General features: G+C 41.3%; 1 long non-coding RNA gene and 1 pseudogene across 1 annotated transcript; one reads left to right on the top strand and one right to left on the bottom strand.

Annotated features, from left to right (window-relative positions):
- The first annotated feature begins 19542 nt into the window (after window positions 1–19542).
- LOC141490207 (uncharacterized) lies at window positions 19543–19951 on the top strand. The gene is made up of 2 exons (XR_012469091.1): window positions 19543–19691; window positions 19789–19951. It is a non-coding gene; the product is annotated as an uncharacterized LOC141490207 (long non-coding RNA).
- A 25785-nt stretch (window positions 19952–45736) lies between these two features.
- Window positions 45737–47261, bottom strand: LOC141490208 (26S proteasome regulatory subunit 4 pseudogene; annotated as a pseudogene).
- Window positions 47262–72089: the final 24828 nt, after the last annotated feature.

Below are 72089 nucleotides of genomic sequence, written 5' to 3' on the forward strand. Positions count from 1 at the left end.
TTGCATTCTATAAATGACCCTAGAGTAGTTTCCTTATTTCCTTCTCGTTTTTCCTGTAATTGTACTCTACCAAGTTCTGTAATCCTGTGACTGAGTGATTCTAAACATTTGCACTACAAACATAGGACTTTTTGAAAAAGATATCCAGACCTGAGTCTCATAATTTTGGGATCATCATCAAGGATTATCAAAAATGTTCTCCAGAAACAAACCTTATATTGTAGCTCATTGTAATATTAAGGTTGTTTACCAGTTTAAATATATCATCCTTTTCTGTTCCTATTCTTCCACCTGGAAGTTTTTCAAATAAACTGGTTGACGACACTAGTCAGTGACTCAATCACAGTTTCTGTGAGACTGTAGATACTGTGTCAGTGGTAGAAGGGAAGAAGTCAGGTGTTAAGAGATATATTCCTTACAAAAGCTAGTATCTATTTATATGGTATATTTAGTTTGTGCATATGTGTGCCCATATTTGCAATATAAATAGCTATATACATCTAAATATTAGCAAAAATAAAACTCTATATAATTGAATCTTAAGTGCATTTATCACCTAATATGGTGCTTGTCATTAGTCGATAAAAAATATTTTATATCTTATCTAGTGATTGTTTCATTCGTCATTCAGGCGAATTTTCATTGCTCGTAGAATTTTAAAATTTATCTAACATTTTCCATTGCCTATTTGTGAAAGAAAGCATTTTCATTTTATTCCTGCTTTAAATGAAAATGAAGAAATCAACTCAATGCAGAATGAGATTAAAAAGTGTCTGTCTTAAGTGTATCCAACTATCGCACATCTTTATTCAAATTAAAAATTCCAACATCAAAATGAAGTCCATGTGTCAGTATTCTATCAAACATCATCCAAGTGGTACCCTATTTCATTCATACTGTGATTCGTATTCAAGAAAGTTTATAAAATAGAGAAATATTCAGATAATAATAAACACATGAAGAATTGCTGTATTATTTTTCAGTTCTTTCAAAATGCCATCCATAAAATATTTGTAATTATTTTATTATTAGAATTTTCTATTTAGTGTTTTAATAATTATAGCTAGAAATAAAATTTGAAATTTTATAATAATAATAATTATGTAGTCTTCATTTTAATTTGGAGTTTGGGGAGAACAAAGTTATTATAATTATTTGAAATGTTTAATGGAAAAATCTTAAAGTGTGTTGTGGATAGAACGTTAACTTACCCTGGACAAATCAACTGGGCTCTGAGGTTCAATTTATCCATCTCTAAAATGGGGGAACAATACCATTCACTTTGAAGTGAGAATGCATTGTAACCCTAATAGTCCTATATAAATTCTTATTTTGAGTTATCATTATTATAATTAGACAGTGGTCAGACTATCTCACCCAAGGGTTTAAGGGTCTTCACCTTTCCAATTTGCTTGAGTTATTGATGCACTTTTGGCATCTTCATTTAAAGTTCTTTCCCATTATTTTTCCCATTATTCCCCATTACCTGAGATCCTAGGAGCAATCTATCACCTATTCATTAATTAATTAATTAATAAGTAATTCAGTGCTCAGAAACTTCTGGCTGCCATACCTCAAATTTCATGAGTGAAACACAATTCGAGGCTTTTGTCTACACTTTGGCATCTTTTACATTAGAATTAGGAATATTCCAATTCTGCTGGGAGCAATTAACCCAACTCTTTTTGACTAACTAAGGGGGTTGCAATAATAAGTGTGATAAGTATTAGGTGAATACCTCTCTGACTTTAATGGAAAAAGCATACAATGCTTATGAATCAAAATTGGCGGACAGTAAATAAATGGAGGGGCAGAAGGATAAGCAGAGATAGGGAGAAGTCCTATTCCTAGAGGGTGGCACTAAATTGGGGCAGAGTGTAGGAAGGTTTTTGTGGAAGAGCAATCAATCCATCACAAGCATTTTTTTCAATTTCCTACCATCTTTCAGACACTGTGTCAGGGACTTGGAGGTGTGAAGATAATGGAATAGTTCAGATGTAGTGTTGAAATTTTTGCTTTAAAGAAAAGCCAGGGTAGGTGGGAATGGGTATGATCACCTACAAATGTTTAGGGGTTTAAAATTAGAAATAAGTCAAGATTCCTTGATCCAAAGGTTTGATATAATGCAGCTCTGAAAGAGCCCATTCATTTTGATTAAGCAAGCATCAAGTAACTCGTCTTTCCCTGTGGAGCTGGAAGGTTCTCCCATGAACACTGCCTCTTGGAACCTCTAAGTCTCTTTAAGGTTTAGTTCCACACCACCCCCTCCATGAAGCCTTTGCCAGTCTCTCTGAGCATGAATGCTTATACCCTTGCCTTCCAACTCCTTAGCTGATTTCTATTCAGTTGGCAGTTTCTTGCTGTGACTGCCTCCAGTAGACCATAAGCTTTGTGAGGGACAGGGAGGCTTTGATTTTGTTTAGCAAAGTAGCCAAAAAAACTCTGTAACTTAGAGTCTTAGAGAGTTCCTTGCAGCATTGAGAGATTAAATGATTTTTCCAGGGTCACACAACCAGGATGGGTCAGAAGCAGCTTTGGACTTTGTGGTCAGGTCTTTGATCTGCTAAGCTATACTGCATACCACCTGGCTATAAAATTAAGTAAAATTAGTATATAAAATATAATTATGAAAATAAATATAAATACAATCTATTTATAAATATGTTTTATATTTACATATAAAAATACTATAGAAATGAGTCGCTAGATGGTGCAGTAAATAAAGTTCTGGGCCCGGAGTCAGAAACACATCCAAATCTGCCCTCAGATACTTACTAGTTGTATGACCCTGGGCAACTCATTCAATCCTATTTGCTTCAGTTTCCTTATCTGTAAAATGCATTAGAGAAGTGTTAATCCACTCCAGTATCTTTGCCAAGAAAATCTCAAATGAAACTACTCAACAATAAACATTTATAAAGAAATATAAATATAAGGACACAAATGGATACTCTAAGTAAAATTATCACCCACTGACAATTAAAAGAAAATAAATTCAGGGAGAAATGGATGACTTATTTATATCCCCAAGAAGTTTCTTGAGAAAGGGACAGAGAGGAAAACCCAGTGACTAGTTATAGTCAAGCATATCCCTTTCCTTCTAAGAATCTCAGATACTGGTTGAAGGAGGGGGTTAGGGAACCTAAGTTGAACTGAATGAATTAGGTAACCTAAAGACAAAAACTGAAATGGGACAGAGCTCCAAGGGCCTTGTGGTCTGAGGATAGGGATATGAGGAAAAAAGAGATGCTGTGTTAGAACAAATACAATATGAAGGAGGTTAGGTGGTACAGTTGATAGATGACCAGCCCTGGATTCAGGAGGACCTGGGTTCAAATCTGGCTTCAGACACTTGACCCTAACTCAATGTGGGACCTTGGGCTAGTCTCCAATCCAGGGTCATCTCTGGTGGTCCTGATTTATATCTGGTCATTGGACCCAGATGACTCCAGAGGAGAAAAGGAGACTGGCAACTTAGCACAACATCCATTTCCACAAATCCAATTAACTTGCTTTGTCATGGTATCACCTCCCTGATGTCATGATCCTCTGAAAGAACAAAGGACAAACAACAAACAGCCTATGTCCATGTGGATTGTCTAAATGTAACTTGTGGGAAGGCATGGACAAATAGCCCTGTAATCCGCTAAGGAGATTTTGACCCTTGCCTGCAGAAGGCCTGTAAGAGGCCAGGAGACAGGTTGTTTTGATCTCCTTGGATAGATGGGAATATGGACTGGAATCATATCTGTTTGACCTTCCCTCCAAACACTGTCTAGAAGCAAGATGGTTTTTAAAGATTCAAAAGCAATAAAGCTACTACCTTCCATGATTATCATTTCTAAAAAAGACAAAGGACTCTCCAAACTTACAGCTTCCCCCCTTCCACCAAAATCTCATTGTACAAAAGATGATCACAGAATAAAAAGTAAGGAAATCCACCTATCTGAATGCTATGGATTGGAGAAATTCTATAGATTAGAAAATACCAGAACATACATAAGAGTGACTGAACTTTTTAAATGGAAGTAAAATATCTCAGAATAACCAAAAGAGACCTCAATCTCCCCAATGCAGAAAATTCCCCAGGTGTGTAGAGAAGCACACTGGATATTCAAGAGATTGGCTTTGCCTACAGATCTTCACTTGCTGAAGTCTTTTCTTCTCTGTAGGGGTCTCTCCTCAAAGAAAGTAAGAAATTGTATGTCGTTCTTAAAGAAGGAATGAAGAAGAATGTTTCTTCTCATTAACTTGACTCCCTCATACTGCTCTGATTCCTCAATCTCCCCCCCCTCCATAGGAGAATCTTATCTAAATTCTCCAGTTTTGAATTCCAGGTTACAAAAATAAACAGGGAGATGGCTAACAACTAAGGGCAATCATGGAAGTCTTAATAGTTTAATTCTAAATTGATCCTGAACCAAGTTTGCAACTTTAGAGAAGTCTATAATCTTCCTCTGGCCTAAAAGAATATAATCTCCTTGAGGACAGGGAATAGCCCATTTCTGTATGAGCTTGCACAGGGTCTACCATATGTCAATGGGCCAAGAATTTTTTCTTTCTAGGCACTGATGAGACAAGAGCAGAAATGAAACAGTCTCTGTCCTAAAGGAACCTCTATTCTTTATTGGGGCACTTAATCAAATGCTTGGTAATGAAGTGTTTCCTCATCTGGAAATTGAGAGGCTGCTTTACCCTTGTCTGGGGGGAAGTAGACTGAAAAGAAATGAACTGGTAGATATAAAAAAGACTATAAAGTGCAAAAAAGTGACTAATTGTAACTGTCATCAAATGATCTTCTTTTCATTCCTAAGGGATATGGATTGGACTTGTGATTTTCTCAATGTAGGAAATGTCTACCAATGTGGATCTGTACTGTCTCCATAATTAGGCTTATGAGAGAGCATTCATGATCTTAGTCTAATGGGAGCCACTGTACAAACTGGAGAAGAAGGAGACAGAATTGAGAGGATGGAGAGAGGTGTCTCATAGGATGTGTGTGTGTGTGTGTGTGTGTGTGTGTGTGTGTGTGTGTGTGACATGAGTCTAAAGTCTGACATGAGTCTAAATGTTTCAGACACCCTCTAGTCAGCAGCTTCCACTTGTCTGAGTCCCTTCTCTCTATAAGAAGGTAGTCTTCCATGTTCCCTCATTGTTGGTTAGAGTCCTTACTCCCCCTCTCCATCCCCAGCTTTTAAATGGCAGCTCCTGCTTAGGGGAGAGAGGGTTTCCCCATAGAGGTAGCTTGGCAAACTCCTCAGAGGAGTGGCTTCAGATTTTAAGGAAAGTGCTAGGGGATTGGAAGAAGAAAAATTGTTTCTTGCCAGCTGAAAGCCAATGGTTCAGTTTCCAATGAACGACCCTGGAGATTTTCCATGAGGTGAATGACTTGCATTATCCACTTCAGGTTGTCCTGAAAATTGGTTTTCTCCCTTCTTTTCATGATTGCCAAGACAAGTGAGCTTGGAAAATGAAGATCAAAGCCTGTCTCACTTTGGGGCAGCCAATACAAAGCAGATGCGTTAAGCAAGCATCACTTCCCCATCCATTCTGTATGATGCCCATTGCTGATATTTTGGTCAACGCATCTACTGACACCTTGGGGGTGGGGGGAAGAAGGGACTTTTATAAACTGTCATTCCATAAATTGACCAAGTGTGATGTGGAGGATGGCTTCTCACCTGGCCAGCCTAGAGCAAAGCCTTCGTGATGACAAGTTTGGATCAAAAAGGGTGGAGTTGGGGACAGGAGAGTCTTTCTATTATTTAAATAACCTCATAGTCTTTGTGCCAATCCAAGTAGAGATGGAAGGGCCAGTCAAGTGGCAACACTCTACTCCAAAGAAAAGGATCAAGGCTCTTCCATGATGATGCCCTCATAGGATCATAGAGTTAGACCCACAAGGGAGCTTTGGAGTCATCTAAGTCCAACTCCTTATTTTAGAGCTGAGGAAACTGAGTCTCTCAGAGTTTAAATAAACTTGTTTAAGGGGCAGCTAGATGTTTCAGTGGATAGAGCGTTGATCTTAGAATCAGGAGGACCTGAGTTCAAATTTGACCTGAGATACTTAATACTTACTTGGCTGTGTGACCTCGGGAGAGTCCCATAACCCCCTTGCCTTGCAAAGACATAAATATAAAAAAGAATACACGTGTAATTAGAAGCAGAGAAAGGATTTGAACTCAGGATCATTGATTCCAAATCTGTCACCCCTTACCTGTTGTACTCAATGATGTTTCCCATTATAATAAGTTATTAAAGTCCTGTATCCCTTTAAGATTTAAAAAGTGTTTTTTCTTATAGCAATCCTAAAAATAACACTGCTGTTAAGTTTCTCCTCCATAATCCTCTTTTTTTTGGTTCAGGTCTGAAATTGTATTGACTAAGAAAACCCTTTGATGTAGGAACTTCCTCTATTAATGTAGAATGGTTTAAAGAATTCCCTGGGCACCCCCAGCAATGAAATGATTTGACCCTAAATGGCATGAGCATTTTGACTTGCCCAAGGTCACACAGCTAAGTAAGGATTAAGGGTCTGAGGCCAGATTTGATGTGATGGGGTTGGAGCCAGGTCCTCCCAATTTACTCCAGGCTGCCTCTCATCTCATCTCATCTCTGAAAGATGGTCCTCCTGCAGGCTGTCAATGACCTAGACCTCAGAACAAAACAGGAGGTGACCCAGCCCAATGGAAAGAGGGTTGGCTTTCTTCTTCCCTAGAAAGGTAGAAGGGGTTTGGGCTCCATGACCTCCAAAAGTCCCCTCTGATCTCCCAGAGGTGACAGTCCTATGATTTGGGAGATTGTGTGCTCCTCCCTGGAAAAGGCTCAGGGTCAAGTTTTGGAACATAATTACTCTCAATTGCTCTTATTGCTTATCATTCAACTATGCTCGGCCTCAGACTCCAGATGCTAAATTAAGAGAGAAGTCCAGATTTTCAGGCCTGTTCTTGGCTTGTGTGTCAGACAGCTGGTTTGAGGGCTTCAGGTTTTCCTCCATGAGTCATGATCCACTGGGCCCGTAAACAGCGTTCTTCCTAATGGCACCCAGAAAAGCTATAGCCAGCTAGGGGACAGAGTGTCTTAAATTGGAGTTTCCACTTGGCAAAAACTGCCTTCATTTGCTTTCTTGGAAAAATGATTTCTTTTTCATTGAGGGAGGGGTCACTCCTGATTGGTTACTTTCTATAATAACTGACAAATTATCAAGCTCCAAGTAGTTTCTCTTTCGAAAACACTGAAGTTCTAAAATGCTGCAGAATAGAAGTGATGGGATAGATATAAGGTCCTTTCTTTATTTGAGTTGGCATTGCTTATCCAACCCTACACCTAGAGCTAGAGGGGGTCTTAGGACATTCCCAAAGGGGCTAGAAGGAATATCCATGAGTAGAAGCTGGAGGGAGAATGGCTTTAGAACCAGCAATTACATGTAAGTCGTGACTTCCAGAAAGAGACCACCTATTGATGATATTGCAAAGGAGTTTCTGCAATGCGGCAGCAGGGCGGGTAACTTTTAAGTTCCCTTCCCAATATCAGATTTTTTAATCAAAGAACCTGGTTACCTGGTGATTGTCCTTCATTATCGGAGAAGATTGAAGTGATATCTCGATGTCAGAGTCAAATTACAGTGTGTCCCACGGTAGCTGGTGTGGCCGATATAAGCTCAGAATGCTCAAATTGGCCATGTGAATACCTAAAGTAGGACCTGGGTTCTTAGCCTCTGTTTGAACACTTCCACTGATGGGGAACTCACTCCCTAAAAAGAAAGTCACTTCCATTCATGACTAGAATAGTCTTTACATTGAAATGACACTGACCTTTAAGAAACATTTTCCACATACCTTATTTAGTCAGAATGCTTAATAGATGTTCCTTGGAGTGGATTGGATTAAGTTGAATTCAGTTTTAATATCAACACTTCAAAACTTTGAGAAATTGAGTAAGAAAGGTGTCGCAATAGTGAAGGGATTAGGTCTGCATTTTGTTCTTGTCATCAGTTTTAGAGACAGGAATGAACTCACCTCACCCCTAAAAAACTAAGCCACTAACCTCTGGCTCAACCCCACTCAGATGTGTTGGCCCAGCCCAGTGGAGAGAAGGAGGCCCTCCCAACCTGCTCTGATGGAAGGAATTATGCATGCAGTGGTTGGTTTGATTTTGAAATTCTTCTGTCTTTGTCATTTGGGGACCTGCCCAGATCATTTCCAAATGTGCTTTTAATTAGCTTAACTCTCTGGTCAATCCATCTCCCCCATAATGGGCTCTTTGGTGGAAAGAAGGCATCTAATATTATAAATGTTGGCCAAATGATATTTTGAAACAACTTGCTACTGGGATGTGAGGGAAAGACTAGACCCATGGATGTGTCTCTGTGCCAGTCCAGTTTCCACCGATTTTATTGAATGAACTGGATCCTCTAGTTATGGGGTGGCCGACCTTTGGGGGCTATTTCTGCTCAGTTACTGAAATGGCTCTAAGCATCATTTGCTACGTGTAAATTGTTAGACCCCAGACTCAAACAATGACTGGAGTTTCCAGACCAGACGATGGTTGGACGAGTCTGGCCCCGAGCATGATTGGAATGTAAGTCTTGGAGGTGAAGGCTGACCCACAAAGAAACTGATGCTATTTGTTCCAGGGGCCTGCAGCTGCACAAAGTTTTCTTCAGGGAGTAGAGCTACTGTTCCAAGGTCATTGTTCAGAACACAGTGTCTTACTTTGGTGCTCTTAAAAGAAAAAATAAAATAATTACAGTTCGCAGAAACACCCTAAAGATTTAGTAGTGGATGAGGATAGCATTTGCTTGGGCTGCAGAACTTAACAAAAATGTCCAACTATGGAGATTGCCTAATCCAATTAAAGATCATTGGTTCCAGAGATAAAACTTGGGGTTCAAATCTCAAGTTGGATATTGACCTTGAGCTAGTAACTTCATCTCCCAGGCCTCAGTTTCTCCAACAGTAAAATAGTGCCTAACTCATAGGTTGCTATTAGGATCAAATGTCATAAGATATGTTGCTGCCCTCTACCAACATTAAATTGCCATCTACAGGGTAGCTCTTGCCATCTGTAAAGCGAAGGAGTTGAACTGAAGGGCAGGATAATGGAAAGCTCTGGAATCAGAGGAGTTGAGTTCAAAATTCATTTCAAAATCTTGCTATTTCAGGATGCTGGGCAAATCTGTTCATCTCCATGAACCTCAGTTTCCTCATCTGTAGCCTGAAGGCACTAGACCAGACTAGATTCCTCTGGGGTCCTTTTTAGCATGAACCTTATAATCCTAAAAGGAGCTGGATCTACCATCCAAGACCCCACCTGGGGTCAAATTCTAACTGCCACTTACTATCTGTGTGGCCCTGGACAAATCTCTTAACCTCTGGACCTGGTTTCCTGATCTCTAAGATGAGGGAGATGGCCCAACTGATTTCCAATTTCTTGTTTAGTTCTCTGACAATGATTCTTTAATGTAGGGAATTCCTGCCACCATGGAGAGCTGGTACATGGACACTATCAGGTAGAAGCAGCTTGGACCCCTTCTACCCAGACAGTACCCAGGTAGTAGCTCTTGATGGTGGCAGAATTCCTTCCACTGATGCAGCTTGGGGAATTGAAACTGAGGACAGGGATGGGGGAGATGGACCAAAGATGCCTACAGAGAACAAAGGACAGAGGCAAGGTGGGGAGATAGACTTGACTCCTGCAAGGTGCAGAGGGCAGCAGACCATTGAGAAGCCAATAAGCATTTATTAAGCTCCCACTGTGTACCAGATGCTGTCTTCTGATAGCAAGAGCCATACCAGGGGAAGAACAAGGAACTTTAAAATTCTGAATTAAAGGAGCAAACCTGGCCTTCCTCCTTGATGGTGCCCCTTCAGGGGGAATGATGATGATGATGATGATGATGATGATGATGATGATGATGATGTTTGTCCTTCATTTTTGAAATAGACCATGATGTCAGGGAGATGATGCCATGGCAAGCACGAGAACTGGATTTGATTGGGGGGGGGGGGGCTGTGCTAAGTTGTCAAACTCACTTTCTCTCTGGGAGCCATCTGGATCCAGTGGCCAGATACGAATCAGGATGACTAGGGCTGGTCCTGGATCTGAGGTGGTCAAAAACTTGCCTAAAATCACACAGTTAGTAGGAGTCAAGTGTCTGAGGCTCGATTCGAACTGCTGTCTTCTTGACTCCAAGGTCAGAACTCTATCCTCTGCACCACCTAGCTGTCCCTTTCAGTGGGGCAAATGGAGCCCTGACCTGGAGGCAGAAAGACTGGAATTCAGATCTGACCTCAGACACTTATAAGCTGGGTCCCTGTGGGCAGCTTATTGGCTCTCCCAGACTCAGTTCCTTTAATCCATAAAATCAGGATCATAATAGCACCAGGGTTGTTGTGAGGATCAAATGAGAAAATATGTAGAGAGCACTTTACAAACCTTAAAATACCATAGAAATGCTAACTATCATTTTCATTACTTCTACTACTGGTTTTCAGTGGTCTCCAACTCCTCATTGAGCCCGTTTGGGTTTGGTTTTTCGCAGAGATACTGGAGTGCTTCACCATTTTAGTTTCCAGCCCATCTTCTAGATGAGAAAATTGAGACCAATAGGATGAAGTGACTTGCCCAGGGTCACACAGTTAGTAAGTGTCTGAGGATGGATTTGAACTCAGGAGGATGAGTCTTCCTGGCTCCAGGCTCTTCACTCTATTCATTATAGCACCCAGTAGGTCTGCTACTACAAGTAACACTGCAGGCATTGCTGCTGCCACCTCCATTATTGCCACTATTTATTATTTCCACAATTACTACTACTACTACTACTACTACTACTACTACTACTACTACTACTACCACCACCACCACTACTACTACTACTACTACTACTACTACTGCTACTACTACTACTACTACTACTACTACTACTACCACTACTACTTCTACTACTACTACTACTACTACTACTACTACTACAACTACTGCTGCTGCTCCTTCTACTGCCCTAAGCCACAGGACCTAAGAGGACAGGAAGAATATTTGTCCCCTTTTTAATGTTAAATCACTTAATTTACTTTTTCTAATTCATGCAAAGATAGTTTTGAGCATTTATCTATGTATAAGCCTTTGAGTTCTACATTTCCTACCTCCCTTTCTTTCCTCTTCTCCTCCCCATGGTAGCAAGTAGCTAATCTGATATAACTTGCATATGTAAAATCATATTTGACATATTTCTATTTTAGTCATGTTGTAAAAGAAATATCAGAACTAGAGGGGAAAAATGAGAAAAAGAAAGCAAAAAAAAACAAACCATAAAATAAGTTTTAAAAAGTGGACAAAGTATTCTCTGCTCTGGATTCAGAGAGTCCAGGGTTGTTTCCCTGAATGTGGATGGCACTGGCCATGGCAGGTGTCTCAGGATTGCCCTTGGTCACTGAACTGCTGAGAGGAGCTGTGTCCACCCCAGTTGATCACCTCACGTTGTTGCTGCTATTGCGTCCCATGTTCTCCTGGTTCTGCTCACTTCACTCCACATCAGTTCATGCCAGGCTTTCCAGATTTTTCTGAAGGTTGCCTACTTCTTGATTTCCCAGTGCTCATATACCACAATTTGTTCAGCCATTCCCCGATTGCTGGCCTTCCCTCATTTTCCAGTTCTTCGTTTCTACAAAAAGAACTATTTTAAAGAATAATTGTCTCTTGATGTTGACTCAGAGGCAAGGATTTTCTCTGTCACTTATTGTATAAATCAAACCCTTCTGTTTTGAATCATTTTGAACTACTTGATTCTAAGAGAAGCTGGAGGCTTCTTGGAGAAGGTGAGGTCTTGGGTGGTATCTCCACCTGGGGTGGAGGCAATGAGTGAGTGGAGATCTCCATAAAGAGGACCCTCAGCTTTGAGGTCAAGAAGCTACTGACACAGAGGTAACCCTCTGAAGCAACATTAGACACTGTCATTTGTCCATCATTCTCAGCTAAGCAGGGGACTTAGCTTCCTTACAACATCTTTGGGAGGTTGGAATTTTTCTTTTCTTTTTTTAACTCGGAAAGGAGGAGGTTAGGCATCATACAGTCTAATCTCTTCATTTTGAAGATGAGGAAACTGAGTTCCTGGATAAGAGTGGCTGGGGCAGGGAGCATCTGCATTGGGTGGTTTGCCCACAGTCACATCCCTGCTGCAAGTGGCAGAACCTGGATTTGAATGCAGCTCTTCTAATTCCAAAGCTAATGACATGCTCACTATCACCCTCCTGGAAAGAATCATCCTATCCATGCCCCAACAAGCATGAAAGTGGGTGTATTTTAATTGGGTTCTCTGCCATAGCTCTGCTTAGGGCTAAGAGCAGTGAGGGCAGTTGTGCCCACACCTCCTTATCTTTCTGGCAGCATGCCCAGATACGGCATTAAAATTCTGCCACAGGCTTTACAAATAGTATCTCATCATCCTTATCCTCACAACAATGCTAGGTATTATTTTACAGACAAGGACACTGAGGTTCAGAGAGGAAAAGTGATTTATCCAGGATCACACTAGCCAACATTTGCCTACCAGCCTCACCCACTACATTTCTAACCATTGCCTTACTCCTGTCCTCTGGAAAACGAAGAGGTTAGGCTCCCTGATCTCTAAGGCCCCTTCCCACTCTAAAATCATCTCTGAGATGATCTCTCCCTTCCTTGCTTACTTTTTCTGGACAGCCCAGGTTTGGCCCTGTCTTAGGAACCAAGCCCAGGCCACAGCTGGCCCAGATGGTACAGAGCATTCTTGACTCATCCCTGGACCAAAGAATCCCCAAGAGAATGGGATGATTTGAGAACTGACTCAATGATTACATCAATTTTGGACATGGAGCTTCTAGGCTCACTTCCCATGGACTAATTTTGTAGGGCTGAAACAGTCAGAGAACTTCCCCATTTCTGGTCCCTGGTGTTGGACCACTGCCAGCCTGATCTGGATAGGGGCAGGCCAGCCCTTATGTTGGCTCTCAGGTATCTGGCGATAGCAGAACTGTAAGAAAGAAATATATGGAGCTTTAATGATGGGGAAAAAAAGAGGGAAAAAGTTATTGGTTGCTCTGTTTTTATCTCCTGGCTAACCCTCCTTTATTATTTCTGGTTTTAATACTTTAGTAATTCTTGCAAATTCTTCAGTGTGGCAGATCATTCCATGAAGTAGATTGGGCTTCCACTAGCAATTAATGCCTTGTCACTGATCACAAGGAAAATCAGATCTGCTCTTCAGTCACTCCCTTATGGATGGTCCCCAAGTGATCCATTAATCAATCAAGAAATCAACAAGCTAATCTCTTATACTTTATTTTTCTTCCTTAAGGATCTGATTTCTCTCTCATCACATTCAACTGAGATCAATGCATACCATGGAAACAATGGAAAGACTAACATACTGCCTTCTGTGGGGGGTGGGGGGAGGGAAGCAAGAATGGGGGGAAAATTGTAAAATTCAAAATAAATAAAATCTTTCTAAAAAATAAAAGTAATAATCCTTTCAGGGATTAGACAAAGAAAGAAATAAAAAAATCAAGTGCTGACCATGTGCTAGACCCTAAAGAGAAAAAGACATTCATACATTCAAAACTGGCCCTGATCTCTAGAAGCTTATATTCTTTTTTAGTGGCAATTTACATCTTTTTCTTTAAAGAAAGATTTTATTTATTTTGAGTTTTACAATTTTTCCCCTAATCTTGCTTCCCTTCCCCCACTCCCCCCACACAAGACAGTCTGTTATCTTTCCATTGTTTCCATGGTATGCATTGATCTCAGTTGAATGTGATGAGAGATTTTATCCTTAAGCAAGAAAAATACAGTATAAGCGAGAGCAGGATTACATAAGATAATGAATTTTTCCCCTAAATTGAAGGTAATAGTTTTTGGTCTTTGTTCAAACTCCACAATTCTTTCTCTGGATACAGATGGGATTTGCTGTCACAGGTACTCAAATATTGTCCCTGTTTATTGTATTGATGGCATGAGCAAGTCCATTAAGGTTGATCCTCACCCCCATGTTGCTGTTAGGGTGTACAATGTTTTTCTGGTTCTGCTCATCTCACTCAGCATCAGTTCATGCAAATCCATCCAGGCTTCCCTGAATTCCCATCCCTCCTGGTTTCTAATAGAACAATAGTGTTTGGGGGGTGGCTAGGTGACACAGTGGATAGAGCACTGGCCCTGGAGTCAGGAGTACCTGAGTTCAAAGTCAGCCTCAGACACTTAAAATTACCTAGCTGTTGTGGCCTTGGGCAAGCCACTTAACCCCATTTGCCTTGTAAAAATCTAAAAAAAAAAAAAAAAAAAAAAAAGAACAATAATGTTCCATCACATACATAGACCACAGTTTGCTAAGCCATTTCCCAATTGAAGGACATTCATTTAATTCCCAATTCTTTGCCACCACAAACAGGGCTGCTGTGAATATTTTTGTGCAAGTGATGTTTTTACCCTTTTTCATGATCTCTTCAGGGTATGGACCTAGTAGTAGTAGTATTGCTGGACCAAAGGGAATGTACATTTTTGTTGCGCTTTGGGCATAATTCCAAATTGCTCTCCAGAAAGGTTGGATGATTTCACAGCTCCACCAACAATGTATTAGTGTGCCAAATTTCCCACATCTCTTCCAACATTGAGCATTGTCCTTTCTGATCATATTGGCCAGTCTGAGAGGTGTAAGATCGTACCTCAGAGATGCCTTAATTTGTGTTTCTCTAATAAGTAATGATTTAGAGCAATTTTTCATATGACTATAGATCACTTTGATTTCCTCATCTGTAAATTGCTTTTGCATATCCTTTGACCATTTGGCAAATGGCGAATGGATTGGTTTTTGGAAAATTTGACTCAGTTCTCTGCATATTTTAGAAATGAACCCTTTGTCAGAAATATTAGTTGTAAAAATTTTCCCCCAATTTACATTTCTTTTGATCTTGGTTACGGTGGTTTTGTCTGTGCAAAAGCTTTTTAATTTAATGTAATCAAAATATATAGTTTGTTTTTAATGATGTTCTCCATCTCTTCCTTGGTCATAAACTGCTAGAAGCTTATAATGGACAAAACACTGGGTAATTTTATAAGTATACATGAAAGAAATATTGGATAAGAATTAGATTTGTGATTTCATGGATGATGAAAAACATTCTCTCTTTTCTCCCCCTCTCTCCTCCCCCTCTCTCCCCCACCTTCTCTACCTCTCTTCCCCCTTTCCTTCCTCCTTCTTCTCTGTCTCTGTCTCTCTCTTTCTCTCTCTCCTCTCTCCCAGTACCTCTAAAGCTTAATCTTATTAATCTTATTAATTTGCCTAGAGACCTAAAGGTCAGAGAGTTACTCAAGGTAATAACCAGTGTGATTCACAGATAGGTCCACCTGACTCTAAAGCTAGCTCACTAACCATTATGCCACATTGTTTCTTACAGAAGAAATTTAGACAGAAATATCTAAATAAATATGAGGCACTACATGTAAGAGTGAGGACTGTCAATCTTTTCTCAATTAATATCTCAATCAATCTTTTCTCAATTAATTCTCGATTAATCCCAGAAAACTTTGGACTATTGAAATTAAAAAATATATTTTAATTTCCACATCATTACATGTAAAGACAATTTTTAACATTCATTAAAAATTGTTTTTGAGTTCCAAATTTTCTCTCTCCGTCCCTCATCTCCCCCCTCCCCGAGACAGGAAGCAATTTAATACAGATGAATAATTTGAATGGCTAACATCATGCCTTGGCTCATGGTAGTTGCTTAATAAATGTTTGTTGATTGATTGAAGCAATTAAAAATAAAAATGAGTACAAATAAGATAATAATTTGGGAGGAATAACATTTTTTGATCATTTGATGAAGATAGATGATGCCACACAAAAAATATCCTGTGACTGAATGAAAGAATTCTAACACATCTCTGGGTCTATGAGACCATGATAAGTGGATCTGCAATTGTGTGTTTCTTCTATTAGCAGGTGATGGATCCTGTAATGAAGGACTCCAGAGGGAGGATCTAATTTCTCTCCTCCCCCCAATATTGACCAGGGAAACTTTGAAGGGTCAGAAGGCCAGGAGTTCCATTTAGTAGTGGCCAAATGTCTCTGGACTAGCAGCGACTGATGGGATTGTCTGGGGAAGAAGCTAAAAACACAACATTGAGGAAAGGAAGTCTTAGGACTGTACAAGGGGACTGATACTTCTTAGAGCCCAATAGAGAGCTCAATCTGAGGCTAACTTTTTGAATATTCTCCTAAAGGATAAGGGGATTTGAAGGAACTGGGAGCTGTGGGTTTGCTTTTTGGCCACTTATTAATTTGAGTCCACTTCTTCCAAGGACGTTGTGTGTGCAAGGGGAGATTTGGGAGATTGTTTCTGTAGCTCCTGCCCTTGTATCTTCTCAGCAAGTCTTATTTAAAAACTAATTTATTAAAAGTTATCCCAAATTCTATTTTTTAAAGGATAACAAGCAACATATCAGAAGGGGCTTATGAACAACAGTATCAGAAACAAACAATCTTCAGGGTTACCTAGTGATAGAACCCTGAGAGGAGAAATAGTAAGTCTTCTTCTGGGGACCTGGTCTACCAAAGAGAGTGAGAGCTGGGAAGTAACCCCATTACAAGCACTATAGTAGTAGTAGTAGTAGTAGTAGTAGTAGTAGTAGTAGTAGTAGTAGTAGTATTTTGTCTTTTGTTCTCAGTGAGGACTATTTACAGTAGTATGCCATGTCGTTTTTTGTCAAAAGTCTTAGGAAAACCATTTTTTTTTTTAGCAGAGTGGGAGATGGGTAGGAAAGAACAGAAATCATAAGGAGTCTAATGCAGATATCCAAGAAAAAAATTAACCAAGGTCTGAGACTAGACATATGAAGCACTAATTGGTTCTTATCCTTTGTTATCAAAGAAGACCAAAATGACATCACTATGTTTGAGACAAATGACAGTGTGTACGACTGTGGTTGATCAGACCAATACGAGCTCAGAATGTTCTACCACAGGTGGAGTAAGAAAGTCCATGTGAACACCTAGGGTGGGTTGTCTCTGATGTTTTCTTGATGCTTCTTATTTTTACAATTTAATTCATTCCTGGAATCTCCTCCCTCCCATCTGGCAACGTATAACATTCGGCTTCAAGACCATTCCCCATCACTCACCCTTTCCACCTGTCCATAGAGGGAGGGCAAAAAGGGAGGTGCCAATGGAGCAACAGGAACATATCCAGTTTCTACTCTAAGTGGATGGCAACATCATGAGCACCAGGTAGACTCCTTCGATAAAGGCAACAATCTCTGCTCACAACAAATGCATTCTATTGGAGAAGACAACATTTATACATAAATGCAAAGTGAATAAAAGTCAATACATATGAGTCGGATACAACTTGGGAACTTTACAGAGAGAGAATTAGCAGTTGGGAAAACAAAAGGTGGTGGTTGAAGACCATTGTTAAGGAAGAGAGGGATTCTGGGAGGTGGGGGTCAGCCAGATGTGGAGATAAGGGAGAGGGTCATGTGGAAGAAAAAGAAGTCATCTAGCCCCCGCTGCACAGAAATTCCAATTCCCTCATCACTGCAGATGATCATCATAGTCCTGACACCACTCAAGTTCTTCAGAAAGAACATCGCTGAGATATTCCTCATTATTTGTAGAAGGGCGCTCTAGAACCCTCATTTTCCAGTAGGGAGACCTAGTGACTTTTTTATATTTATTTTTATTTCCTCTAGTTTGGCTGAAATACAGAGAGTGGAAGGTGAAGGTATAAGTTTAAGGAGTTTAAGGAATCAAAAAGTTGAAGAGTGTGAAGGAAGATTGACATGAATGTTGAAGTGAACCACAATAATTTTGTTGTTCAATCATTTCAGTTGTGTCCGACTCTTCATGGGCACACTTGGGGTTTTCTTGGCAGAGATATTGGAATGGCTTGACGTTTCCTTTTCCAGTTCATTTTATAGATAGGAAACTGAGAGGAGGAGAAGATGGCAATCCAAGGGCCAAACACTTTAAGAAAGGAGGAAGAATGACTGGGGGCTGGTACGTAAGTTACCATTATCCAAATGGGGCAAAAAAACTTTGATATTATGAATTCAAATGAGACTTTGTTAAGTGCTTGTAACAGTGTAGCAGTGGGGAGCAAGGAGTACCCCAAATCCTACCAAAGTGGGGTGTACAGGTGAAGGGATAGCCAGTGGTGGAGAGGAATACCCAAGATATATCACCAAGGAGCAGGACAGGGAGCAGGTTATTAGTATAGACTAGTGAATAGAAGGAGCTTGAGAGAAAAAGGAAAGTTCATTCACTAAGTAAGAGAGGCAGAGTAGAAGGAATGGAGAGGGTTGGAGTGGGACATGGGTGGGCTCAAACTGAGGGAGATGGGAGAATGATGAGAGACGAGAAGTTGAGGAATAAATAGGGATAGTTTTATTTGGTTTTGGTTTTTACTTCACTTTAATTTTCAAGTGAAATAAAATATATTTTATTCTGATCTTAAGAAATAATATGATAATATAATATAATAGGAAAAAATGATAACAGATGAAACTGAAATTCTATTATATACAACTTATTATTCCTTTTAAATATAATAGTTAATTTTTCTTTTTTCTTCCCCCCCCCAGAGATAGTTACCATTAGACACAAATATGTGTGTGTATATATATGTGGGTGAAACAATTCTATACATACTTTTATTTATCAGTTCTTTTTGTGGATTTAATCAATGATTGATAAAGGAATGGAGAAGGAAATAGGGAATAAGAAATTATTAGTCAGAGAGGTAATAGTGGGTGGAAGAAGAAAAATAAAGCTCATAATTTCCAAGGGCTATTCCTGGGCAAAGACACCTAAGGCATGTATGTCTTTAATCAATCTCATCAACTCCTCCAGTAAGGTTGGCCACTGGGCAGTGCCATGATAGGACTCTTCCCTCCCAACACACACACACACACACACACACACACACACGTAGTTGTCTTGTGCCAGTTCTGTCAAACTCACTTTACAGATAAGGAAACTGAGACTGAGAGAGGAAAATACACTTGTTCACAATTATTTGTTCTGGAGATTACAGTCTCCAGTCTCTGGGTATGGGAACCTGACCCCCTCCAGGGACAGGCCACTTAACAAAGATAGAAAACTGTCAGGAAGGAAATGTTGCCTGGGGTCAGCAATTATTCTATCAATGCAGGGCCTTTGGTTGCTTGGCTTTCCAAGGTCAGCAGTGCTAGCTCCAGTTGAGGCTTGGAGGGCCCGCTAAGAACAGCCAGTTCTAAACAAAGCCATATTCTGACCGGAGATTAGCAAAAGGTCTGTATGTTTTTCACATTTAGGCCCCAAACCTGAGACTTGTTATTTCCTCAGTCTCAACATAAATTCATCAGAACAGATTTCATCTGTGTTCATTTGTCTGAGACAAGTTGCTTTTCATCAGAGCTGACAAGCCAGCAGACTCCTGGGTGATTTGAGGCTGTTTGGGGAATTTTTTTAAGTTGTAGAAAAACACTGGCCTTCCCACCTTGTTCACTCCCTTTCTTACTGTCCAGGGCAGAAGGTGTTCTTAAGAGCAAGAGGCCAGGGTTTGGTTTCAGCATCTGCTGCTGGCCTGTTGGAGCCCTCTGACAAATGACCTCCACTCATTCTTCTTTCCCCTGAACAAGCATTTCCTTTGCCTCAAAGGTTTTGTTTTGCACAAACCAAGGTAGGTACAAGGACTGGGGGATGTAGAGGGAAGTCTTCTCTTCTTGTCTCCTTTTGGATCACAGGGGTGATGGAATCTCTCTTTCTACATGTGCTAGAGAAGGATATCAGGGTGCCCATTCTGAAGGCCAGGGTGCTATGCTGGTGGATCCCCACTTCTGCTATGATGATCATCCCTGAGAGGGAGGTTGAGGAAAATTCCTGTTCAAGCAGGTCGCTCAATCATTCACATACAACTTCCAAAAGCTAGCTACCAGGTAATGAAGGCTGGGATTATTTTTTTATTTCTACTTTTTTTCATAAAGCAAGCAAAAGTTGACCACAAAGGAGGAGTAAATGGAGGGATATTAATCATTGAAGTATTCACAAAAACAGTGAGGTTCAGAGTTGGGTGGAACCTCCCAGACTATCTAATCCAACCCCACCCAATAAACATTCCTTGAGTCTAGAATATCTCTGACAAATAGCATTCAGTCACTATCTGAGGCAGCACAGTTCAGTAATTATAAGGTTTTCTATTCACTGAGTTTAAATCTTCCTCATCACAGTTTCTCCTCTTGGTCCTAGCTTTGTCCTCTGAGGGCAAGAGCAAATGGAATAAAATGGGGACAAACTGTTCTATAGTAAAAAGGGAAGGGGAAGGGGAAGTAGAAAGGAAGGTGAAGGCGGGGAAGAGGCTAGGTTATCTGTTCCATCAATATGGAAAACAAATAGGCTGAAGCTGCCTGAAACATCTCCCTCTACACACTTCTCCCTTCATTGCCAAGAACTGAGAAGATTAAACAGTGAAAATAAAATATCCCAAATTATCCTCTAAAGAAATGGAAAAAATTCAAGGGTGATGAGAGAAACTCCCAGAGCAGACTCAGAATGGGGAAGGAATATTGATAGACTAAAGTCAATCCCCTTCCTCCATGGTTCTATCCTTTGGGTCCCCTTGTTGGGATGGCATCCTGGGGAATAGACCGGTGCAAGAGTGAAGACAAACAAATAGAAAGAAAGGTGGGATTGATTGACCTGGAACCAAATGAAATTAGGAACAAGGGGAAGCTCTGACAACAAGGTGCTACTTTTTTTTTTAGGAAAAAAAAAGAAAGTGAATGAGCTCCAGTTGTGATGTGTTTCAAAAAGTCTCTGCAATATAAAATTGGAAGAGGAGGAAATGGAAGACAGCTCTGATCTGGTCAGAGTTGGAACCAGAGGGAGTTTGGAGAAGAGGAAAACAGATTGAGATTTAGTCACTGTGTGGTCTTGGGTACCCGCCTTAACGTCCCTGGGTCCCAGTGTCATCATTTTAAAAATGTGATATTTAAACCAAATGATCTTGAAGGTCCCTTTCTTCTTCAACTTCTCCTTCTTCTTCTCCTTTTCCTTCTCCTCCTCCTCCTCCTCCTCCTCCTCTTCTTTTTATTTTGTTTTTAAATTACCTTCAAAAATAGTTTTCAACATTTTTTCTTTTGCAAATTTATGAGTTCCACATTTTTCTATAACCCTTACTTCCCTCCCCCACCATATAAATTTTAAATGTACAATCATATTTAATATATTTCCATATTAGTCATGGTGTGAAAGATGAATTAGAACTAAAGGGGAAAACACCATAAGAAAGAAAAAAAAACATAAAAGAAGTTTTAAAAAGTGAACATAATATTCTTTGCTCTGCATTCAGATTTTCCCCTGGAAGTGAATGACATTTTCCATAGCAGGTCTCTTAGGTTGTCTTTGATCACTGAGCTGCTGAAAGGAGCTAGGTCCTTCAGAGTTGACCATCTCACAGTACTGCTGTTAATGTGGACAATGCTCTCCTGGTTCTGCTCTCTTCACTCAGCATCAGATCATGTAACTCTTTGCAGGTTTCTCTGAAGTCCAGCTGCTTTTGATTTCTTACAGAACAATAGTACTCCATGACATTCATATTACTATTTCTTGTTCAGCTATTTCCCTAATTGATGGGCATCCCCTCAATTTCCAATTCTTTGTCACTACAAAAAGAGCTGCTATGAATATTTTTGTACATGTGGGTCTTTCCCCCTTTCTATGATCTCTTTGGGTCTCTTTTTTCTTTACATTGTCATTCCAGTTTTCTTTTAAAGGAAGATAACATTGTTTTTTGTTTTTGAATGGTTGAGTGTCACACTTGGGAACACCTCCCAGCCTGTCTATGGGTACCCTAAACATATCTGCCCCCAATTCAAGGAGCTATAATTTGACAATATCCCTCAGATTCTTCACTCATGAGTCATCATCAATGTATTTGCCTTTCTAATTCATCAGGGAATTTAAATAAGTGAAAAAAATATATTATGATATCACATGGTAAGAAAAGTAGTGATAAGCTATTTCCTCCATAATTCTGGGTCACAATCTTATTCTATCAGACTAGAAAGAACAGATATACACTAGAAACATAAACGGCAGGTAGGGACCCATATAACTAACATGCCCATCTGGAGGATGGTCATGCATTTTGGTGACCACTTGTGGAGGGAGCAGGGTGCTACTTTTACCAGACTCCCCTGTACACAGTCTCGGCTAGGCACTGCCCTTGCATCCTCTGAAGGGCTTGTCCCCCTTTTGCTCCTGGCCAAGCATTGTTTCCCTGGGCATGAGACTTGGGGTTTTCTAGTTTTTAGTGACTGCATCTTCTCTTTAGAGGAAGAATGGACTTTTCCCTCTTTCTTTTAAGCTAAATCCTGAAACTTTTACCACAGTTCTTTTAGAAAGGTCAGTCCACTTTACATTTAGTCATAAAATCCAACCTCAGACACTTGACACTTGGGTGACTCACTTCACCCTTATTGCCTCAAATCCAGGACCATCTTCAGTCATCCTGATTCATATCTGGCCACTGGACCCAGGTGGCTCTGGAGGACAAAGTGAGAATGGTGACTTAGTACAGCCCCACCTCACTGAAATCCAAGTCATGTGCTTGACATGGCATGATCTCCCTGATGTCATGGTCTTATTTGAAAATGAAGGACAAACACCACCACCAACATGACTAGAGGGGAAAGCAACTGTAGTTGTATAAGGCAGGGGTGTCAGCTATCTGGGCACTCTTCCCAGATCAGATTAAAATGTAATTGGGAAACATTTAACAAAATAGATGGAAATACAATAAAACAAGAATAATGCTAATATGTGGTTTTCTAAGTCACTATATCAAACCCACAGAGATTCTTATGTGTGACTGCCCTGTTTTTGAGTTTGATAGGACTGCTCTAAGGAGACTATGGATGTCTTCCCCTCCAAAAGCATTTGGAGCTCACACTTGTATTAAGTAGCTAGCAGTCAAAAGTTTAAGCCTAATTTCTTTTAACTTCAACTTTCTGTACAGTGAGGGCAATGTCTCTGTCTAAGTTCTCATCTGACTTAGGGTTGGAAATGGGTTATAATTCTCCACTTATTTTCTTCAGTGAGGACCCTATTCCTTCAAACACATTTCAGCTAATTCTGAGCAAACTCAAAACCTAAGCTCAGAGGGTATCCTTCTGCCTTCCTACATGCCTCTCTATAAGATGCATATATGAGCACTAACATACTACGAGGTGTCTGATATTGGAGATATTTTTTCAGAGAGCTAAGATAAAGTTATCCCTCCCCCTTTTCCCATATTGTACCCTGTCATGTTTTCTTTCATTATGGTATGCTTCCTCCTTTATTTTACTCTCCTTTCCATTTTTCTTCTTTGACTATCATTCTTCAGAATATTTTTGTTAAATGCCCACTATATATTTTTAATTTTTAAATTTTAAATTTTTAAATTTTAAATTTTATTTTTTCTAATTTTTAATTTCTTATTAATGTATGATACTCCATGTGATACTGGGAGAAACCTGCTCACCCCAGGCCCAGTAGAGCTGCCCAGTAATGACCACCAGATCAGTGGAGTGGAGACCAGCAATGACCCTGGAGGACCAGAGGGAAGTCATAACCAGCTGAGACAATGCACCATACCCAAGGGGAACAAACCCAATGACAGCAGCACAATGACATCACTAGAAGACAGCAACAGTCCACCATCTGCAGAGACATGAGTGTGATCTGGGTGTTCATATTCCCTTCTTATGAATCCCTCTCTGTATGAACCCTGGCCAGGTGAGCTTTCTTTGTACTTCTTCATGTGCTTGTGGCAATATGTACTATATGTCCCTCCAGATGTGTTCTCTTTATGTGTCAGGTCTTATCATTGATGACAGCAAATGTATATATACATATGTATGTATATATATATATATATATGTATGTATGTATGTATGTATGAGCAACCCTTTCCCAGGTTTAAGGGGGGGAATATTATATTGCTAGTTTTCTTCCTATGTAATTTCATTACATGTAATTGCTTTGAACTCTCTGGCTGACTAGTCAAAATAAACACATAAGGGGGGGGCTCGCAAGCATCAATTTTGAGAAGTTGTAGACCCTCAGAGTCCTTTGACCTTATGGTATTATCTCTGGAGACTCCCCTGTGTGTGCAAGGGGCTTCCCCAGGTGCTACATGTTTCTCTGTTCTGTTTTATGTCCACAGAGAAATTCTTGTCATTTTTGTAAGAAAAGTTCAAAATCTGTTTTGTTGTCATGGCAGTTTGATGTAACAAAATGATCAGCATGGCTAGTCCTATCCCCTGGGCAAACCCAACTCTTCCACAACTAATGAACAGCTTTCCAGATCTACTGTCAAAATTCCATCACTCTCAGGCCATATTAGTGCAGAGAGTGTCAGAACCTAATGGGGTTGGTCATAGAAAGAGATAAACAGGTCCATCACTAGCTCTTCACTCAAAGTCTTTCCATCTTGGCAGGGCTTGCATTCCACTCAGATATCTATCAAGGACCCCCAGGCATTGCCTCACTTTGATGAAGTTACCCAGATCCTTTTTTTAAAAAAATCACACTCATCAATGTCTATCTCCATTGGCCAATTCTCCATTTTTTTCAGAGATCTCTAACTCAGAGATTTCAAGCATAGGAGATGTGAGCTTGTCTAAAGTATGTGGATAGTCTCCTTCTCACCTGACTTAGTCTATATGGCATTTCTTTTGTCCTCTTTAAGGTTTTCCCTGAAAAGCTAGAAGCAAAATGATATTTGAGTAGATTTGTCTTCTATCATTATCAGAGTATGCCATCTTATCCCATGAAATTATGAGCCTAGAAGTATCTAAGTAGACCTATCTCTTCCTTGTTCTTGGTCTGAATTACACAACATATTATTTCCATAAGTCTCAGCTCATCCTGTGTGTTAGATTTATAGGAATGATTTTTGATATCAGTGACTTTGATATCAGCAACCTGCCCATTACTCATCTTTTTTATATATTCTTTCCAAATCTAAGGTAGGTAGCTTCCTGTACTGTCACAAGAAATATTTTATGTCTTATCTTTTTTATATTTTATTAGAATTAAACACAGCAGTGTATAATTGCATAAAGCATTTCAGGTTCCTGTACTAATTTTGGTACTAACATGGTGAATGAACCCTTAGAAGTTGGGGGTCATCAAAATGCCCAAGGAGAGGTAAACCAGCCAGAGGATATTAAATCTTCAGTGCAGTCAGCACTGCGTTCAGACTCATGAGTGGCTACTGGACTTGTAGTATGGAAGAGATAAGGGACTTAATTTTAAAAAAATTGAGAAAAATGGCAGCTTCAGATGTAGACAGCTTTCCTAAAAAGGCTGACCATAAAAGGGAAAAAAGATCACACAACTCATTGGAGTGGATTAATTAAGTGCATTTTTGTCTTGTTTTGTTTTGTTTCAAGGTTGGGGGAGACATGCGTATATTTTAGGTAGCCAGGAAATAACCAATAGATAGGAAGAAACTGAAAATAATGAGAAGCTGGGGTTGACAGAGGAGGCGGCCTACTGGCAAATATGTGATAGCATTGGATCAAGAAAATACCCAGGGGTTTGTCCTGGCAAAGAGAAGAGACATTCTTTAAAGAGAAGGCTTCTACCCTTCTACCTCTCACAGAGGTAAAAATGGTGGGGAACCATTGAATGATGCGAGATGAGGAGGAGCTGCTTCCAGTGAAGCCAGGGTTCCTCCTCCTTGCTCTTTGACAAAGCAAGACATTCTTTTTGTTCTTGTTACATGATCATGGGTCCTTATGGTTGAAAGCCAACCAGAAAATGTTAAGAATTTGTCCTTGACCTTATTGTGTTCTCCTACTATGCTTTCTGTTGGTGAACTTAATCCCTTTCATGGCTTTAATTATCATCTTCCAGGAAGAGGCCTAAATCTCTCTCTAGTCCTTATCTGGATGCTGAAGTCCAGTCCTGAATTCCAAGTTACTTGTGAAAATTCTACTCTGATCTTCCTCAAACTCAACAAATCCCCAAATGAACTCATTTTTCTTTAACAGTAATAACAAAACCACCCCCCCCCCTTCTTGGAATCCTTATTTTTGTCTATCCTAGCGTCTTTTTTCTTAGTTACTCAGACTTAAAATCTCCTTTGCCTCCTCCTCCTCTCCCGAGTTGGATACTCAATCAATTGTCACATCCTGCAGATTCTATCATCTAAGTTCATTTCTTGTCTGGGTCATCTTCTTGCTTGAGGCAGACCTGGAACATGTCAATATTTAGGGAACTGTTCCAGCTGTAGAGAAGACAATCATGGTTCTGAGGGTGAGAAGCTGGGTTGGAGGAAGAGTGGAAAGGAAGCCCAAAGGCCAGGGAAGGGTGTCCTAGGAGAATAGATTTCAATATTCAAGGGTGTCACCTAATGTGTGGACCAATTGCTAGGTTGAATGCAGAGCAGGAGGAATCTGCCTAGAAACCTTAAGGCTGGAAGTCCAGGAGGGCAGGAAGGTTCAGATTTGCTCTAAATTCAGGGTTCACTTTTTTGGGATCTTGGGTCTGGGGATTTGTATCCTTCCCTGGTTGATAATGATGACCCACTTAATTGAGCAATGAGTCTTGTTGAATTTGTCACTTCTCTATATCATTCCTCCTCTGAGAACATAGACATTAGTGTCATGCCTCAGCTAATTCTGGGGCAATCATGTTCTTTACTCTCTTCATGCCCCTAGCCTTGCTGTTCCACTAGTCCTGGAAAGTTCCCAGAAACTGCTGAGCTAAGAGACTGCACTAACCATTTCTCCTAGACATACCAGATCTGAGGTGATTGGCAGGTTTTTCTAAAGGTGACCACCACAAAGTGAACAGGAAGGACAAGCATTCGAGTCAGGAAGCCAAAAGACTTACTACCTGAGTAATGGTCAAGGAGCCTCCTTGGAGTTTGGAGCCAGTTTGGAGGAATGTCTGCTGGCATGGAACCAAGGACTCTCTTGCAGTGGAGTGGCAATATGACTGTCCTTGTTGGGAAGAGATACCAACTTCATGTCGGGAGAGCTATAGATATCCTGGGAGTCCTCCAGTTTGCCCTTATAGTCATTGATTGTAGAAAACCAAAAGACATAGATGGTAGTGGAGAAGACATCTGAGCATACACATGCTGGGTTGTTTTAACAGGATGCTACAGTGAGGCAGCCCAGGTATCCTCAAGGTAGGGGGTGTACTTTGGAAGAAACTCTTTAAAAAATGGAATGAGTTTGTCCTTATTGTCTATGGGTCACCAGACTGTGGATCATCAGTTAAGCATTTGAGGACCTACTATGTGCTGGTGCTGAGGATACTAAGAGAGCCTCAAATAGTCCCTGAACTAAAGGAGTTCAGGATCTCGTATGTGGACAAACTCCCTGTATAAACATCTCTCTCTCTCTCTCTCTCTCTCTCTCTCTCTCTCTGTCAATATATATGTATAGTTTTTTATATAATATATGATATATCTATTAATATATAATATATAATAAATTATATACATATGCATTTCATATATGTATATATAAAATATAATTTCCTCAAGGTGTTCATATCAGGCACATTGTAACTTGACTCTAACATAGTGATGGAATTCAAATAAATTAACAATCAGTTTTCTACCCTAATGACCATTTTAAGTATAGAAAAGGCTATACTGAAAGGTAGTTTAATATTTCATGCATTTAATATTCAAATAGGAACATTAAAAGAGGTACCTAAGACTAGATTATGTTTTATTACTCACAGTAAGCAAACATGCCCTTATAGAATGAAAGCAGTCACGTGACCACAGCAGCCAATGTTAGAAGATATGCGGAACCAAAACTCATTCGCCCTATTCTAACTTTTTTACATCTACTTCTATGGTGTCCAAAATGGGCAATAAAATAATCCTTGAAATATAGACTTCTATTGGTTTATTGTGTCCCAGCTTCCTATTGGTTTCACCATTTAGGGAACACCCTTGCACTCATAATATGGCAGGGAAATTTGGAGTGTAACACAAAGTGGAAACAAATAAAGGTTCATTGACCTTTCCTGAAATAACAAAAATGAGGGAATTAAAATGTAATATTTCATCAAAGGAATGGTGAGCTTTAAGAAATGAATAAATAAATATTACAAGCATAATTCTGTCAATATTTTTTCACCCATGAGTGGAATGAATTTTACAATGGGTATTTAGAAAATGCTGTTGTGCTGATGAACATCAAAAAAGAGTAAGGAATGTAAATTTGTTTTTACATTTACATTTACATTTTATTTTTCCACCACATTGGGTGGCTGCCTAGGAGCCCACCTTAGAGAGAACCAAGTGCCTTTTTTTAACAACTGGTTCACCAAACACAACATAAAATTAGTTCTGGGGAGCCAGTACAAATGCCACCACTGGTGTTAATATTTCGTTTCTCTTAGAGAATAAAGGACAGCAACCATATTTATAGTTACATATTTCTATAAATAGATATGTAAATAAATAAATCAGAGATAATAAGGCACCTACATTAAAGGGGATCAGGAAAGAACTTTCTCTGGGTGCACAGTAGTGAATAGATCTGTTCCCAATTCCCCACCTGAAGGTGTGATCACCAGGCATGATCTAAGCAGGCTCCCATTGGCCAGACTGTTGTGGCACAATAGGTTGTCACCCTTTGAATCTGGACAGCAGGCATCTACCAGCTGTTAATAGATATGTGGACACTCCAGAGAGAGCTCCTCTCTTGGGGTGCAAGTTTCACATCAGCTTGGAAGGCAGTGAGCTAGCTCTGAGACAGGACTTCTATCTCTATTGAGTATAGCAGTGGCATATTTGTGGTCTACTGAAGGGCCTGATCAGTTATCCACTGAGAGGTCATATTTGTTATTATACCCTTGCCTATAGGTTTCTACCAATATGAGTGGGATCAGATTCCCATGCATATAGGAAAGTGGGTGACATGATATTGTGGAGAGAATACTGATCATGGACTTTGAAAGACCGGAGTTCAAATCCAGCCTCAGACACTTAACAGCTGTGTGACTCTGGGCAAGACGTTTAATCTCTGGCTGGCTCAGTTTCAGCAGCTACAAAATGAGGATAATAATAGCAGCCGCTCCTGATGTTGTTGAGGAAGATTAAATAATATTTGTAACGTGCTTGGAGAGACTTTAGGAATCACATAAATGTTAGCCACCATCTTTATTATCATCATTTTTATCAGCTCACTCATGAGTGGCATGGTCTTGGGTTTGTTACCTCTACTCTAGGCCTCAGTTCCTCATTTGAAAAATAAGGGAATTGGACTGCTTTGTCTCTAAGCATCCTTCCAATGGGCTAGATTTGTGATTGCATGATCCTAGGACCAAATGATGATGAAACATTGGATTTAAGGTCAGAAGACCTGGATGGGAATCCCACCTTAAAGACTTAGAGGCTGCTTGACCTGGTCGAGTCACTTCCTTCCCAATGGTCCTTGAGACACAGACTTGTCACTCTGAGATTCTCTTCCTCATCCTTTCTCATCAGAATCTCTAGATGACATCCTCTGGGTCACTGGGCACTCTTTCCCACTCTTTCCACAGACTCTATGGAATTCAAACATTGAAATTAAAATTCTAAATGTTATTTCTTAAAAAGAAAAGAAATCCAACTAATACTCTCCACATCCTGCCCTGGTTCTGAAGATCTGACCAATCCCCTGTTTTCCAATTTGTTTCACTCATTGAAAAAATAAACCAAAAGATTAATTGGGGGGGTTATATTACTTTTGGCTGCCATTGTATCATTTCCAGGGAGTTTATTTTTCTTAATTGTCTCCAAATCACTCTGGCAAATAACTCCAAATCACTCTTTCCTTGAAACAGGGCTTTCTATCATTGGGATCTAAGGATCTCAGGGGTGCTATGGGAACTGAGCAGAGCTGGTGCAAGTGAAGTTGGTTTGAAGATACAACAATGAATGGCTGTGGAAATTATTTGATATCTCTGTGCATCAGTTTCCTCATCTGTAAAATGAAGGGCTTGGACTCAGTGATCTTTAAGGTTCTTCTGAGCTCTAAATCTTTTCTAGTTGGGTTCTCAGAACTGCCGAAGACTTCACATTACAAAGAAGTATGCTGATCTGCATCATTAGAGCAAGGTTCTTCATCTGATAGTTCCCAACAGCAATGAGATCACAAACCAGCCCCTCTCCCCATCTTGTTTGCTACTTATATCCAACAGCTGTTTGGAAGACAATAAGGAAGAGAGAAATAATCTCTTTACCATTGCCTAATAACAAGATCTCTACCAAGTGTCCTAGTTTTGACCTAAGAAATCTGGAGTCTTGGAGAGGCTCTTGGAAATGTGTCCAGAAAGGTCTAGAAACTATCTCATCCTAAGAGCTTACATTCAAGTCACAAATAAAAAATGGAATGTTTATTTGACAGAAAGAGTAAACAAGTCAAAGATACATTTGTGACATGAGATCTTAGTGGTCCATGACTACAGCTTCAAGGCTGTCCAGATTGAGATGAAGGCATTGCAAATCACAAAGATTCATTTATAAAGACATATGAATTTTACCTGGTGATATTTAAAAGACATTATTAGCTTCTTCTAATTGATAGAACAGATGCTAGCATTTTCCTGTAGCATTTCCTTCTTCTGTCTTCATCAACAATTAGTAGTTTGGTGGTATTCTTTGGTTTTAAACTGAGGCCCAGTAAATTCATCTAAAACTCAGGCCTACTTTAATTTCAATTTGTTAAGATCTTCCCCCCAAATCTGGCAGGCCAGCTCAGAGATGTTGTAGCCAGGCCAAGGCCACTGTATCATCCAGTGGGATTTCTGAATGGTGGGCTATGGCTTCTATCCATTTTTCCCATCCAGTGGGATTTCCCAATGGAAGGCCATGGCTTCTCTCCATTTTTCACATTCATCATGAATGGAGAAACATCTAGAGCCCTGGCTCCTTCATACCAGAGAGTCACATTTCCTGGATTCCTTTCTCAGCATTGGATGACCTCCCTACAAAAGGTGCATTCCTATGATGAGGACCAGGAGGGAAAGTTTCCAGGAGCCACAGGTCATTGCCACTCCCTGCTACTCACAAAAGTACAAAGGACCATTAGAAGAATGTCTGATGCCACTGTTCTGGGCTCCTTTTCCTAGAATCACTCAGCCTCCTTCATTTTATAAAGTTGTATTGATGTCTTTTGTTTTGACCTTGCAATAGTTTCTGGTTAAACAAGCATCTTCCTCTACACACACACACACACACACACACACACACACACACACACACCACTCCCTTGCCAGTCACTCCCTCCAAAAAAAATACAAGATGCATTTTCTCACTATTTTTCTCAGAGCAGAGTTTTCATTGTAATTCCACAGCCATTTTGTTGCTTTAAAAAAAATTACATTGCTGTTACACTGGGTAAATTGTTCTCTTGGTACATCCTGTTTCCCTTTCTAGTCTCTTTTCTCTCTGGATTTAGATGGAGAAGAACTGAGTTTGAATCTTGGCTCTGCCCCCACTACCTGTGAGCAGGTTTTTGGACCTCAGTTTCCTCATTTGTAGATTGAAAGGATTGGACTCATAAACCTCTAAGATTCCTTTGAGCTCTGAGATTTTACTCCCAAGGATATTAGCTTTCCCATGTTTCATTGGGTTCCTTGCACTCACCATTCCTCATGACCTAAACGAGGATATTCTTTGCTACTCACATTTGAGTAGCGAATTCAGAAGGGACTTTGTATCCCAAACAATTGATCCACATGCATTTCACATCACTGCTTTTGATGTTTGTCCTTCATTCTTGAAGAAGACCATGCTAGTGGGGGGGTTTATGTCACAAGAAGCACATGAATTGGATTTGAGTGAGAGGTTCTATGCTAAGTCACCAGCCTCACTTTTCCCTCCAAAGCCATCTGGGTCCAGTGGCCTGATAGGAAACAGGATGACTGGAGATGGTTCTGGGTGCAAGATGATCAGGGCTAAGTGACTTGTAGTGGCATGTGTCTGAGGTTGGATTCAAACTCCAGTCCTCTTGACTCCAACATCAGTGCTCCATTCACTCTCTGTCTGCCTTTGTGCTGTGTTTGGGGTAGGACATTTACATCCACAGCGAGAAACAATTCTTGTGCTCCCAGTGGGAAGGGCACTAGCATTGCATGTGGAGGAGTAAGAGAACATTGTTCCGATGCTGGCTCTGCCATTTTCTCCATGTAACTGTGGACATGTCATCATACTCTACAGATTCTTCCTGCAAATTGGCAGGGTTTGGCTGAAGGTCTCTAAGGTAAATAAATCCCTTCGACTTCTTGATCTATGATCCTGGGACCAGTTGAGGACCAATTTGTTGAGCCACATTCTGATGGATGGGCACCACGGCATCCCTGGTGTTTGCCCCACACAAGATTGAAGCTGATGTGGCTATTTGCTCATCATTAGCTTGTTGTGGCCATGGCCATTCATCAGGTAGCATGCCAGAAATTTCTTCATGTTTGAGTTAGACCAAATGGTAGCTGGCTCCCTTCCAACCCCATGCTGGGATTCTGGATGCATGGCCAAGTTATTTCCAAGGAGGTTTCCTGCTCAGGTAGACTTTCATAGCCAAGGAGTGTAGGTTGATGGAAAGTATATATATATATATATATATATATATATATATATATATATATATATATATGTATATAGACATGCCTGTTTACCTGACTCTGTGGTGGTGGTTGTGGTGGGGAGGGGTGAGAGAGGGCAGTAAAGTCCCTAAGGAGAATCCTGATAACAAAGTCCCCAAGCTGGAGTAGGGGTGCTGGCTCTTTTGCCCCTACTGGGAAACAGGTTGGGGAGTGGAAAGAATTAAAACCATCAGCTATTGTTGTAACAGGAGGGAATTCAAGTTAGATACTGTATTGAGTGATAAGTGATGGAATATAATGTTAAGGGAATGGGACATATGCTCCCCTGGAAGGAGGGAGAAAGAAAGAAAGGAAGGAAGGAAGGCAGGCAGGAAGGCAGGAAGGAAAGAAGACAGGAAAGAAGGAGAGGGAAGAGAGAGAGACAGATAGACAGAGAAGAGAGAAGAGAGAGAGAAGAAAGAAAAAGAAAACAGGAAGGAAAGAAACAGGAAAAAAAATTGAAAATCTCTGTATTCCATGAACACAATCAAGGAAAACATATTTTCATATTGGTTGTCTTAATATGAATTGCTTATTCTGCATAGTTATCTATTATCCCCATCATCTCCTGGAATCATGGGCTATAATGTTATCTATTATGACTCATTTCATTTACATTTGAACAGTTTTCCTGTGGGAGGGGCATCAGATTAGACTGCCATGGTCCTGGAGGGGCTAAAATAGGAGAATTGGGCAGAAGTTACAAAGGGGCAGATTTTGACTCTACATAATGAAGACTTGAAGGTCATTTTACAGATTGGGAAACTGAGGCCTTCAAAGTCACACAGGGCCAAATGACAACTGAAATTTGAATCTGGGACCTCGCATGCCATAGTTAGTGGTCTTTCTCCAGTATAGCTCCAAGTTCCCTTCCAATTCTAAATATAATCACTAGAATTAGTCTAAGATGAGAGCTTTGTCTGTTCCCTTGTAGCTCATTTATTGAATTTTAGGGTAGTTAATGGACTACTAGAAAGGTACTGGTGGATTTATTCATGCAACTGGATCGTTCCCCCATATACTGACCTGGAATTGCCCAGAACAAACTGAGGGACAGCCTGGGGTCCTGGGTTTCAATTTTGTTTCTGCTACTTACTACTGGCTTGATGCTGGGCAAATTACTTAACTAGTCCTCATCTTAAAATGAGGGGTTTTGATGAGACCTGAAGGTCCCTTCTACTCTACATTATGATCTGATGATTCTACACCACTTCAACTCTCTAGGCCTCAGTTTCTCCATATGGTAATTGTGGGTATGGAACTCTTGGGTCTCTTTTGGATTGATAATTCTAGAAGTCATATCTCACCCTACCAGTCCAGATAGACAACCTCACCCTGGAGTTGAGACTACTTGTCCTGGCTCTTTCCTCAGGTCTCCTTCTATACTTCTATGGTGTTCCCTCCCAGGATCCTCTTTCCTTTTTCTTCCTCCCCTTTGCCTGACCAATTTACCAGTTAGAAACAATTCCCAGATGGCTTCATCTTTCAGTGAGTTGGGTGGAGATCATGTTCCCCAGTGGATCCTTCTGTGGACCAAAGCCCCAGAGATTTCATTTCCCTGAAACACTTGGATGCTGGTAGCCATGAGAGAGCTCAGCTCACAGGTGATCATCTTACCTGAAGACAGGTAAGTTCAGCTGGCTCCTATGGGCCTGGGAGATTATCTTTGTAGAGATTTCTTCTGGGAAGAAGGAAAATACCCCTCACAAATGTGGCTGTGCCTTTGGAGATTTGATTAAGATCCAGGAAGTCAGAATAGAAGATTAAAAACCCCAACCAACCCTCTGTCATTTAGCTTTCAAAGTGTCTCCCAACTATTGAGAAAATCACAATGACCCCATTGGTCGCCCAGCACACAGAGGAGAGGAACGCCCTGGACTTGGCAGGGAGTAGTTCTACTTAGCTCTGACTCTCCTGGGACAGTCCTGGCGCTTTTGTACCAGCTCCAGAGGCCTAACTGAAACTCAAGAAGTTGCTCTGGAAATGAAAATCCGAGGGAAAAACAACACAACAACAATTAGCTGTTTGTTCCACCCAGAGGACCAAGAGGCAGATGCAGATAAAGGAAGCCTTCATCGGAGCAGATGGGGAGCAAGTCCCAGGGGTCAGGCCAAGAGGCTGCTGTCCTCAAACTACCCCAGAAGAAGGAGGCCACAAGAGGGAGGCCAGGACGGGGAGGCCACAAGAGGGAGGCCAAGCCATCAGCTGTCCTCTGACTCAGCCAGGGCTGACTGCAATCCAGTTCAACAGTGACTTATCAAGGGCTAACGATGTTCCAGTCAAAGGGCCAAGATTGTAGATGGACAAACAAATGAAACCATCCCTGCCCTGGGGGTGCTTGCCCACATCTGTGATTCAGAGTTGGGAATACCCAGAGCTAGTGCTCCACTGGCAAGACCCTGTTGACCCTGCCCTAGTTCCAGCCCACTGGAACAGCTCACTAAAAGCACCATATTCCCTGTGAGATCCTGCACTTTAAGACTATGTTTACAAACAGGAGCGGGTTTGGATTTCCTCTATAAACAGATATGAGGGTAGGAAAAGCCTTAGAGGGTTTTCCAGAAAGATCTAAGTGTTTGCCTTGAGTTCCTATTCTGGTTCAGACCTCAGTCTGAACACTTGCTGTCTTTGTGACCTTGGGCAAGTCACTTCCCTTAAATGAGTTTATTCATTTGTCAAATGAGGGGGATCAATTAGGTGACTGATCCCTAAGATTCCTTCCTGTTCTGGCTCTACAACCCTATGACCTCTATGGACCTCAGTTTCCTTGTCTATGTCTGCAGAATGGGGGGATTAGACAGTAGGCCTCTGAGGTCCCCATGGCCACTGTGGGCCTCAGTTTCATTGGCTGTAAAATCAAAGGATTGGGTGACATGATTTCTAACATTCTGAGCAGCTCTGGCTCGCTGATCCAATGTCCTTAACAATACACAGACCCTCAGCCAGGCTGAGTCTTCTTGGGGATGTCCAAGGGTCCTCCTTGGAGTCTTGCCTTGACTCAGGTCCAGGGACCCTTGGATGGGGCACTCTGGGCTGGGCAGCAACTCAGCTGGGAGCTGGCACCCAAAGGCCTTTCCCAGCATTGCTGATGCATGCTATGAGAACTGAATCCAAAGACAACAGGAAATCTTAAGCTCTGGAATAAACTGCAAATGCAATGGGTTCTTTGTCTCCACCCCCAGCATCATCTCCAGACTCTATCCATTCCACCCAACACCGATGTGGGGGATGTGGGAGTAGGGTCTTTTAATAGCTCTTCCCACTTGTTTATTCAATAAGAGCCTTCTTGGGCCCAACATGACTGGACATTCTTGTTTTCAAATTGCCCCTTTTGCTCTCTACTCCAATCTCTGGATGGAGGAAGAAGAGAGAGTACAGTTCAGGGAGAGGAATCCTTCTTCTAGGACGCTTCCCTTCAGGAGCTAGAGAGGGCGGCCTGAAGGGAAACCTTTATTCATCAGCTGCCTAGTTGCCCAGGTCCTCCAGATGGGCTCCTTGGTCTCACGCATGATCTGTCTGCTTCCATCACCAGCTTCCTCCCATAAGCACTGCCCAGGCAAGGAAGGGCTGCTCCAACCAAGGCTCAAGGCCAATGAGTTGAATGTCATTAGTTTTCATTAGGAGAGCCTTCTTGATAATCCTCATGTAGGGGCTGGCCAGCTCTGAGGCTAATGTAGTCTACGGAAAGCTTTTAACATTCTTATCAACAAGGAAGACCAGAAGGAGGAATTAGGGGCCCAAGCCCAGGCTCCGGGGCCAAGGATCATCTGCTCACTTCATTAAGTCCCAGAGGAGAAGGCTCCAGCTCCTCAGGGTTTCCCCAGGGCCTCTTCCATGATGTGCTGGCAGATGTCCCCTGACAGGAGATCTAGGTTTCCTGCTTTGGCCCACCCAGGCCTGGCACCTACTTCTGGCCTCTGACCCATTAAGGCTCCCTCCTGCCTAGGGGGACTAGACAAAGATGACTTCCAGGTTCCAGACAGTGTGTGCAATCTGGAAGGCGCCAAGGCTGAGTCGCCAGGATAATCCCACATACTTTCACTGAGAAAGGCCTTCTTCTGTTGCTGATGAGTCGGCAAGCTGGAGGAACCAACTAGAATCTGTGGGGCCTTGGAAAAGGACCAAGGCAGGGAGGGACCTTGGAGATCTCCTGTGCAGAGGCTTTTAACATTGTAGAATTATAGATGTTGGGGGGTATGGGGAGACCTAGAGGTCACCTAGTGAGAGAGGCAGCTATTTATGAGTCTGGAGATGATCAAATCCAGCCTTAACCACTTCCTGGCTGTGTGACCCTGGATATGGTTCCCAAATCCCTCTGTCTCAGTTTCCTTGTCTATGAGATGAGATAGTCATGGCACCTCCCTCCCAAGGCTCCTACAAGGACCAGCCTAGACGTCTCTAAAATCCTCTGCAAGCCTCCAAAGCAGCTAGAGGAGGGAGCTAAAATTAGGGTCATGGACTCAGAATGGAGCTGGAAGGGACCTTACAAATCACTGAGTGCAACCCCTCATTTTACAGATGAGGAAACTGAGGCACAGGAGGAGGCTGTCACTTGTTGAGGTCACATGCATACTAAGTGGCAGAGCTTGGATGTGAACTCAGATCTCCTGAGTCCAGGCTTAGAATTCAGTCTAGAGAAGCTCTGTGGTGTGTGTGTGTGTGTGTGTGTGTGTGTGTGTGTGTGTGTGTATGTGTAGTTTCTGTGTATGTCTGTATGTTTGTATTGGTGCTGAGGTCACATTCCAAGGACTGAAACAAAGAGCCCTCTAGAATAATCTTTACCAAATAAAGAATAAATCAAACAAGGGAGGTAAAAAGGATGGAATAATAGGAAGGGCTCTGGCTTTGGAGCCCAGGGGCTGAATTCAAATATCACCTTTGCTCTTTACTACCTGTGTGATCTTGGGTAAGTCCTTTGCTTTCTGTCTTTTCTCCATTTTCCTCAAGAGCCCTTGTTCCTTTACCATATGGATGAGATATTTGTTTGGTGTGAACTGGAAACCTGGAAATCTGGAAAGGATCCAGGTGCCAGCTGAGAGGAGCCACCCAATAAGGTCAAGAAATACCTTGACTTGAACTGGCTTGATCACTATGATGGGCATGGGTTCAAGTGTCCTGAAGAAGGCTTCCTGGCACCCTGCCAGCTGTAGGCAACGGGCAGGAGGCAGGAGATAGGAAGGAGTGGGCTTTCCTTCAATAGTGGGTTGACAGCACAGATGGGGCAACCACATGAAAGGGATGTTTCTAGGTGTCTCCAAAGTTCCTTGTGACCCAGAGATGCAGAAATCCTATATCCAACCTTGGACCAGCAAAGAAACCTTTCCAGAAATCTAAACACTCCTCAGGAGGTGTGGTAGGATGGTGGCAGTGATATATGACTGTGTGGTCCAGAGAGGACAATATGAGGACATGTTGCTTGCCCTGGACCCAGAATGGGGGATCCCAGAGGAATAGTAAGCTTTCTTAGGAAGGAAACCCACGTGCTGGGACGGACTTGGTTCATGAGGCCTTTGGGTGGTCGGCAATGATGCTTTCATCATAATCTAGAGGATTTAGTGGAGAGGGAATTGTCAGGAAGATCTGAGTTCAAATATGATGTCAGATAATTATTGGCTGTGTGACCTTGGGCGAGTCACTGTACCTCTGGAAAAGAAAGCTATTCATAGTACCCCCCTATGTATTTTAAAGATAAAAATTATAAAACACATAATAGGGTTTTTATAAATGCTCGCTAGTATTTGTATTAATCTTTGTTTGAATCACAGTCCCTTTTGGCCATATGGTGAAATCTAATGCTACTTGCTGTGTTTTTTCCCAACATACATAACTCAAGTCGAGTCAACACAGGTATATTAAATTTTTGCCTTGTATCAAACACCGTGATAATTGATGGGGATACAATCAAGGCAAAAGACAGTTCCTGCTTCCAAGAGCTTATAATCTAATGTGTAGTATGGATCAGGGATTACATTTGTCTACCCGCCTCAGAGATTTAGTGGCTGTGTGACCTTGGGCAAGTCTTAACTCCTTCCAGCCTTAGTTTCCCCATTATAATCAAAATGCCTGCTTCCTAGGGTGTTGTAAGGATCAAATCAAATGAGGTTATGAATGCACAGTTCTTTATGAATATATGGAGCCTAGGAGAGGAAATTACTTACTGAGGTCCCTTATGTCATAAGTGACAGAACTGACCATGGGGTTGGTTAGACTTTGGTCAGCTGAGCATTGCCCCAAGTCCTTAGGTGGCTTCCTAGGAGGGGCAGATCCATCTGGCCATAGTCCTAGAGGCCTCTCAGCTGACTGTCTGACTGCTGGGAGGCCCCACAGAGCCAAGGGGAGATCAGCTTTGTGGGGCTGTTGCCAGACCCTTTTGACCCATTGCAACAGCCCAGGATTCCTTGGGGGGGGGGTGTTAAAAGTCTTTTGATCCAATTCTTTCTTTGACAGAGAATCTGTAAGAAAGCTGAGGGCACCTCGGATGTCCAGGTTGTGAAGACTTAAAATAAAGAAGTTTTGTCAGCTGCCCCTTGGGATCAACTGTGCACTTGACTTGCTGACACCCTCTATCTTAACCTATTCTAGACACATCAGAACAGTGGAAAGAGTCCCAAGCTTGGAGTCATTCAAATCATAATCTCTTATGGCCATTTGGTGAAGCCTATTACTACTTCCTGTGTTGAAGAAGTCACTTCCCTTGTTTCTTTCCTCATCTGTGAAGCGAAGGGTTGGGTTGGACTTGATGGCTCTGAAGACCTTCCTGGCTCTGGGTGCAGGATCCAGTATCAGCTATCCATCTGGAAGAATTTGCTAGATTGGCAGGGGAGCAGCCCACATTCATTAGGCTCTTCCTGTGAGCTGGGTCCAAACTTTACTATGGGAGAAAAGAGAAATTTCAGTCAACATTAGGAGAACAAATAAGAGGAAAAATCATTTTTAGGAAGAAGACACCGTGGAAGACTTCCCATAGGTGGCAGCATTTGATCTAACCCTGGAAGAATGCTCAGCTTATGGCACAGGTTATATTGATAAAGTGATCGTGATTCAGAGTTTTCCAAAAGCCTGTGTGATATGGAATGAAGGTATCATGCCCAATGTACAGAGCAGGAGACTGAGGCTGAGAGAGATTCCAATACAACACCAGAGCTGCAAAGCTAAGGTGTCATGGAACCAGAACCAAGACTCTAGCATTCTGACTCTAAGTCTTGCATCCCCTATTAGGACTGGGGATTGAATCTGTGATTTTATTGACTTTAGAAAGTCCCAGGTGAGGAAAGTCCCTCTCCCACCCTAGATCAGCAACCACTCTGCATCCTCTAGTGTGTGAGGATTCCCTCTGGTACTAAGAGGTGGTGAGGTGCCCAGGGCCATATGGTCAATGTGGGTCAATGGGATGTGAACCCAAGCCTTCTTTGATACCTCTCCTCCAGGTCCCTGGGGGTATATTTCAAAAGGCTGTGATGGGGGAGGGGAGAGCAGGCAGAGATGCTGGTGATTTTTGCTTCCAAAGTCTTCCCTGATCAGGCCTCCCAAGGAAACCTGAAAGTGATGAGCTGACATGAAGACCATTGGGATGGGATCCACAAATGGAAACCAGGGTCAGTTGACTTCTCTCTAGCTGGGGGGAATCTCCTGACTTCTGCAAGACTTCATCTCGTGGGAAAATACAGGTGGGCTTTGCTCATTCTGAACTCATGTGCAGTATCAGATTCTGGGAGGGAGGAGGAGGCCAAAAAAGAGCCAGGCATGGGCCAGGCTACCTGTCCTTCCTCCCTGTGGAAAGAACTTGGAACTCATGGGGGTGGTGGGAGAGGGAGACTTTACCCCATATGCCCTGGGAGGAATGAAAGCCCCAGCAGAGAGATAGGACCACTGGAGGACTCCAGTGGGTGATGGCACAAGGTTTGGTCTGGTGGGGCAGCTCGTCCTAGGCATGTGCTTGTTCCTTCTTGGCAAAGCCTCAACCACATATGCCCGATGGGCTCTGCCTTTAGTCATTCCTCTCCCCTTTAGCTAGTATCACAAAAAAGTCTGATGGTCCAAAGTTTTCTGATGTAGATGACAAGAAGACCAAGATGTCTTAGAAAATTAATGCCATCTAGGTCAGCTGAGTCAAAACAATTCTGTTCTGGGGGTTCTCTGCCAGTGACTCTCCAAGATGTCAGATTTTCCTCAGCATTCAAGTCTTCTTCCACATTTATCCCAGGTTGACTGTAGGCCAGAAGGAGGCATAGAACAGTGGGGAGAATTGATGACTTTAGAATTAGAGGCTCTGGGTTCAAATCCTGACCAACTTTGACATCTTGTTAGCTGTCTCATGGTTTGTAACTTTGAATCAACTTTCTTTGTGTTGGATATCCTGGATCTAGACCTTGGACCATTATTTCCTCCAACTATAAATAAGGGGATGGATTTATCCACCTTAAAAATCTATTCCTTCTTAAAGAACAAAGGACAACAACCATCCAACAACTCCTTCTCTAAAACTATGATCCAATCTTTTTAGGGACCCAAAACTTGCTATGTACCTGGTGGAGAGCGCAGGTCTAGAAAAGTGGAATGAGATGCCCATTTTTGGCCAAATGGGGAGTTGTGCTGCTTGGCTGTGTATCTGGTTGACAATCAATCCAGTATTAACACTATGTGTCAGCCGCTGTTGTAGGCTGAGTTTGGAAGAGGAGATACAAAGACCAAGGTGGAGTAGTCCCTGCCCCAAGGAACTGGAATTCTATGGGCGGCTACAATATCAATTGTTCTGTCAGTAGACATTTGTTAAGCATCTACTTTGTGCTTAGAAGTGTACCAGACTCTGGGGATTAAAAAAATGGATGAAACAATTCCTAGATTTTCAAAAAGGTTTTCTGGTAGAAGAAAAGAAATATGCGATACTAATGATGAAAGAGAACAAAGGAGAAAGGAGGAAGGGATTGAAGTATTGGAAAAAGAGAGGAAGACTAGGAAGAGAAAAAGGAAAAGTAGATGAAGATGCAGAAAAAGAGGAGGAGGAAGAGATGGAGAAAGAGGGGATGAAGAAACAGGAAAAAGAGAAGGAAGACTAGAAATTGGAAGAGAAGGAAAAACAGATGAAGATAGAGGAACAAAAGAGGAAGAGGAAGAGAAGAAGGAACTGGAGAAGACAGAGACAGCAAAGAGAGCTATTTTGTAAAGCACACAGAAGAGAACTGAAGCAAGAGTTACAGACAGGAAAGATAGATTTGAAACTAGGGCACAAGGCTTTGGCTACCAGTCTAGGACTAGCCACCTTTTTGTGTGTGTCATTTGGCAATGATCCACAGAAGCAAATATTTCAATGTACAAAGCAGAAAGAAAATGGTGTAAGAAGCGAGGATATTTGGTTATATAATTCAAATTAAAAACAAAAATAATTGCATGTATATGTGAGTATGTGAGTATGTGATTTGACAAACTGACAGAGCTTTTCCTACTGCCCCACAGCACGCTCTTTTTCTGTGGCTAGTGACAATATTACAAACAGAGAATGAAGTTACCAGTAAAGCCTAGATTTATATTCAAAACTCTCCTGACCCTGGCTACTTAGAGTAACTTTCAATTCCTGTCTTCTAGGAAGAATTTTCCAATCTCCTGTGTCCTTCAGTTCTGGCATTCCACCCAAGATAAGGCACTATCCTTGAGTGTTGCTGTGAATTATTCCCAATGTGACAGGGAAACTGGAAAATGAAGGTGATGATGAAATGTGATAAAATGTTTGACTTCTTCAAGTTGCCCTGGAAGGAGCCAAATAAACTCAGTGTGAACCCATTGCCCTGTTGGGCTAGTGTGAGATCTTTTTTGGGTCTTCCTTCCCAATGATAAGAACTGTCAGATTGTATTTTATCTTGTGCTGTATGAATGCTCTCCAGAGGCATTGGTGCCCTAACCTGCACAGTGATGATGATAATAGGGAGATATGGTGATCTCCTTCCTCAAGTGTGTACTAATCTTTTACTCCAGCTGTGAAAGTTGGCTTATTACTCCTTTATCTTAATCAACTGCCCAAAGGAACTGGAGAACCTTCCTTGTCTCAGCTAAAAGATGGATCTTCCCCACAGAACCACTTCCCAAGATCATCCCATGCTGGGAAAATGACCTTCAGGAGCAGTGGAAGATACAACTGATTTTGCATATGATATATATTGGACAGGGGCATGTGTTTGCCTTCCTTTGGTCCTAGATGCCTGATTATTGGCATCCAGTTCAAGAAATGTTTGTCAGGCACCTATCAAATGAAAAAGATTCAGTAGAGGTGTATTGACTGATAAGATGCCCTTCCCCCAGAGAATAGAAATGCCTAAAAAATCATGGGACCATACTTCTAGATCTGGATGAGAGCTTAGATTTCATCTAGTCCTAGAGCCCCAGAGAACTTCAATGATTTATTTGTGTCATACAAACAACAGAATCAGAATTTGAACCCAGGATCACAGACTCTGTGGCTTGTGCCATGGAAATCTAGACAAATCAATCAAAAAACATTTATTAAGTACCTAAAGTGTTCCAAAATGGCCCTCCATCCCCTCCACCCAATGACATGCAAACAGAAGGACAGTCATGATACCATCCTTCCATGGAACCTCTTGAAGGGAAAGAGGATGCATCATTTTGGTGAAATGTAACCAGTGGTAAGCAAAAAGTCAGAAGAGATCCAAGCTCAAACATCTCTGAGTGTCTTAGTTTTCTCAGCTGTGAAATGAGACACATAATATTTGCAACTATTGCACAACTGGCTGGGCTGAGAGATTCTGCTGTTAAAATCTTTGCCAAATTGCTTACTTATGGATTGATCGAGGGGATTTTGCAAGCATTAAAGCATTATGTCAATGTTAAATATCATTAAGCAGTGAATTTCAACTTCAGTGTGTGGAATTTTCATTTTCTTTCTGCTGTTTAGATGTGATTCTGAAAATGATGTCATTGTAATAGAAAAGGGAATTCTATATTCTGCTTACTATCTCTGTAGATTTTCCATTATCATCATCTTTAGTGCAAAAAGATTAGATAAAGGAAAAGATAGTGCGTTTGGCAAATAAAAATCAGCTCTTGTTTATGTGGATAAAAAAAAGTTCATTCCATAAGTAGTAAAGAAACACTGGTTAAGGGACTGGAAATGTCCTTGATGCTATTCAATCTTGTAGCAGTGAGGCAGGGAGGGAGGAAGAAGTGAAGAATGGATACCTTCCCCAGGTTCTAGGGGCAGAATAAGGAGGCAACTTCAGACAAATAGACAATTCTGAATAGGTAGATGACTTCTTGAACAGGTGAGGAAACTAGACAGGGCTCTACCTGGTGACATTCAAAGAACCGTTTTCTCATACCTGGACTAGGCTCCCACTGGTACTCATGCTCAAACCCTAGGTACCTTTCCTCTTTGAGTGGCCCCAAATTTCTTCATTTCCTAGTCTTATGGTTTTCAAAATCCCTGTCTCCCCTTTCAACTAAGCATTGCTGTACTTTCCCATCTACTCCTGCTTCAGAGGAAATAGTGTCACAGTCTGCATTCCATTAGATTAAGGAATGTGTATAGCTCTTGTCTAGTGTTAGCTCAGCAACAGGTAGGATTCCCTTACTGACCTTAGAATTGCAGATGTTCTCAAAGTCCTACATATAAACTAAATTTGAAGTGAAAACTGTTTTATGATCCCTAAGAAAGCAGCTCTGCTCAGGTGAGTTTTGTAATTCTTCATTCTTTAAGGGTTCCTCCATGCAGGTTGACCTCCTTGGTCATGAATCACCAAGACGAATGGCCACATCTCCATCAGACCTTCTCGCTTTGACCTTTTACAAGACTTATTGTCTTTTCCTCTTGAGTCATGGCTGTGATACTCTAGTCTGGAGAGTCAATCCACCATTCCAAAGTTGTATGAGGACCTCAAAGAGGAATAGTTGTTTCAAAACTCTGAAGAAGACTGCCAGTCTTTACACTGGTTTAGAGTTAGATATTTTGCTTGCTTGTTTTAAGAGCATCCAACATTTCATGGAATAAGGAGGTCAAGTTGGAATGGCCTTCTAGTCCAAACTAACCCCCCAAATAAGTCAATCTCTGTTTAAAGATCTCCATGGGCAGGAGGCTTGCCACCACACCCCACTCTACTTTTGTATAGTCTGAATAATTAGGAGGTTTTTCTTCAGTGAATGGGAAAAGAGCACAAGAGAGTGGCGAGGGTACTAGACATAGAGATGGGAAGATCTAAGCAAAATCTGAGTTCAGACATGAATTGTATTAACCAGGGCAAGTCACTTAACATCTCTGTACCTCAGTTTTCTCTTTTATAGAATGAGGGAGATGACCTCACTGACTTCTAAAGTCCCTTCTAGCTCCCAAATATATGATTCTACCTAATTCTTAAAGAATGCCAGTCCTGAGGAACAATGGTTGCATATTTGATGAACTCAGAGGCTGTTTATTCTTTTTCAATGCCCAAATATCTTTACCTAACATCCCCGACAATACACCTGTGAAATTCCTGATAGCAGAATTACAGGATAACATTGGAGGAAGACACACTAAAGAAACGAGTCAGTTCAACCCCCTTAGTGAGACTATCAAGAAATATTCATGGACCAGATACTCAAATGCTCTAATGAACTTGTCCTTTCTGTGTAAAGTCTTCCCAATGAGGTTGGCTACAAGGACCCTTGTCTGCCCATTCTATTAACTATGCTTTCCCATAAGTGTACCAAAGAGTGGTCATCTAACCCATAGAATGTCATACAAAGAAGGTGCCAACTCCAAACCCCTTCAGGAGACCCCCCCAGGACATATCCATGAGAAGATACAATGATCCCCAGGTTCCTTCCCCTTCAATCTCACCCTAAAGCTCCTATGAGATCCTTCCAGCTACTAGTGACTCTTCTTCCCTTCCAATTACCTTCCATTTCTATTGTGTGTTAAACTACCAATGGGTGTATCTAGCCTAATAGAATGGTAGCTCCATAATAGGAATGATCTCACTCTTGAATTTGTACCCTCAGTGCTTAACCTGGTTCAGACATTATCAACACTTTAAAATTTCTGTTGATTGATTGAGGGGGAAAGAAAGAATCAACAATATTTCTTTTTTTTTCCTTCTGAAAGAGAATGTTTTATTGTGGAATACAATGTTAACACAGGAACAAAAGACTAGCACAGTTCAATGGGTACCCCACACATCCTATCTGAATTTTGCTCCTAAAGATCTACAGGAGCATGTATGCTCCTTCAATTCTCCCAGTATTATTAGTGCAGGGGTCAGCAAAATTCCCAAAAACTCTCCTGAAGGCAGCACAGTTCATTTAGAGATATAGTCCCTCAGGGGTGCCTTCCTGTTTCTTATAAAGTACATTTTCTTTAGATTTTTTGAAGTCTTCATTTGTTACTTTCATTCTGCATTCTCTTAGGGCCATGAGAGCAGCTTCTGTACAAATTGCCTCGATATCTGCTCCAGACAAGTCATCTTTAGCCATGATCAAATCATCTAAAGTTACATCATCTGCCAAAGTCATTCTGCTTGTATGAATCTGAAAGATGCTCTTCTTGGTCTTTTCATCTGGCAGAGGGAACTCAATCTTTCGATCAATACGTCCTGGTCTGATTAGTGCTGGATCCAAAGTTTCTATTCGGTTTGTGGCCATAATTACTTTCACATCTCCTCTAGAGTCAAATCCATCCAACTGGTTCAACAGTTCCAACATCGTTCGTTGAATTTCTCTTTCTCCACCTGAATTTGAATCATACCTTTTGGTCCCAATGGCATCAATTTCATCAATGAAGACACTTGATGGAGCATGTTCCTCAGTTACTCGGAACAATTCTCGAACAAGTTTAGGCCCATCTCCTAAGTACTTCTGTATAAGCTCAGAACCAACAACTCTGAGGAAGGTTGCAGAGGTCTGGTTTGCTACAGCTTTGGCTAACAAGGTTTTACCTGTGCCAGGCAGGCTATAGAGAATCACTCCTTTAGGTGGTTTAATACCCATCTCCTCATAATACTCAGGATGAGTGAGGGGAAGCTCCACAGTTTCCTTAATTTCTTGAATCTGGTTATCCAATTCACCAATATCAGCATATGTCTCTTGTGGGGCCTTCTCTACTTTCATTACTGTAACGAGGGGATCTGTGTCATCCATCAAAACTCCTATCACAGCATAAACCTTATGGTTGAGGAGGACAGAACATCCTGGTTCCAGCAGATCCTTGTCTACAAATGACAAAATGCTGACAATGCTCCGATCCCACTGAAGTAGACACAATGGCATGATTATCATCAATGATCTCCTCCAAGGTCCCTACAGACATTGGAGTCCCTCTCAGATCATCCACCTTTGATCCTTCTTCCTCTTGTTTTTCTTCCAGTGGTTTCATCTGTTCTTGATTTCTGATGAACTCTTCTTCCATGAGAAGATAATCTTTAATTCTCTCTAATTTCAATAATTTTAGCCTGCATTGAGTGTGAGGTGTTACAAGTGGCAATTTGCTGGCAGCATCTGGTCCCTTTGTTTTCTTCTTCTTTTTTTCCCACCCTAGTTGGAACTAGAGGCTCAGATTTCTTTTTCTTGTCCTTATCATCCTTCTTGCCACCCCCAGGACCATGTCCACCACTTTGACTTTGACCCCGCGACTCGCCCTAACAATATTTCTTAAGTGCCTATTAGGCACTGTGCTAACCACTTCAAAATATTTATTTCTAACATTGCAAACTTCTTTTTTGTTACAAATTTTCTCACCCCCCTCTCCTTCCTTCTCCATCCACTGAGAAAGGAAGCAATATAGCAATTATACATAAAAAAATCATTCAAAACAAATTTCCATAGTAACCATATTGTGTCAAAAAGTAAGAAAGAGGGGCAGCTAGGTGACCTAGTAGATAGAGCACTGGCCCTGGAGTCAGGAGGACCTGAGTTCAAATCTGACCTCAAACACTTAATAATTGCCTAGCTGTATGACCTTGGGCAAGTCACTTAACCCCATTGCCTTAAATAAATAATTTTTTTTGAAAAAATAAGAAACAATAGAGAAAATTATACTTCACTTTGCACTCAGAGTTCATCAATTCTTTTTCCTGAGGTGGGCAAGTCCTTTGGAATTTTTTTTTGAGCTTTAATTAGGTTAACTAAGTTTTACAGGTGATCGTTATTATAATACGGCTTCTGGTTTTGTTCACTTCACTTTGCATCAGTTCATATAGGTCTTATCATGTTTTTCTTAAGTCATCCTCCTCATCATTTGAAAAATTAAATTGAGTTTCAAATCTTCTCCTTCCCCCAAACTTTCCTACCCCCTTTCCATTGAATTTAGCACCTAACCAAAAAACCCCCAGCAAAACCTAAAACAAACCCCAAGACAAATAAAAAAAATTTTTTTTTAAGTTTTCACAAGGCAATCAGGTTGACTTGCCCAAGACCACACAGCTAGGTAATTATTAAGTGTCTGAGGCTGGATTTGAACTCAGGGACTCCTGACTCCAGGGCCAGTGCTCTATCCACTGAACCACCTAGCCACCCCTGACAAATAAAATTTTTAAAAAGTATATTTTGATCTAGATTTAGACTCAATCAGTTTTGCCCCTCTGGAGATGGATAGCATTTTTTCATCATCAGTTTTCAGAATTGTCTTGAGCCATTGTACTACTGAGAAGAGCTATGTCAATCATAGCTGATCATTGCCCAATATTGCTTTGACTGTCTATGACATTCTTCTGGTTCTGCTCATTTCTCTTCCTCAAAATGTCTTACTCCCTCTAAGATGGAAATAAAGGCTCTGCTGACCTTAATGCACAAGAGAAACAAATGATCATTACATCAATATGAGTGATTATTAGTCAAAATGAGATCTGCTGGAGAGGTTACACTGGCATGCTAATCTTTGCTTAGGCTTCTTTACGGAATTCCATCTCCTTCCTTAGGCCTGAAATGTTTTCTTTCCCACTCCCAGACTCCCAGGGCTTAGTTCTCTCTTTCCCTGCAAAAATGGCTTTGTCTTGCTTTGTGTTTATTTATCTTTGTAGCCATCCCCTCTAGTAGAATGTAAGCTCCCTGAGGACAGATGATGTTTCCCTTTTGTCTTTGGAATCCAGGATCTGGCACACAGTGCTAAGGAGAAACAAATAATCAAGCAATAAATAAATAAAATTAAGAATGAAAAAGAATAGAATTAATGATAAATAATGGATTTGTGAATTCATAAATTCAAATTTCTATTTCATTCATAAATGAATAATTAGTTCACTAGATTACCCTGAATCGACAAGATCTGGGTGGAGTGTTTGTCCTCTGTGAGAAAGCAAAGTTGCAGCTCCTTGTTTCTCATGCTCAGTTATCGTCTGGTCCTTCCCTGAATCTCCATTTGCTCTTTTGAACTCTTTAGATTTTCCCTTGCTCCCTCCCTTGAACTCCTTCAACTACAACAGCTTTTTTCCATTTCCCAACTGACTGAGCAACCTCCAAAGAGAGCTTCTTTCTGTTTTTCTGAGCCCCACCCAAGTAAAACAAAAGCAGCCTTCTTTTGGGACAACCTTTGACAAGTTGACATGTCTGGTTACCCAGAAAGCCTTGATGGACTGTCAAAAGTTCAGTGGCAAGCCACTTTCTCTTCCTCAGGCATCAATTCAAGATAAGGAAAACATTTTTCTCACCAAGGAATCAAAACAGATTTGAGTGTGTTTCCAATATTGTGATTGTAAGAATTTAGGAAGAGAACTGGAAGAATCTTAGAGATGAACTGGTGCAACCCTCTTGTTTTGGAAATGAGGAGAATGAAGTACCCAGAGAGGAAAATGGTCAGGCCAGGGTCACACAGGGAGTGAGTCTGAACTCAGTGGGTGGGGGGTCCTTGAAGGAGGCAGTGAGAGGTGGGCTGGGAGCCATGAAAACCAGGCTCCTTGGGTGGCTATTGACCTCCATTTTTGAGGAAGACAAAAATGACATCACTATGTTGGAATCAAGGTACAGTGTGAAAAGGGGATCGATGCCTCCAAGGTCTTTTTTGTTGTTATTGTTGAGTTGTTTTAGCCATGTTTGAGTCTTTGTGACCCCCTTCTGGGGTTTCATTGGAGAGGTTTGCTATTTCCCCTTCTCTGACTAATTTGACAGATGAGGAAACTGAGGCATATAGGGTGAAGGAACTTGACCAGGGTCATCCAGTTGCTAAGTGACTGAGGTTGGATTTGAATTCAGGAAAGTGTCTTTCTGACTCTAGGTCCAATACACACTATGGCTCCAACCAGTTGCCCCAAGAGAAACTGAATAAGTGTTTAAAATCACACTGGTAATAAGTGGCCTAATGGGGGTTCAAACACCCATCCTCTGACCCAAAATCCACCATACTCATCCTAACAGTTTTCTGTTCTGGAAAGACCTGGGAGTCAAGAGTGCTGGGTTTTATTTCCATGTACTTACTTTATTGCCTTGGAGATGTCACTTCCCATTCTGGTCCTTAGTTTTCCTTTCTGTAAAACAAAGGGGTGGACTAGGTAACCTATAAGGTTTCTTTTAGCACTAACATCCATTCAATGCTCAATCACCTACTATAGAGACAACAGGCAAAGTATAAGAGATCCTGCTCTCAGAAAGCATCCATTCTTGGGAGGAAGTAATGGGTAAGTATTTCAGTACTACTAAAGTCTTCTCCTGTTAATATTTTGCATCTGCAAAGAATTACAAAATTTGATTCCATCTTCCAGGATGCTGAACGTAGATCATGAAGTGATTAGAAGCCCCCTCCAGGAAAGCACATTATTTCCCAAACCTCTGAATTATGGGACATAGGGCAAGATTCACAGGTAACCCTTATTTAGGTCCCGAGTTCTGGGCACTCAGTGGGTCAGGGAAGTCCTTGCTGCTCCATCAATGGAAGCACACCAGACTGGGGTCTGAGTTTCATATTCTTTTGTTTGTTCAGTGTTCTCATAGAGGATCAGCAGCAGCAATGGGTTGAATTAGAGAATCTTAGATCCAGACATAAAAGGGACTACAGGGCTTATCCAGTTTGACCTCAATTTACAGTTGAGAAACTGAGGCCACAGAGGTTAGATGACCTGCCCAAGGTCATCTAGGTAGTAAATAATACAAGATGGGTTTGAACTGAGGTCTTGTGATTCCAGCCATCCCCACTGTTTCTACTGGCTAACTCAAGACCCTTTACCATGCTGGTAGCTCTCTTTTAGGCACTCTCCTGGATATCAATTGCCTACTTGCTAAACCAGTGATGCCAAGAACTGAATGCCATGCTCCCACTAAGGAAGGTCTAACCAGGACAATCTCAGAATTGACCAGGGCATCCACACCCCACCCTATGTACTTCTTGTCCTGTCTACTTTCTGCTTTGCCTCTCTGTTTCCTGGCCTCACATTTGCTCACAAGCTTGAAAGCAATAGAATTTACTGATTGCTTCTTCAGGTGGAGACACTCAGCCATCAAAAGAACTCATCATTAGAATCATCAGATTGAAGATTTAAGAGCTGGAAGAGGCCTCAGAGGCCATTGAGCCCAACCCCAAATTTACCAGAGGAGGAAACTGAGACCTCGGGAGGTGATGGGCTTGTGATTTGCCCAGCAACATGCAGGTATCCAATAACAGAGGTGGGAGTCAAGAGAGCTTGAGCCTGGGTTCACTGAAGCCATATAGAATATCTTTGATTTCCACAACCTTTTACACTCTGGTTCTATAGGGGAGGGGACACAGGGTGGGACAATACAGGATGATGGGTGAACTTTACCTTTTTTGTTTTGTTTTGGGTTTTTTTTTTTTTTGCCAAAAATGATGTCCAGTCACTATGTGTTCTGCAGATGAAGCAAAGATTCAGCATCAGTGGACCAGGCAGTGAGCCAGGTGACCCCAAATCCATATGCCTTTGGGTCTCATGACTGCTTCATTGATGACAATGGCAAATGGTCTTTTAACTCCTCAAAAATCAGGATTTTTAAAGTGACAAAACAAAAGTTGTACAAAATGAGACACAAATATGAAAGCAATTTAGAAGTGGGAAGGCCAACATGGGAGTGTGAATAGGGAGCCTTCTTGGGGGTCAGGAAGACCTGGAATCAAGTTTCACTTCTGATGCATCCTAGAGGTAAGATGGAGAGCAAAACCTTCAACCTCTCTGTGGCCCTACCCAGCTCTCTAAGACAGGGGGTGGGGGTGGTAGAGGGAATTTCCTAACTGGGAATTGCCCACACTAATGAAATCATAGGTCTGAATAATTAATAATATTAATATGCAAAGGTATGAGAAAAGCCTTCAACTAACTTTAATTGTGGACAAATGCTATATGGTAATTCACTGATCTGTTTTGACCAAGTCAGTGAGAATCCTAGCAGAAGTCAGTGTCCTCTGAGAACTGTAGGGTGTACTTAGACAAAGGCATCCCCATTCTGCCCCTAGGCTTCCTTCACAGTGCTTGTCTCTCAGCTGCAAGGTCACCAATTTCAGAAAAGAGAGCATACTTCCAGGGAGCCAGAGAGACCCCCCCCCAAATCATCCAGAGTTTGACTACAGAGCCAGAAATTTCAGGAGGTGAGGCCCATTGGCTCCCTAACTTGTGAGTTAATTTGAAAAGCCAAATGACCATCTTTGGGTGGTCAGATGCTTAGAAGCTGAGTAGTTCTTTCCTTCATGATGGGATTTCTTATTTTCAAAAGCTCTGCATCCATTTTCCCAGGACAAAAAGTACATAGGGTGGGGTGTGGATGCCCTGGTTAATTCTGAGATTGTCCTAATTAGACCTATTGGGAGCATGGCCTTCTGTTCTTGGCATTACTGTTTTAGCAAGTAGTTAATTGATATCTTGGAGAGTGACTGAAGGAGGGCTACCAGTATGGTGAAGGGTCTTAAGTCATTATGAAGATCAGTAGGAACAGTGATTGACTTAGAGAGTTGAAGACTTGTCAGGGACAAGATAGATGTGTTCAAATATTTGAGACTGAAGTATTTCAGTATGACTAGACTCAATGGGTGAATTTACAGGACCAAATGTGGTTGATACGGGCATGCTTCCTCATTCAGAGTTATCTAAACTGGAACGGGTTTGTTTCAGAATGCAGTCAGATTCCTGTCTTTGGAAGCCATTGTAGAGGAAAACCCTAATGAGGCCTGAGGAATAATGGCTGCACATTTAATAAATTCGGAGACTTTTTATTCTTTTTCAATGTTCAAATATCTTTACCTAACATTCCTTATGATGCACCTATGAAATTTCTGATATTAGAATACAGGATAACATAGGAGGAAGAGACACTAAAGAAACAACCTCAGTGAGACTACCAAGACATATAAATTGGTCTAGATACTCAAATAATCTAATGATTTTTTTTTCTCCTGTGTAGAGTCCAATGAGGTTGGCTACAAGCACCCATGCTGGACCATTCTCTTGTCTATGCTTTCCCAGAAATGTGCCAGAGAGTAGTCCTCTAACCCATAAAATGTCATACAAAGAAAGTGCCCTATTCAGAGAGAGGGCTCCTTGGGCCATTTGCGATATTGATTCTGCTGTCTTATTAAAAAGCCCTAACCTGGGGGGCAGCTAGGTGGTACAGTGGATGGAGCACCAGCCCTGGAGTCAGGAGGACCTGAGTTCAAAATACGACCTCAGACACTTAAAATTTTTTTTTAAATTAAAAAAAACCCCTTAAACTAAGAAACTATGTTCTATGTTCTAGACTCTGGAACTGCAAAGACAAAAAATAGTCTCTAACCTCAACAAGATTTTATTTGGTGGAGGGAAAATATCAACAATTTCTAATTAGAAAAATGCATTCAAGTCAATTTGAAAAGGAGTCTTCCTTGGGGAGCACCTGCACTGACCTCTGAAGCAAGTGAAGGATTCTTAGAGGTAGGAATGAGGAGGGGTGCATCCTAGGCCTTGGAGGTCAGCCTGTCCTAAGATGGAAAATTGATAAATGTGAAAGCAAGAACTGAATGTGAATTGAGCTGGAGGCAGACTGTGAATGGTATTATTTTGACCATTTATCAGTTGGGGAAAGATGCTTTTAAAAAAAACTTGGCTTAGTCCCTTATGTATTTGAGAAATGAAGCCTTTATCAGAAGAACAAAAACTTACTGCAAATTCCCAGCCCCGACTCCTCAGTTTCCTGCTTTCCTTTTAATTTTGGCTGCATTGGTTTGATTTGTACAGAATCTTTTTAATTTCATGTAATCGCCATTATCCATTTTATTTCCCACGATTCTCTCTATCTCTCATTTGGTCATAAACCTTCCCTTATCCTTAGACATGACAGGAAAATCTTCCATGCTCCCTAATTGACTCATGATATTTCCCTTTATGTTGAAATCATTTATCTATTTTAACCTTATCTTGGTATGCTGGGTGAGATGTTTTTCTGACCTAGTCTCTTGCCAGACTGTTTTCCAGGTTACCAAGCAGTTTTTGTTAAATAATGAGTTCTTAGTCGCAAAAGCTGGGGCTTGGAGAGTTATCAAACACTAGATTACCAGGATATTTACCACCGTGTCTTGTCTCCCCAATCTCTCCCCCGATCCATCACTTTGTTTCTTGGCCTGTACCAGATGTATTGATGATTACCACTTTACAATACAGTTTGAGATCTAGGGTGGCTTGGCTGCCTTCCTTCCCATTTTCCCCTATTGGTTCCCTTGGTTTTCTTGACCTTGTGTTCTTTTAGATGAATTTAATTAGTTTTTCTGGCTCTATAAAATAATTCTTTGTTTTTGCAGTTTTGTGGTCTGATCTGGCAGTGGAAAAAGTAGATTAATGAGGGTGGCGTCGGTCATTTTTATTCTACTTGGGCTACCACAAGCAATGAAAATTCCTCTACTTACTTAGATGTGTGAAGTGTTTGGTAATTATTCCTGGGTATGTCTTGGCAGGAAGACTTCCAAGAATTTTATATCATCTAGAATTGTTTCAAATGGAATACTTTCTTTCTTCTGAGCTTCTTGGTAATATAGTGTACAAATGATTTTAAATAGGAAACTGAGAGTTCCCATTTTTACTCTAGAGGCAAGGAGTCATAGATATTTCTTGAGCGGGGGAATGATGTGACCCTATCTTTGCTGTAGAAAGATGTTTTTATCAGCCATGTGAGGATGGATGGGTTGGAGAAGGGAAAGATCCAAAGCAGAGGCCATATGGGTGGCTGCTGCAGAGGGGAGAAGGTCTTTGTGAGTGGAGAGAAGGAGAGCAAATGCCAGAGACCCTACCATTGGACCAAGACCTGCTACTTCATTTTGGCAGGTTTCCCCAAATCCACAAAATGTCTCCTTCCCTCCCCTCCCCATTTTGGTTTTTGGTGATGGGACTTATTTTAAAACCCTGAACTAAAAAAATATGTTAAATTTGAGTCTAAGGGCCTGGGTTTGAATCCTGAATGCTATTTACTGTCTGTGACCCCTAGCAGATCCCTCTGCCTTTGTAAAATAAAGATGTTGGATTGAATGACAGCTAAGGATTCTTTAAGCTTTAAATGTTTTATCCTAACATCTCAGAATCCAAATTCCTTATAACTCCTTCACTTTGCCAAACTCTCTGTGAGAACCATGGAGATAACATTAGCCACTCGTCTTTTCCTCCTTTCAGAGGCTTCCAACACAAGCGCTGATTTTCCTTTGCTTTGGGGTTCCCACCAGCTCCCCAAAGTAGACCCTAGCTGGAGAGAAGCAACAGACTCCTGCCAGCTATTTGCTTGGTGGGGAGGATGGATGGCCCTTCTTTGGCCCTCATTGTCTTCTTCCCAGCAGGAGCCCCATTGCTGTGAAGTTATGAGTTTTGGAAGCTGGACCACCCAGCCAAGAATGCCAAGGAGGAAAAAAAAAACCTGGGCGATTCAGCCCTTCCTCCCCCTTCATGTGGTCAGGAATTCCTGTTGGGTCTGCTTTGTGTAATCCTCCGCAGGTCAAATGGCAAACAGACCAGAAGTGGCCAGTCTAAGAAATCCTGTTTGGATTCATCCACATTTTCAAAGAGGACCCTTGGCCTGATTCTTGTCTTATCTTGTCCTGCATCACTGCTCTGGCCCCGGTGATAACTAGTGGCCACTGGCCCTGTTCAGGTTTGATGGAGGGATGTTTACTCCTAGGGCCACTTAGCCTTCTTGTCTAGGGAGGGAAGAAGGAGAGACTTCCTTGAAGTCTGGCTGGATGACTGTCATCAGAATGCGCGGGGGAAGTGGCAGACAGGGCTGGAACTGGAAGAAGCTGGCCTTGAGCCATGGGACAGGTGCCACAGTCTTCCGGGACCTTTTCTATGAATACTTTTCTCCAAAAGGGAGATTGGAGAGGTACTGGATCTGATCATAAGCTTAGAGGGGCTGGTCCTGGGGACCTATTGGAGCAGGTCAGTGAGTGCCAGAGTCCCCCCACCCTGAAATCATCTTGCAAATATGGATTTATTATACATCAAATTTTTATCTACATGTATCTATCAATGCTTGTGAATTTATTGTTATTATTATTATTATTACATACACACCTGCATGTGTAAGAGGCAATACTCCATCTCAGGTGACTCTCTCCCTTACCATAGGACAGCCCACATATACCTGGTGTCTCCTCTGTAAAACTGAGCTCTTGAGGGCAGGGTCTTGTTCCTCTTGGTCTTTATGACTTTGTATCTTTGTATCATAGGAACACTCTCCACAGGGACATAGCGATTGATAAATGCTTGGGGATCGATGGATGGATCATTCCAGGAAAGGTCGATGGGCTTGGTTTCAAATGGAAGTTCTACCAATTCTTGGTTCTAGGACCCTGGGCAAGTCAGTGAGCCTCTCAGCATCACTTCCTTCATCTCTAAAATGGGGAAGCTAACAAATGTCTTAACTACCTCAGAGGGTTGTTGTAGGGAAATTGGTTTGATATTTAAATCCTACCAACCACATCTAATCAGAGGATTGGAAAGAAGGAAAGGAAAAAGCACTTCATGAGCACCTGTATGCCAATAGTTCAAATATCTCATTTGATTCTCACCACAACCCTGGGAGGGAGATGTGATTTTGAAGTTGAGGAAACTGAGGCTGGAAATAGTGAAATGGCTTTCCCAAAGTCTCCCAGCTAGTAAATACCAGAAACCACATAAATGAATTGGGTCATATTCAATGGATTTTACTGTGAGCTCACCACTTAAAATTTCCAAAGCTGTTGGCATACACAGGCCTTCATGAAATTAGAACAAACACATTCAGATTTTGTTGAAAACCGAACTCACAGGAGTAACTTGCTCTAGGTCACATAACAATCAAATAGAAGAACCCAGTCTCCTGACATCGAAGGCAGTCACTTTTTTCTTTATTCTCTTATTTCAAAGGTAGATTGATATTGATGTCTTTTGTTCCTGTAGCAGTAATTTATAGATAGACCAAAGCTCCCACTCCCCCACTCAGTCTTTCCTTGGAATAGAGAAAAAATACAATATACAAAATACAAAAAATGCAAAATCAATGCCCCTCTCTCCTAGTGGATGCAGTCTTCTGGACCTGGGGTACCCTACTTCTTAAAGGAGGGAGGGCATTGCTTCAAAGCTACCAGTCTATTCACAGTCCCATGGTTCTTCCCATTGTCATCTAGCTCTCAAATGAGAAATTCAGAGCTGGAAGGTCCCTTTATGGATGTCTAATCCACCACCTTCATTTAAGAAACAGGCCATAGGCTTAATCCCTAAGGGAGGGATACTAACCTTCAATAGGTTTATCAAAGGAACCTTGTCTTTGATCTCAGCGATGTGGACTTCAGTCAAAGCACAGAAACCAAGTCTCCTCAGAGTGGGTGGAGTTCACCAAAGCCGCGTGCCCAAATATCCACCATAGCTAAATTTCAGTCTAAGACTCTTGACTGGACCTACATTTGGGTTACGGCCCTGGCTTCTTTGTCATCTCAGGTCATCTCCTCTATTGTTCTCTCTCATGTTTACACTATTACAGATTCACTCAATTATGCTTTCCCAATATAATCCTCCTAAGGTACCATGGTATTCCTGTGGCTAGGAATTATCGCTGGCTCCTCATTACCTCTGGGATAAGAGTCAAGCCTCTCCACCTATCCTTTAGGGTCCTCCTATTATTTGGTTCCAAATTGTATGAAAGTGCTATTCAGATTTGACATTCCATCACCTATTTGAGGGAATTCAGAGAAACTGATGCCTTTACCATATCTATAAGGAATGGAAGCTATAATTTCTAATTCCTCTTTTGGTCTCTAAAAAAGACATTCAACCCAGACCTACTCAGCTCTGTGATCTATTTGGGATACTTTAAGTAAAAAAGAGTAGGGAAGATTAGATGAAATCTCAGAATTCTAGAAGTTTGGCATCTGGGTTCCATGAATTTTCTAGTAGCCCTGTACTGGAAAGTCTTCCCCAGGTTGAAGACAAAACAAAAACAACAGCAACAAACCAAAACAAAGGCACAGAATAGTTCAGTTGAGATCAGCTAGTCCAAGACCTGTATTTTACACCTGCGGAAACTGAGCCTGAGAGAGTTTTGCCCAAATTTCCACAGCTATTTGGAGGCTGAACTGAGGCGGGTCCTTAGTTTCCAGACCCAAGCTGAGCATCCTGTCCATGACACGGTATGGGAGTGCCCATGTCATCAGATTAAGTCTGGCTCAAGGAAAAGCTGTTGGGTGGACTTTGCCCCATTGTCTTAGAAGCTCTGCTGAGTGTTGGCGTTTCCTGCCCCCTTTCTCACCCTTTCTATGTAGTGGGGAGACGATGTTTGAGACCCAGCCCTTCCTGCAGCCTGAGGACTGTTATCTTGCATCCTGTGGGAGATCAGCCAGAGGGGGTAGAGAGATGCCCAGTCCCCCACTTTATATAAACAGAGGTCCCAGGGACACACTCCTCTCTCCACTGAACCTGTGCCTCTAATGCAAGCTTGGTGGGAGGGGTGGCAGAGCTTTGTAAGGGACTCAGAATTGTTGCCATTCTTAGTCCTGTTTGCATTTTACAAAGCCCTTTATGTATTATCTCATTTTTCTTCAATTCAATCTTTGGGAGACGGATGGGGGTAGTACAAGCATCATCATTCCCATTATATGGAAGAGACAAATGAGAGGACAAGTGACTTACCCACAGTCACATAGCTAGGAAATATTGCAAACATTCCTGTAATTCTAGGTCAATCCACTATATGTAGCCTACTATTCTACTACAGGGAACCAAGTGGCTCAGTGGTTAGAGTGTGGACTTAGCAATAGGAAGCCCTAACTTCAAATGCTGCCTCAGACATTTAATGCATGTGTGGTTTTAGACAATTCACTTAATCTCTATTTGTTTCCATTTCTTTATCTGTAAAATGGTGGTAATAGCACCAAGCTCCCAGCGTTGTATGAACCAAATGAGATAATATTGGTAAAATGCCAAAGTCTTCCCTTCACATTAGTTGTCTCAGTTTCTTTCCTTGGGAATTTTACCAGGAAAAATACAAATATACCAGGTTAGGAAACTCTTTAAAGTTTCCAAAGTAAGTATATGTGTGGGGGGTGGGAGAGAGAGTGTGAGGGTAAATGTGGGTATGGGTGGGATCTCACTGAGCCCTCCCAGATAAGGGTGAGTTTTGAAAAGTTTCCCTTTTCTGTGACCCCCCCCCCAATATAACTGGCTCCTTGGGAGTCCTCACCCTTTCCCCCTTTCTGAGGAAACAGCTCACACAGCTGTTGCTTCCCACTAAATCAAAATACACTTGAAATAAAATTTACTGAAGCTCAGATTTTTGTGTCTCCAGATCAAGGAACTGGAAGAAGACTCCAAGTATTTATGTAATAGTTATGTACAGAAGAAATAAAGGTAAAAATTACAGTTTTTTATGGAAAAATTTCTTTCTATCCTGAGTGGATTTCAGGGAATCACAGGAAATCTTAGAGACCTTCCTATTCAACCTATTCGTGAAAGGCATCCCCACTCTAACACACCTAACAGGAAATCATCTGTTTGAAGATCCAGTGCCAAGAAGCTCTTTCAACACTATAACTGTGGAAATAAGACCATCCCTAAGATACTTAGGCTAATTTCAGAAAACAAACTTTTTGAGCCCTTTGTTAACATGCCCCAAATATAGATTATCCATGGACTAATTACAAAATGGTTAGATCTGCTCCTTAAAGCAGACAATGAAAGGCCAACAAATTTTTGAGGTTCTGATAGACATTTCACATCTTTGGCAGTCTAGAAACAAATGAACTTAGCATCCAACTAAACTCCAATACCACATGTACCTATATACTCACCAATGCAAATATTCCTTCTCCCAAAGAGATTACAGAAAAAAGAGATTAATCATGTGACATTCATAGCCCATGGGATAATTCCCCTTGCCCATCCATCATTGATCTGCTCTCTCTCCCAATCTGCATCCCCACAATGGCAGCTCCCCAATAATAGATCCAAGAAGGGTCACTTCCTAAATGACATTTTGTCCTAAGATCTGCCCTTCCCCCACCACCAACTTTTTCCTTCAAAATTTGACTCAAGGGAGCATTTCATACTTCTTGGATCAGGTGCTAAAATCACTAGCAACGTCTCTGCATTTTACATGTCTTACAAGATCATAGTCATGCCTTTTAGATGTTTGTTTTCTAGATTTTTTTTTCTAGTTTTCTTAAGGTTTTGGCAAGACAATAGTTAAGTGACTTGCACAAGGCCACAAAGCTAGGTAATTAAGTGTCTGAGACCGGATTTGAATTCAGGTACTCGTAATTCCAGGGCTGATGCTCTATCTACTGAGCCACCTAGCTGCCCAGATGTATGAAGACTTCTGCATTCTACTCCCCCTGCCTCAAATGTTGCTAAATCCTGGCCCTTTGACATGGTTGCCATCTATATATCTCTGCTCTAGTCAACCCATCAATGAGTCCCTGTCAAGTGTTTACTGTGCGCTAAGTATGGAGCATGCAAAGAAAGGAAAAACAAAACCACGTGCCTGGCCTCCAAGAGTCCTAAAAGAGGAGACAACCTACAGCTAACTAATAAAAAGAGTCAATAAAAAGCAAGCCAAAAAAAATCACAAATGAACAAAATAAGTAAATGAGTGAGTGAAGGAATGAATAAATTATATATGGGCAAGAGTTACACAAAGAAAAGAGAGGACATTAATGTTGAAGCAGGAAGACCAAGCAGAAGACTATTGCAGGGGGCAGCTAGGTGGCATAGTGGATAAAGCACCGGCCCTGGAGTCAGGAGTACCTGGGTTCAAATCTGGTCTCAGACACTTAATAATTACCTAGTTGTGTGACTTTGGGCAAGCCACTTAACCCTGTTTGCCTTGTCTTGTAAAACCCTAAAAAAAATTATTGTAATAGTTGAGGGATAAGGGGATGAAGGATGGCACCAGAGTAATGACTGTAAGGATGGAAACAAGGGACATATATCAAAGGTATTGTGAAGGTAGAAATTACAAGTTTTGGCAATGGATTGGCCAGAAACTCTGACGTTCCTTGCTTTTTTTTTTTTTTAAGACTATTATATTTGGAATGGTAAATTGGGCCATCTTTTGTCTCAGTTTTTACTTAGCCCTTAGTCATTGATTAGGTATGATCTCAAATAAACTAAGACCTGGAAAGGACCTTAATTTAGAAAGGCCAAGGCCATTCATTGCATTGTGGGTCATCCCCAGTCTTCTTGACTCTTGTCTTGCCATAGGATTCCATTGATTCTGGAATAGAGAATAAGGCTAATGAATTTGTGCAACTCTGTCCCATAAATCAAGGCATCACCTTTGTGATATCATCGGTCTTCTCTGAAGAGGAACAATAACAATGGATTTGTAAGACGAATAGGAGTGAGGATTCAATGATAACATAGAGGTTATGATCCAGGATGACAAGGAGAATGATGGTGACCTCAACAGCAACAGGGATGTAGGGAAAAGAGAAGACGATTTAGAAGGGACTTGGGGAAAGAGATAATCTGTTCTATACTGGATGGGTTGCATTTGAAATGTGCATGTGACATCCAATTGGAAATGTGAGACTAGAGGTCAGTAGAGGTTAGGGATGGATTCATTGGATCTGAAAATCAGGGGCATAGAGATGGTATCTAAAACTATGGGTCCTAATGAGATCACCAGGTGAAGCAGACTAGAAGAAGCAAAAAAGAGAGTCCAGGACAGAGCACTGGAGCATCCCAGTGGTTACGGGTTGTGACCTGGAGAGAAATTCAGCAAATTTCAGAGAGAGACAGAGCAGTTAGATAAACAAGAGGAGAAGGGAGAGGGAAACTGCATCATGAAAACCTAGAGAGAAGCACAGAGATGATCAATAGTGTCAAAGGTTGCTGAGAAGTATATAGAAGTGAAGACTGGGGTGGGGGGACACATTAGATTTGCCAATTTAGATCACTGGAAACTGAGAAAGAGCAGCTTCAGTTAAACCATGAGACTTGAAGCCAGACTGCAAAAGGGTTAGAATCAGAGAGAAGGGGAAGCTTGCAGAACTAATTGATTTCTATCTTAAGTTGATTTGTTGATGAATATGTTCAGTAATCCCCAGGATCGCAGCATTTCCTGTGATCTTGGACCGGAAGGTGACTAGAATCTTGTCTTGGAAATGAACTGACCAAGTTGGGATCTTCAAAGGATGGAATCATTTTATTGTTGTTTAAACATTTCAGTCATGTCTAAGTCTTTATGGTCCATTTGTTTTTTTGTTTTGTTTTGTTTTTGTTTTTTTAGTTTTTGCAAGGCAATGGAGTTAAGTGGCTTGCCCAAGGCCACACAGCTAGGTAATTATTAAGTGTCTGAGACAGGATTTGAACTCAGGTCCTCCTGACTCCAGGGCCAGTGCTCTATCCACTATGCCACCTAGCCGCCCCCCCCCCCATTTGGGGTTTTCTTGACAAAGATACTAGTTTGCTATTTCCTTCTCCAACTCATTTTATAGATGAGGAAAGTAAGATAAACATGGTTAAGTGACTTGTCCAAGGTCATACAGTTAGCAAGTGTCTGAGACTGGATTTGAACCCAGATCTTCCCGTCTACATGCCCTCTGCTTTATCCACTGTACCACCCAACTTCCCTCATCCAATCCTAGCACCATAGATTTAGAGCTGGAAAGAACTTTAAAGGACATCAGGTCCAATGCCCTCATTTGATAGATTACAAACAGAATTATTTCTTACCCAGAGTCATGCAGTTAGTAAGTACCTGAGGCAGGATTTGAACTCAGACCTTGCTGACTCTATCTAGGCCCCAACCTAACTATCCTACCATTCTAAGACTGAAACCCTAAATCCTTAATCTTTAGACTTTCTTTGATCCAACAAGCCTTCGACATTAAACAAACATTTATTCATCCTTAACTTTTCAGAGTCCAAACCCTGGTCCCCAAGGAACAGGAAACCCCAAATGATAATGTAATCCCCATTGTAACGATATCCTTCAATTTCCTGATATTGGGATAAATAGTCTACCACAGTGAATAAACAGTGCTGACCTTGGGCGGAAGCTTTCATGGGATGGATTTTTAGCAAAGTCTAACTCATTGATGACTAAATGTGCTGCGTATTAGCAAGGAAAAGAGTCATTAATCATCAGAACATTTTTTTTCCTTCCCCCAAACATCCATCAAAAAAGTTAACATATACATATATAAAAATCTATACATTTATTGAACTTTCAGCAGACTGGATTCATCTGCAGGACAGCTGGCTCAGATGCGAAACAAGAACTTCTCCATCTGGTTGTTTAAAGCAATGCCCCGGCAGGCCTTGACAATCAACCCTGGTTATGATTAGACTAAATGGATTAGGCGAAATTGAAAGATGTCGCCTTTGGGAAGAAAGTGTTTGGATTAGGCTATGGAATTCACTGAAATTTGATGATATAATATGTAAAGACTCCTGCTCCTGCCCCAGCCATAAAAGGCCATGGCTGCAGAAAGGAGAAGCCCACAGCAACTGGATCCAATTCAATCAATAGTTATTAAGGGCCTACTATGTGTTGAAGTCTTCCCTCTGAGAGTAGCCTTGATTTACTCCATCTATAACTTGTATATACTTGTGAAAGTATATAAATGGATATGAATGGACATATGCACCATAGACACACACATGCAATATATATGTATATATATATGTATATATGTATATATATACATATATACATATATATGTATATATATACGTGTATAAGTATATATATACATATATACGTATATATATACATATATATATATATGTATAGGCTGTTCAGCTATGCCTGCCTCTTTGTGGATTCATATTCATTTAGGGTTTTCTGGACAAAGCTCCCGGGGTGGTTTGCTGTTTCCTCCTTTGGCTCATTTTCAGATGAAGAACTGTGACTTGCCCAGGGTCACACAGCTAGTAAAGGATCTGAGGTCACATTTGGACCTGACTGCAGAGCAGGCAATCTATCTACTGTGTTACCTAGTTGCCCCGATATATACGATTTATATGTATTATTTAAGCTGTCTCCTTTGAGTTATATTTGTATAGACAGAGATAAAGATGGAGCCAGTTGCTTGCACATTGCAGCCTCCATTAGAATGTAAACCAATAGGGGCAGGTAAGTTGTGCAGTTGATGGAGCACTGGGCCTGGAGTCAGGAGAACCTGAGTTCAAATTCAACCTTAAGACACTTAAAAACAATATTACCTAGCTACTGTTTGGACTTGGGCAAGTCATTTAACCCCATTGTTTTACCCCCCCCCCAAAAAAAAAGAACGTAAACTGAGTCCGGTTTCCATTTTGCTGTCTGGAATTACCTGGGCAAAATGGCAGTTGACTTGATTCCATGGCAGAAATAACAACAACACAATACTGGGCCCCAAGGAGCTTCTTGCTTAATCAAGAGGATAAAAATAAGGAAATATAATGCGTGTTTACAAAGTTACATGCTTTAAGAAGAGGAGAAAAAACAACCATTGGAAGAAGTAGTGTATGTGTGGGTGGTGCTGGTGGCGGTTAGAAAAGGTCCGATGTAGAAGGGGACACCTGAGATGTACTTGGAAGGGAACCTGGGATTCTAAGGGATGGAGGTGAGGAGGACATGCATTCCAGATATGGGGGACCTCCTGTGCCAAGGCATGATGGTGGTGGGAGATGGAGTAAAGGATATAAGTAGCAATAGTTGGTGGGTCTGTTTTACAGGAAGAAAGGGGATGATATGATGGGAAAGGTAGGTGGAAGGCAGATTGTGGAAGGGTTTAAATATATGACTGAGAATTTTGGATTTTAGCCTAATTATCCACTAAAAGTTTTCTGAGTGTGGCATAGTGGGAATTGGGTAGTATAGCATCATAGGGAGAAGGATGCAAGGGATTCAGAAGATTAATCTCATTCCTTCACTTTCCAGAGGAGGAAACTGAGGCCAGGAAAGAAGCATGACTTCTGCAAGGTCACATGGCCGGCAGGAAGAAAATTAGAGATCTGAACCTAGGTCCTCAGCTTAAGGATCTAAGGCTTTTTTTTTTTTTACCAACTACATAGAAATGTAATAGAAATAAACGGAAGAAGAAAATGGAGTTTAAATTCAGAAGACTGGCTACATTTGAAGTTTACATTTTAACAATGAATTTTGCTGGGTATAGGTTTAATAATCCACTAGTCAACCAGATCCACAGCAATTTTATAGCTTAGGCTGTCTGTACATCTTAGCAAGTATCTGACCACAAAGCAGAGATCTCTAGGTCAATCTAGAGTCTTAGGAAAACTATAGACCTGAGAGGTAGAAGACCTCAAAATGTCAGATCCCATGATTCTATTATTCTACCATCTCAGATATGAGTTGGAAAGTGGGAACGCTGATCCATTGGTGATAGCCATAGATTTCAGAATTAGACACGTGGAGGAAGAGTCCTATCTCTGCCATGTACCATCTGGCTGACCTTGAACAGGTCCCCTGATCTTTCTTGTCTTCAATTTCCTCAACTATAATGAAGGGGGTTGGACTAAAATTGTTTCTAGGTTCCTTCCAGTTCTGAAACTGATGCTATGATGGGGATCTCCTGACTCTGCTCTTTGCTACCTCAATAACCATGGGCAAGGCTCTTTACATCTTTACATCAGTTTCCTCTACTGTAAAATGAAGGGGTAGGACCAGATGGCCCCTTCAGCTCCAGATCTCGGATCAAAATTACTATAATCCATCTCGTCTATGGTACTTGTCACCTCTCATCAATCACATACTGCATAAAACTGCATGGGATGCCATGAGTCCTTTCTTTTCAATGAAATATGAGTAGAGTATGCACATTCCTTGCTTGCTTGCCTGCCAAGGATTGGAAAGAGTCTAAACACACAGTAGAAGATTATGGATATGCTTGACATCCAGTAGAAAATCACCATCGTATTCTTAGAGAATGTCCAACTTAATCAAATGGTAGACATCCAGGGCACTGGGAGAGAATGCATGGAAACAGCTTCCTCCCCACCCCCACCCCCACCCTGTTAGCCAGAGAGCCTCCAATCAAGCAAAATAAACACACGGAGAAAATGATGAACACCATCCAATGGCTGGATGGCTTTTCTATGCTTGTCAAAATCCATATTGACAGACAATGAGGTGTAGGGAAGGTCAAGGAGAAAGTGGGAAAAAACAGGCTGTGGGGGACTAGAATTATTGAAACTTTGGAGCAAGGAGCTCATCATGAATAATGGATTTTTAAAATGGTTAACAGAAAAGATGGTCATCTGTAGCAATTCACCTCATGGCCTTCTTGGAAGCCAAAGTGGATACTTGCTGGTTGATGAAAGGGAAGCATTCTTTAAGGCTAACTCAAGCACATTCCCCCACTGCCTTAAAGAGACACCCCTAAGTCTAGTATTAATAGTGATCTGGGACAGGCAGGAATCCAGGTCTAGAATGGTTTTTATTGATGAGCTAGAAAATGTGCTCTCTTCCTCTGCCAGCCTTTGTCTCTTTCACTCTCTTTGTTTCTGTTGATCTGGTTTTCTCTTCTTCACTCTGATTCTTTTTTGATCACTCTCATGCCATTTTCTTCTTTTTCTCCTTCTTTGTCTCTCCCCCCCTTTCCTCCCTTGGCCCCTTTCTTTCACGCTAGTTTTTTGTACTTTGTCTCCTCACTTAGAATGGAATGCTTGTGAAGGCAGGGTCAGTTTTTTTGTCTGACTTTGGATCCCTGGTGCTTATTACAGAGAATGATGGTTAATAAATATTTGTTGACTTCCAGGCTTAATTTGTCTATGACTAATTGAAGCATTTCCCAAACTGATGAAATCCTCCTCACCAAGGCATTGGTTATAAATGAAAATGCCCAATTAGGGCTGAAGTTCAGGGAAGATGCTAGGTGAAGAAGGAGATCTGAGAGTTAGCAATAAACTCTGCTCATTAAGCTCATCATCTGATGAACTGGAGAGAGAAGAAGGACTAGGGGGACCTTTGTGGAGTGCCCACATTGGTGGTGGTGGGGAGGCTACAAGGATGATGAACCAGCAAAGGAGACTGATGGGAGGCTGTACTAGCCTGTATTAGTTGTCCTTTGATCTGGAAGATGATCATGATGTAAGGAAAGTGATATACTTGCACATAAGATTAATTAAAGTGAGGGGGACGTTATGCAAAGACAGCACTCTCACCATCCCACATGAGTCAAGTGGACATGGTAAATCAGGATGGTTGGTGATCATTGGGAGACCTTGACCTTCCAGAGTCAGCTTAGTCCCATATCACCAAGGCTCTTTGGCAGTTTGGTACCATCAGGTGGCAAACTTTTAACAGTAGGATAAAGTTAACCTGTCTCTCATTGATCTATTCAACTCTGCAACCATACTCCCCCAAAGACTTGGGTTTCCCCAGAAGCTGACTGGTGGGTCATGGAAATAATGCCAAGAGAGAAAAGAAAATCCAGAATGAGACCATGGTCAGCAGAGGCAGGTGAGACCCAAGGGGTGTCAAAGAAGATGAGGAGTGAGAAAAAGATCATCAGATTGTTGGCATTGTTGAAAAAGGCAATTTGATTTTTTAGGAAATGTTTAGTTTTTTTCCCCTGCCTACATGTGCTTCCTTGCCACATTCCTCTGTTGCCCCTAGACCTGACCTTTGGGGCCAAAAAGAGTCTGGTGTCTGTTCCACTTGCAGTTTGAAGCCAGCTCTCTCATGATGCTCCAAAGTCTTCCAAAACTCTGATGAATTTTGGAAGTTTCAAGTGGCTCTGTCTCAGAACTATTTAGCATCTTGTTGGCTCCCTCTGAGCTCTCAGTCTCTAGCTCTTGTCCTCCCCTAAATATGGTACACAGAGCTGAAGATGTGATGGCAGATCCCATTTGATAGGATCAGCAGAGAGACTTCCCTGAGACTCGTCCACTTCATTCCTATGTCTTTTATTTATAAAATTAGTTTTTCTTTTACTTTTAACATTCTAAACTAAGTAACCAAATCCAAAAATATTCATAGAAAATAAACAAAAATAATTCTGTAGTAAGTCATGACATTCAGTCTGGCCTTGGAGTCAGATGACCCGGGTTCAAATCTTACCTCTAAGAGTTACTGGTTATGTGATTCTAAGTAAATCACTTCACTTCTCAACCCTCCCCTCAGAGTCCCCCCCTCCCCAATCTATTCCCTCCCAACTAGCTGGTCAATCTCTAAGGTTATAAGTTATGGGAAAGTGCTGACCTACATCTGTGGAAGGAATTTTCATTCTGGAAGTTCCCCTGTAGCATTCTGGAACACTCCTCATTTCCACTTAGGGGGAAAAACACAAAAAATCATAAATTCCAAGTCATTCACAGCTTGCTAAAAATGGATTAACTTTAATAAAACAATGGCAAAAATTCCACAGCCACTTCTGATTTCTTTTATTTCTGTTTATTTTTCTGCAGGGTGGAGGGTGTAGACCTTGCTTTTTAACCCCGTCTGAGTTATGGTGCAAACTGTTCTTCAGGTTCTGCCTTTTTTTGATGTATTCCTTTACCCAGGTTCCCAGATATTACTTGTTATTCTTTGCATTTCTTTTTTCACCTCCTGCCATACTTTAGAATTTCAGTCTATTTTTTTTCTCCTGCACATTGGCCAACCCAACTCCAATCAGTGGATATCTCCCTTATTTCCATTTTTCCTGCTAACATCACTAGTGATGCTTTGGGATGTCTTCTGATTAGGCCTTGCCTATGATCCTGCCCCCCCCCCCACACACACTCATCATTTCACTTGGAGACCTTACTTCAAACTTTACTGGGAAAAAAAGACCCTTGTTTCTGAACTTCCTGCTCATTTCTCCTCTTCTTCCTCTCGCATTTTTCTGATATTACCCAATCTCCTTGCCAAGACCATCCCTTCTGTAGCTGCCATTCATTATATTCCATCCTATCTTCTGTAGCAGATAATAATAGTAATAACGATTACTGTTATTATTATAGTTAGTATTTTAATGCTTTAAAAAGTGTATAATCCAAATATCTCAGTTTATTCCCACAACAACACTGGGTGGTATGTGTTATCATTATTCCCATTTTAAAGATCAGGAAAAGTGACTTGTCCAGACTCACATAGCTGGTAAGTATCTGAGGCTGAATTTGACTCAGAAATGTTCTATTCTGTGTCCAGTCCTCTATTTACTGAGTCACCTGGCTACCAGATTATACCCACTATCATTCCCATAGTAAGCTGAAGTTTTGCTCTCTCTTTCTACTGGCTCCTTCCTTCCTTATTATAAACACACTTGCTTTCCCCATTCATTAAAAAAAGAAAAACCCTCAATGGAGCACATCCTTCCTTCCAATTATCCTCCCAGATGTCTTTTCATCTTTTCAGTGAAATTCCTTGAAAAAACCCATGTATAATCAGTGCCTCCATTTCCTCACTTTCTTCTCAACTATCTCTAGTCCAGGTTCCAGATTTCATCATTCAACTGAAGCTACTCTCTCCAAGTTTTCAGTGATCTCCGTTTTTTCGTAAAAGCATCAGACTGTGGGGGTTGTTTTCTTATTATTTTTGCCTCCTTCTTTCATTGCATTGCTTAATCTAATATGATGTGAAAATAATAAATACGCTTTTCTAATAGGATGTGAAATAATTACATTTTTCTTCCATTTGAATCTTGATCATTACTTCTATCTCTCTCTCTATCTCCCCCCCCCCACATATATTCCACCCTTCTTCTTTTGTCAGCGGTTTGTTCCTATGATTAATTTTGTTTAAACAGCTTTGATGTAACTCTATTCTTAAAGTCTCTTTCTCCAATGCACCACCCTCCTTCCACTTGTCAACCCTTTCCCTAGTTGGGAGTTTTCTTCATATTATAGATTTATGTTTCCTTCTTTTATTTAGTTAGCCATCTAGTTTCTCCCCTCTTCCCCCTTCTCCCTTTTAAACCACTTTAAGTTGTTTATCTAGAATCTCTCCTCTTCTCATCTCTCTCAACTTGCTTTGGATTAGATTTTTTTTCCCTGCATCATTCTCTAAGTAGGATTCCATTGCTGTGCACTGTTCATTGATTGTCTCCCCTTCTCATCCATTCTACACTTTTAGTATCTGATTCATGGCCTGGCTCCCTATGTATTTCTTTGCTAATATGCACGTGCACTTTATGGGGTGAGAAAGTCTTAAATCTCAGCTTTGGAGTCTCTGTCCTAGCAAATATTGCTAAGCAATAACCAATTTCTGTTATTGTTTTTATTTTATTTAGGTTTTTTTTTTTTGCAAGGCAATGGGGTTAGGTGGTTTGCCCAAGGCCACACAGCTAGGTCATTATTAAGTGTCTGAGGCTGGATTTGAACTCAGGTCCTCCTGACTCCAGGGCCGGTGCTCTATCCACTGTGCCACCTAGCCGCCCCTGTTATTGTTTTTATTGATATTATTTCACTATGCCCTATTTTTAATGCAATGATTAAATAATTAATAAGGGATTGTTGAGTAATTGAAAAGAGCATCGCTAACCACCAACCTCACATTGCCCATGAGACTCCAAGATTCTTGAGTTAGTTTATCTCTTCATCTATCCCCTGATACCAAAGGTGTATGACCTGAATCCTGACCCTAGTCTCTGTTCTCCGTCCACCTTGTGCTTCTCAAGTTTCATGAGCCATTTCTGGTTTTTCCCTGCTCCCATTTAGGACGCTGCATGCATCTTTGACTTTCTTGATCTTGGTCTTTTGTCCAGGCTTTTTCTATTGGTTACCTCCATCTATAATGGAACTCCCATGTTCCTTGGCCTTTCCCTGCACCTCATCCATTTGAAGAGATGATGTTAAAGATCACCAGACTCTGCCCAACATTTCCCTGCATGGGTCAGTTCATTTGACCAATGAGTCATTACAGGAAGATGAATGGCTCCATTTTGGACATATTGTATGTAAGGAACCAGTCAGTGAAAGGACTGGTTTCATAGACTAGGTAGGACTATTGGGGAGAAGTTGGTGCTGAATCTATAGCCAGGGGAGTCACCTGGACAGAGATGATAGGAAAGACATGGGGATGAATGGGTTCACCAAGGGAGAGAGTATAGAAGGGGAAGAAGTGGGGGTCCAGAATAGAGACTTGGGAACACTTAAATTTGAAATTCTAAAGATAAAGAGATAGAAAAAAGATGGAGACAGAAAAGCCCAAGAAGTGGACATGAACCAAAGAAGGACAGGTCTCAAAGAAAATAGAGGAGAAGAGTGGACCAAGGAAGCGGGAGTGAGCCACAGAGTGATGAGCTAGCAGACATAGTGTTACTGATCAACGATGAATGATGAAGCTCTTCTCAGTAATACAATGATCCGAGATTCCAAATGACTCATGATGGAAAATGCTCTCTGCCTCCAGAACTGGCGGAGGCTGAATGCAGACCATCACATACGGTTTTCACTATTTTTATTCTCTTCATGGCTTTTTCCTTTTGGTCTGTTTCTTCTTTCTCAACTATGACTAATACAGAAATATGTTTTACATGATTGCACATATATAATCTGTATAAGTCGCTTACTGCTTTAGGAAGAAGAGAGGACAGGGAGGGAGAAAAATTTGGAACTCAAACCTCTGTAAAAATGCATGCTAAAAATTATCTTTACATATAGTTGGAAAAATTATATAAATACAATAGAAATAAAAAATTATAATTGGAAAAAGAAAGCACTATTTAAAAATGACTTAACACTGGAAGAGGAAGGGACCTGGTTTCAGTTGAATGAAAGTATGGAAGCCAGACTGCGAGTGGTGAGAACAGCGGGGACTAATTTTCATAGGAGACTGACACCAAAGAAGTTAGTGACATTATATTACAGGGACTTGAATATTTGATTGGAAGTCAGAAGACTTAAATTCAAATCCTGGTTCTACCACTTACTATCTTGGTGAATTTGAGCACGTTCCCTCTCCTCCCAGTATTCAGTTTCCCCTTCTGTAAAATAAGAAGTTAGAACATGGTGGCCCCTATGATATTTTCCCTTTCCTAGATTGATGGTCTTATGATCCCAGGAGAGGACGAAAGGGTAGGGAAGGTGATATAGTACTTTTTAGGATGTAGAGACATGGGCATCTTTGTCCACTAAGGGGAAGGACACCCTAGAGAAAGTTCCAT

The sequence above is a fragment of the Macrotis lagotis genome, chromosome 5 (genome assembly GCF_037893015.1).
Source record: "Macrotis lagotis isolate mMagLag1 chromosome 5, bilby.v1.9.chrom.fasta, whole genome shotgun sequence".
Lineage (NCBI taxonomy): Eukaryota > Metazoa > Chordata > Mammalia > Peramelemorphia > Peramelidae > Macrotis > Macrotis lagotis.